Raw genomic sequence first — 58,224 nt, 5'->3', positions numbered from 1 at the left:
TCCTTAACACTTAAGGTTTTAAAGTGCTGCATATACCATCTGTTATGAACATATACTGGAAAGTTTAGCTGTTGGTCACCAGCTCTTTCTTGTCCTACTTAACATCCCCCTAAGGCAAAAGAAAAATGGAGGAATGAAGCATCTTCCTTGAATCCAGATAGTATAGAGACTTACCCCTGTAAAACACAAGTCTGATTATTTTTAAAGAAATGCCATTAATTCCTCTATCTTCATGTGAGCTCTTCCCTAAAGTTGATCCATGTGGAAAAAATATGCATCAAAACAAGGTACTATCCCTTTTAACAATTATTCTTTCCATACTTAAAAGAAAGATACACATCATCTTCATTATAAATTTTACCAAAGCACTTGGGGAAAATCTCTATAGATTGTTTTAATGTCCCAAACTGGGATAAATATTTATTTATTTAATAGATTGTTTTAATGTCCCAAACTGGGATAAATATTTATTTATTTATTCATTCAACAAAATTGAGTCTCTAAGTGACGTAGCATTAAAAAAAAATTAATGGTGAATTCTAATGGAGTCCAAAGAATTGAAAGGTTTGTCTCTTTCTCATCTGAAGTCTAAAATTGGTTTCAAGGACTAATGGGTGGCTCTAAAAACAATGATTAAGGAAGCCAAGAAAACATACATACATATATATATATATTTTTAGTTATAGGTGAACACAATGCCTTTATTTTATTTTTTAATGTGGTGCCCAGAATTGAACCCAGTGCCTCACAAGCGCTAGGCAAGCACTCTATAACCTCTGAGCCAAAACCCCAGCCCCAAGTTTCCTTTTGAATATATATTTGGAAGTCCTGAATCAAGCCAGTGGCGAAATAAGGGATAAGGAGGAATGCATGGGGAAGATTATCACAACAGACTTAGGAATAGTACTATACATCATTTCTTGTTATATTTATTAGAACTTAATTGTGTGGTTATTTCATTGCAAAGGTGAAAAAAATATATGGTTTGGCAATCAGGTAATAATCAAATAGATTATTCTGATAATCTGTATAACTGAAAATGGACTTTTAAAAAATGTCTAGAAATATTAGCTAAAAGAAACAACTTCTTAGCTGCAGATAAGTGTTAACGGGAACATCCATGTATAACTTTTCACACAGTAAAAATGGGTATAAAATTCTTTGGGGAAGCGAGGCAAATTATGAGGTCAAATCCCTCTAGTATTCTGATTACATTTAAAAGAAGCATGTAACTGTTGTTATTTTAAAACAAAAATCTTAAATTCCTTCAATATTTAAACTTAGAAAAACCATAAATGTCAGCTTAAAAAGGACCAATATAATAACATTTTCCAGTTTTTTTAGAGTGATTCAATTGGGAAGCTCCAAAATGCCGCCAACAACAAGGAACTTGATCATATCCCACAATGAGAAAAGCAATGAGAAAGTTTCTCTCCTGTTCATAAAAATCTTTATTTTAACAAGCTTTAGAAAAGTGACCTCTTTGGTTCATGCTGAAAACTGTTCCAGGATCTTGAACTGAATCATCAAGATCCCACTGTCAGCCAAGTATTTCAGGATCTAACTAGGGAAGGGTTTTCCTATCCCTCTGTGCTAGGCCTTTGTTTTGCTTTATGATATTGGGAATGAAACTCAGGGCCTTTTGCCCACTAGAGTAAACCTCACTTTGAATCTTGATAGAAAATAAAAATTTGAAAGATACAATAGGGTCAATGGAAAAAAGGTCTTCCTTAAATTTCTCATTGAATAGCCCTATATACAGATATTAACTGTAGTGCTTCCAGCACTCTGCCTTAAAGGTAGAGTTCTTCAAGTGGTAAAGTACCCTAGTCTTAGATATCTCAAATTCTTGTAAGCACCTGTTTGGAACAGAGGAAGTCATTTAATTATTTCTCCTGTCTTCTTTAAGAGCAAAAATTACAAGGCTCTAGTGTTAGCCCCTGATAATTTTCTTTCTTTAGCTACAAGGAGGAGAGGCATATAAGATCTCTCGGTTCTTTATTCGAAACATGGAAAGCAAGTTGGTGTTATCTTTAAACAAAGTAAAACTTTTAAAACATTAAATTTAGAAACACTATATTCTATTGTTACTGCAATATACAACCTACTTCATCAGACAAGGCAAAGATCTTGGTGTTACATTAGATAATAATGGACAATACATACAGTTTAAAGTCACCTTCTTCCTTTCATGTGGGTATTACCTCCAAAGAAGACACATAACAAATACCAGTACTCAACATTCATTATTATTTATTTTACTAAATAGTATGGTTCAAAAAAACACAAAACCAGAAAACTTACTTAAAACTAGTCCAACTAAGTGGATGAGACTCCCAACTCATCCCCACATTCTTTCTATGTATATGGAGCTGGAACCATATCTGTGAGTATTTGTGTACACTTTGCACTTCCTGTTGAACATGAATGAACTCCAAACATAAATGAACTTCTTCGAACCAAGAGAGACAAATGAAGTTTTACAAGATACAGGCACTTTATGTTCCCAGTTTTAAAAATAAGCCAAGTGAAAAATATTTAATAAAAATAATTGGAACAGAGAAAGCTTTAGAAGTTCTATCATTAGTTCTAGTGACTTACGCTCAAACGCAGACAGACACCATCAAACAAGTAAAACAAAAATAACTGTTGTTAATGGTCATATCTGTAAAATGAAATCCAAATTACAACTGGAGAAAACATGGCCATCTGAATCCAACTTAAAGATTTGCCAATAATGTGCACTGAATTTTGTGTATATCTAGGCAGCTGAGTAACATTTCAAAGCTTTGCGAGAGTGTATGGTTAGTGAGAAAAGCAAAAGGTGCTTTTATTCCACAGTATCTGATTAAACAAAACAAAGCAATTTACAAAAGAAAAGTACCAAATGATACTTTAAAATAAATAGTTCATCATTTTGATGAATATATACATGTTGAGTCCACTTCTTAGGATTTAGCTATCTAAAAGTGGCATGTCACTATCCAGAGGTGCAGGAGCAAGTTCACATAAATAAAACAGTGTAGCTTCACTAGCTTCAGCTTCAGTCAATGGCTCCAGGCGAACAAGCTTACTTTGGGTTGGTTCTGGGTCCAGGCTGCTATCCAAAAGCTCATCGACTTCTATGGGTTTATCTACAGAGGACATAACTTCTGATGATGCTGTTGTACTCCCCTGTTCAACAGCAGAAGCAGGATTCCCATCGAGGAATGCAAGAAGTGGAAAGGCAGTGTACTGGATAAGCTGCTTGTCTATAAAGATTAAAAAAAAAAAAATTTATAGCCAAACACATGACATGATACTTTGTGTAAAATCTTAAATATGCAAGTCATAAAAGTTAGTCTTATTCAACAATTAAGAAAGAAAGTTATTTCAGGTCTCCTAAAGTTAAATAGGAAAAAAAAAAAAAAAGAGAGAAGACCTTAAGAACTATTACCTCACCAATTCAATTTTTTCTATATGCTAGAATCTTCCAGTGTGTTATTACAACAAGAATTTTCAAGGCTTGCATTAGTTTCTACTAAACTACACAAACTATAAATATCTCTATACCCACCTGGTTTAGACTTAGATTTTCTTCCTTCTTCTGAAACTGGTTGAACTACATTGTTCTTGGTAGCTTCTAATCCTTTATTCTCAGACTGAAAGGGGGGGAAAAAAAGGTAAGAACACTTATTTCATATTTTACATATTCCTGAAAAGTATCAAAAAATTAAAAATTGATACAATATGTAAATACTGACATACTATCTGAAATGAGTGGAAAAGGAGAATATAAAGAAAAACAGAGAGAGAGGAAGAGAGGAAAGACTGGGAATAGATATAGCAAGAAAACTTGTCATCAAGACAGTGAGAAAAAAAAAAAAAAAAACCTGAACTATGATGATAAGTATAAAAAGGGGAGGACATTTCAATAGCAGAACAGACAGATGCTCTCAAGGATAAAAAATAGGAATGAATCAAAGAGAAGTGGTTTCAAATGCTAGTTGAAAGAACATTTAAGCAATTAAATTCATTTTAAATGACTTTGACTAAACTATATCACATTTCTCTTATAAACAATTTTAAGTACAAATTAAAAATATTTGGAACAGTTCATGATGACATGGTGACATCCTTATAAATATCCCTATACTTGGAAGCCTCAAAGTTGAGATGTTTCTTCTTGTCCTTTTTGTGTCTTGAGTTCTTTTCTGTCATTTCAATCACTTTTTTCAACTACACTGTCCTCTCTTCTTATATGTACTTATAATAGAGAAACAAATCTTTAATGTTGTCAAAGTTCTTCAGGGATCTTTTCAATGATGTTCAAACTCAGATGCAGAAGTTCATACATTTTTTTGAATAGCTGCAAGTGTCAGGTACCCACAAGTCCCATATTTTTGCATGCTGGTTAATTATAGATAGCGTAACAAACATCTATATAATAATTCCTATATTCTCCCTTATATTCATAAAATAAAGCAGTACAAGTTTTCAGGATTCAGAAAAGATAAGGGTTCCAAGATAAAAACTACTAAGCCTTTCCAAGATTTTACATAAACATTAATACAATATTACATTTTATGCCTTCTAAAATAGGTATTTTCCAAGGATGCCACTGTTATTCTAAAACATCAGAACCAGGATGATAAATGGGTTTCATGTCCCATGTAAATTCTTACTCATTAGTGTGTACCACTTAGATTGCCATAGTGAAAAGTAGAGGCTTTCCTGATTAATAGAATGTTATAATCTGTGTCATATAACCCTTGTCATGACCAGGGCAATGATAGCTGATATGCTTATTATTTGAAAACAATATGAATTCAGAAACATAATGAACAGTTACTCTCAAATTTAATTCTTTCATACTATTAAACAAAAGGCAACTTGTTGTTTAATGCTATTTCTGAAAATTGCATTCAAGTTATTGGCTTTTAGAATAAAGAGGATAGGATGATCCAAGAATAACTCAAATGTCCAGAAATAAACAGTAAAACACACTGACAAACTTAATATATAATATGGATACATTCAACTTAAGGTCTATAACACAGTCACATTCAATAATATGATCATATTTACTGAAACAGCTGAGCTGGTCAACAGAATATTTTACTCATAAAGCCCAGGCAAATGATGGGCCAAATGCCAAATTCAGCACAGTGCCTATTTAATAAAGTTTTCCTGAAACACAGTCTTACATTCTTTTAAATACTGTTTTTAATCTGCTTTTGCACTACAACTTTAATATAGTGTAGTTGTGACAAAGAACATATAGCTTGCAGAGTGAAAAAATTTACTAGGTGGTCTTTAAGAAGAAGTATGCCAATTCCTGATACCAATCATCCAAACCCTGAAATGTATACTCAATTTCCTAGTTCACAAACTCATAATTCTTCAGACTTTAAATTAGATAGGCCATAACTCTGAAAATATTAAAAACCCAGTCAGGCTACATTCTCATCACACATGGTAATAGAAAAATTCAACCCCATCAGCCTAACCACTCATATTCAAGATGTGCTATAAATCTTTAGACTACAAGAATCAAAATGGAATTCTGCCTTATCCAATTTAAAATTTGAACTTGATTTACCTTTGTATTCAACCAAAAGCAAAGGTTAAAAAACAATTTGGTATAAATGCAAGATAAAGGAAGTACATTCCTAGTCAAAACAATAAACTGTACAAAGTAACAGAATTTGTGAACATCTTCTCTAACAACTTCAAATTATACTTTCTATTCATCAAAAATCAGTTCTAAAGATCTCTTCAATAATTGCTAAGCCCAACTAAAATTCCTATGTTTTTTTTAAAAAGATGAAAACCTGCCAGCCACGGTGGCACAGACCTATAATTCCAGCTGCTTCAGAAGACCGAGGCAGGATCACCCCCAAATTAAAGTAAGCTTCAGCAATTTCACAAGACCCTATCTCAAAAAAAAAAAAAAAAGAGGCTGCGGATGTAGCATAGTAGCAGAAAAAAAAAAAAACAAAAAAAAACCTGTATATAAAAAAATAATTCTTATAAGTTAAAAGAAGAAAAAAGAAGTCAGCCAGGATTACATGCCTGTAATCCCAGCATTTGAGGAGGCTGAGGTAGAAGTATGGTGAGTTCAAAGCCAGTCTCAGCAAAAGAGAGGCACTAAGCAACTCAGTGAGACCCTGTCTAAATAAAATAAAAATAGGGCTGGGGATGTGGCTCAGTGGCAGAGTGACCCTGAGTTCATTCCCTGGTACCCCAAAAAAGGAAAAGTCCAGAATCCATAGTTCACTGTTTCAATTTGCCTTTCCTCCAAATAGTACAAACTTAGTACAAATCCCTGAGTTTTTAATGTATGCTAATAAAATGAAGGAAGCATTTATGGAATAATACAGGTACCAATAAATTTTCAAAAGAAATCTCATGTTGTTTATAGAAGGAATAAGGATATGAAATGAAGCACATAAAACACAGAGAAATCATCTATTATTCACTTTTATCAATGATACACGTGAACAGGCCAAGGTCAAAGGATTTCTCAGTATCAAAAGAGGCTGATTTCATAATGAAAATTAATCTCACGTGTCAGTAGAATTAAGCAATGATCCACCCCACAATCAAAAGCTCATTTTTCATCTAGAATTTTACTATTTTGATTACACATTATTTGGTCAGAATATAAAGTGGTTGTGTTTTCTTTTTCTTCTTTTTTTTTTTTTTTTTTGTAACTGGAAATGATATTGCTCTCTACTTAGTAGGACTTTTTTTTTTTTTTCAGATTTTTATAGCTATGGGTCCTGAGCAACATGAATTAAAACTTACTTTTGTATTATTGATGTAATCTGTGGGATTCATCTGCACAGAACTAGTGAAAAGCTGAAAGACCAAACAAGAAAGATGATAAGTTTAAAAAATATTTAAAAAGAATTGTGTGTTCAAAATTTTTATACAACCATGTAGAGTGAAGAGATGTAATACCTGCACTAGGAAGTTTCTATACAGTAAACTTAAGATTGGAAGAGAAAAGCAAGAAAGCAGGGGGGGGAAAAAAAAACCCACAAAGAAACAAAGCAGAGCAAGGTAGCCAATGCATTAAATGGAATCTGATATTGTAAAATTTATTAACACAGTGGGGTAAATCACTTAAGACAAATGGTGTTTTTCCCTAACTCCCCTTTCCTTTACTATTCTCCATTCACATTCATTTTTTTCTTCCTAAATGCCTTTGGCCTTATGTGGTCCCCAGGGCTGGGATTTGTGCCCTGACACTAAGCCTTCACTGAATACCTGCTAGGTATTAGGTAAGAAATTTATAGAATCTGCTGTATGACAGGGGCACCTAAACCACACATAAAGTGGAGCCCTCTGACAATGTGGCACACCTACTTCTTGATTTTTTTTTCACCTCGCCTAACAAAGTCCTTAAGTACTAAGACCACTACCTACTGCACTCCTTAGTCTAGCCAGTATGTATATAATTTTTGTTTTAAGCCATCAGCCTCAAAGTCAATTATGCCAGAGATTTACTAAACATCTAAGAAATGATCGAAATCACGAAGAACACAAGATAAAGACATCATTCCTGCTCCTAAGAGCTTACAATCTAAAAGACAAGACCAACACTGAATAGCCAAACATATGTTCAAATACAATTCAGTATTATAACAAAGGATGTTGAGGCTCAAAAGTACTAAGGAGAAATGAGAAGGGAGGAGAACACACACGAAGAAACACATAGGATGAAACAAAAAAAGACCTTGATAAAGCTTTGTGATATGTGTCAGTCCCTGGAAAACAGCTAGGACTTGAAAAAGAGAATGAAGGGATGAGTACATAGGAATAGCATTAACAACCACAACAAAGATAGAGTATATTCCAGAAACGGATAAGGAAAGCACAAATAGTGCTTAAGTTTTGACCTGAACAGTATTTATGTACATAGGTTCAAAAAATAAAGCCATTCAATTGATGAGGCTGCATCTTATCAGCAACAGAACTTTGGGAGTTGCATATGGTGAAATTGCAGATATTAAGTTAGCCTTTATAAGAATGAGCACAGCAAATGGTTCACAGGATAAAATGAAAGCAGAGAAGCCATAGGAATACCCTTTCTCCATTTTCTCTAGACTTGCTTTCCCTCCTTAAGGTTCCATACAGTTCATGGTAACCCTAAAAATATCTCTGGCTCTTTCTTACTTCTTTCTTCTGTTTCCATATCACCTATCGAGTTCTGAAGAGAAAAAGAGCTCAGATCCTTGAGAGTAGATAGTAACACATGACTACTTATTTATTCCAGTTCAACCTGTCAGTACCGCAGAAGCCCAATTATATTTTGCTTCTGCTGAGGGGTGGCATCTGAAAGTGCCAGCGATATAAGCTCATCTCTTCCCTTCTTTGCCCCATGCTCCCTACTCACTCAGGGACCTCTTATATATATTCCCAGCAGATATATGTGATAAAGCATTAAAAAAAACAAACAACAACAACAACAACAAAACACCACCACCACTAGTATGATTACATATGAAAAACTGACACAGCTAGTTGAATTCGAAGGCTACTCTCCTGCTGACTCTACTCTGGATCACCCAATACTAAACATAGGAGAGAAAGCCAAGAACTGTATATTCATATCTTGACTATCTTTGCCATTTCAGAAAACAAGGCAATCATAAGTGGACTTTCTATTTATGACAATATAGCCTTATTCAAGGATAAAATAATAAGGGTTTTGGATGAGGTAAGTTAACAATTGAAATATAAAGCTGGAATGGCTTGTGAATGTTACTTTGGAAAACAGGACTTAGTGAATGATGTGATTAAGAAAAGGAAATCAAAGCCAGGCATGATGGCACACGCCTGCAATCCAGCGGCTCAGGAGGCACAAGGATCACAAGTTCAAAGTCAGCCTCAACAACTCATCAAGACTCTGTCTCAAAATAAAAAGTAAAAAAGGGCTGGGAATGTAGCTCAGTAGTTAAGCACCCCTGGGTTCAATCCCTAGTATCAAAAAAAGAGAGAGAAAGAAAAAGAAATCAAGGTAATTATGTGACAACTTTCTTGGTGGACTAAATAAAAGTCAGGTATTACTACAGAATACAAGAAAGCTGTAAAAGGTCGCTAGTTTGGGGAAGAAAGAAAAGTCTGACATAAACACAAATCATCTGAGGCAAGATCTGATGACTCCAAAGACATGAAAATAGAATTTAAGCCAAGTTTACTTTCAAAAATGTTAAGCACTGGATATACATACTTCAGAGCAATCTTACAAACTAAAACCTCTCCATGTAGAAAAAGAAGGGAGATATAAAAAGTAAGAGGACAAACTATTGTAAGTCTTGAGGGAATGTTCATAAGTAGAAGATAACAGGATCTTCCAGTAGCCTGGTGAACTGATTAAAAAAGCGAAGAAGAAAAAAAAAATGTAGCTGCTGATTTCTACACCATTACAGTGAAGAAGTAACAAAAGCAGACGGAAAAATAAATGAGCAGAGCAAAATGTCAACATGCTTTTTTTTAAGATGGGAAAGATCTATGCCTATTTAAGACAAATAGGAAAGATCAAGAATAGAGATTGAGGAAGAGAGAGAGAGAGAGAGAGAGAGAGAGAGGGAGAGAGAGAGGGAGGGAGGGAGAGAGAGAGAGAGAGGGAGGGAGGGAGGGAGGGAGAGGGAGGAGAGGAATAACATTGGCCTTAAGAAAAAAAGACCTAGTCTAAGAAAGATAGTGTAGGATACTGGGCCTCAGATTATCAGAGAACCAGGACAGATGGATTGTTCTCTGTTTAGGGGGAGTTGACAACAAACAATAAGATTAATGTTCGAAGTAGAATTAAAATGACTTAATGAAGTATGCAAGGATTTATCGGTGGCCAGAATGATGGGATTTTTATTTCATTCTTACTAACCAAATGGACAAATATTCTGAAAACTCCCTGGATTCAAAGTGGTAACAGTAGCTAAAAAAATTAAAAAGGGCTCAGTTTACTGTTAACACGAAGTAGGTCATCAATGGAGAAGCTTAATTCACTTAAATGGGAAATAGCAGCATGGGAAGGAAATATTCAAAGAAAGTGAAATATATCTTGTGTAGTAATGACAGTTTGGAAAGGGTGCTAAAGCCTTTTAACAGTGACAAAATCCAATGAGAAGTAGAGATGTAAGGTGGTAAATCAATAAACTGGAAATAAGACTGCAGAGTAAGTAAGAAATAATTCTTTTTAGCCTTAATAAGAGGCTCCTACAAGGGTAAGACTGTAGAATCTTTTGATATTGAAAGAAAGCTATACTTTTGGCAGGAAACACACACACCAAAAAAAAAAGTAAGTAAAAACCTCTTTTCAGAAGAGAAAACAATTCACAAAAGAAAAATGGAAATAGAAAACAAGATTCATTTGAACAGGACCAGGCCAGAGTATAAACAAAGCTTTGGATAATGGAGGGAGTAGCATCATGAAACAAAAAGGGAAGGGAATGAGAAACATGGTTAGTACCAGAAATGGTAGGTAGAATTCATAATCCAGACAACACTGAAGTCAAGTTCAGAGATGGTGATAAGAATTATAGCAGGGAAACCTGGAGACTCAAGACATAAAAATACAGCAAACAAAATAAATTTGAGTGAAAAATGTTAATTCCCAAAGTATTAAGAAATATTTCCAAGCTGTCTCTTGACTAGATACTATTACCAATTTCCATAGATCTGTATTCAGTGACAATTTATTCCATAGTTAAACAGAACAACAAGTCCAGACAAGACATGGATTTAGGTCTGTTGAATAGAACTGATATATTATTAGAGAATTAACTGAACTGCTACTCAGGCAAGTAGTGATCATTCTCTTTCAATCCCAAACCCATTTGTTCATCCTGTCTCATAAAACCATTCATTTTAAAAAAGAAAAAGCACAAACAGAGCAGATACAAACAATACACATTGATTTTTTAAATAATATACCCCAATACACAAATTACTAGAGCATAGCAAATATTATCCAAAGTACGTACATCAACCAGGAGATCTGGGTCTATGCTAAACTGTCTTCCTGACAGCATAGCTTGGAAGTCCTCTAAACTGCAATCAATACTGTCAAGATAATCCAACAGTTCAACCCTAAGGAGAAAAAAGAAAAAAAAAATTAAAAAGTAAATATAAGTTTTCCTTGTTCTTACACTTAAAATAGCCACAGAAATTGGCTAGGCAAAATACTCCTAGAAATTGCTGAGTCCTTAACAGTTCTTAATCTTAAGAGATCCTATTCAAGATTTTAGGATATTGAAAATTTGATTAACTGAGATGTAGCCTTTATACAAAACTTCAGTATACACTGAAAAGTAGTTCTGAAACAACGGTCTGATTTACCTTCTTCTTCAATACTATTACAAAATGTTTGATCTGATTACTACTAATTACTAATGTTCTTTATGCTGTAAGTCCCTTATTAATAGAGAAACTGTATTAATCCATAGTCATGGTATGAATACATAACACACATAATCACAAACACCTTAAAGGTACTCAAAACAAGTATTTCATTAAAGAAATAAGAAAAACTGCAGAGGAATATTCCAAGACTCTTCTTAAGACAAATCCCTTTCATTAGAGAACTCCGTTTTGACAAACAGAAAAGTAGACTAGTGGGTTTATCATCTGAAATGAAGATCACTCAAAAACTGAATGTGAAGAAATCAATTAACTTTAGATAACATCTAGATAAGCACTCACTTTCCTAAAAGATTGATGTTATCATTCAAAATGGAATCCATCATGGTCACAGGATCTTCTGTGGTCAGACTGGATGAACCATTTAGCTGGACAGCACTAGACATGAGAGGGTTGATGCCATCACTGCCTGAACTTAGGGATTCTCTGGCTGGTTCACTCAGATCTCCACTCTGAATGACAGGTGCATACTCATCTTCATTGTCATCTTCAACAATGACAATATCAGGGTACTGGCTACAGCTAGACCAGCAATATGAAAAGAAAGAAGCAGTTACATTTGCAGACAAATTCAATAAAATTACTCTATCCATTTATTTTCCAGATACTCTTCCCAAACCACGTATCAAAAGGCTTACGTACCTTGGGTATGTAGCTAAATCACAAATATTGACACTGTACGGAATATAAGACCTACAAAGAACCAATGTAAAGTGTTGAACTCTAAAATAAAAAAATTCAGCCACCCAGGTACAGTTGCACATGCCTGTAATCTCAGCAATTCAGGAGGTTGAGGCAACAGGATCAGAAATTTGAGTCCAGCTGCAGCAAATTTAGCAAGACCCTCAGTAATTTAGCAAGAGTTAAGGGCTGGGTATATAGTTTAGCAGTAAAGCCCTCTTGGGTTCAACTCTCCAGTACCAAAAAAAAAAAAAAAAAAAAGACAAAAAAAATGTATTTTCATTACTTCTTTTTTATCTGGTTAAATAAACTGGCTTAATTATCAGTTGAATATTCCAAATATGAGACAAATGTTAATTTATCAAAGAACAAAGCGGGTGTTTTTAATTTTAGCAACTTAATAATAAAAGTGACAAATACTTTCATAAATTTTATCTCAGAAACTCCTTACTTGGAGGTATCAGATATAACATCCTCATTAGTTTCTGGAATAACTGGGATATTTTCTTCATCCGCATTATCATCAGTAACATCATAAATAATAATGTCATCTGAAATCCGCTCTCTTGGCTTTAAACCTTCAGTCCTACTGTGTGGAACCTAAAAAGTCAGAAAAATAATATATCTAAATATTGAAATCACACTACTAGGATATCACTTTAAAACAACCAGAAGCATACTAGTTACTAAATACTGGGGAAACAGTAATAAGCAGAACAACTATGTCCTTTGTCCTTATGTGATTTATATACTATTAATAATAACAATTCAGTTATGAACTTACAGAGGCATGTATCTATTCTTAAAGGCATATGATTTGCACTCTACTTTACTACTTTTACTGTAAGATCCCTGAAAATAGCATGTCTGTATCTAAGGGAAGAATTTAAATTCTAAAGTATTTACTTATGAAGAAAAAAGTCTCAGAACTTCATATATTTCAAGCATAAGCAGATGGCCACTGTATTGATGGCATTATTTCATTTCAAGCTGATCTGTTTGACACATTTTATCATTATTCATTAAAGGTTTCACTAAAATAAAAATGGCACTTCAACTATTCTAGTTAAATGTCAGTCTGGAGTATTAGCAATAATTTTTTATTAAGCCACAGATACACTCAGGCCATACTGATTTTTATTTTTTTTTTTTTATTTATTTATTTTTTTTTAAAGAGAGAGTGAGAGAGATAGAGGTAGAGAGAGAGAGAGAATTTTTTAATATTTATTTTTTAGTATTTGGCGGACACAACATCTTTGTTTGTATGTGGTGCTGAGGATCGAACCCGGGCCGCACGCATGCCAGGCGAGCGCGCTACCGCTTGAGCCACATCCCAGCCCCCATACTGATTTTTAAAAGTTCAATTCTCTAAAGCAAACTAAAATCATTATTACAATCTAACAATCCATAAATTTCAACACTAGATAACAGGTAAAAGATGTTAAGTACTTTACAATATATAAATCCACTTAATTAGGAAAAAAAAAAAAAAAGACTTCATCCACTTTAGTCCTACAAACAAAACAATTAGGAATGCTTATTTCTGAACAGTAGTAGGAAAAGGAATCAGGTCTAATATTAATTGATTTGTCCCAGAAAACATAAATGAATCCTGTTAGTTCAATAATAAATATGAAGCAATAGCCTAACAAAAAGCCCTCTATGTTTGATCCTCAGCATCTCCAAAAAGAAAAAGAAAAAAAAATGACAGCAATAATAAGATTGCATTAGAGGTCTGGATTCTGGACTAATCTTAAGTCTAATCTGTAATGAAAATGGATATAAGTTAAAACAAATTATCCACATAACTTGAAGCAAAAATGAAGGTAAACAAAAATATTTTGAAATTTCCAGAGAAAAATCAGTCGAATCAATGTACATTTATAAGAAAAGTTAAAAGCAAACTAACAGAAAAATATATAATCACATTACACTATCATAATTATCACAATGTTCAATTTGTATTTCACTGAAACTAAATCTGTTTTATAAATCTCAAAAGTAATACCAATTTAAAAAAAAGCAATACAACAAAGTAATATGTACAGAATGATATCATTTACATAAAGTTTAAATACATGCAAAATAATATGAAATATTGTTCCTGAGTTCACGAGAATGAATCAAGATAGGAAAGAAAAACTTGAAAACAGAAAACTGGGACAACTATATTTGTAATGATTTATTTTTTCAAATAATCTAAAGCAAATATTGAAAAATCTTAAGACTTAATAAGGCTGGGAACAAGGCTGGGAAATGAGAACTTGACACTTTTATTCACCAAGCTTCTTTTACCTCATAAAATACTACCATAAAAAATTTAGTTGAGATATTTAATAAACACAAAATATACATGAGTTACTTTATGATGATGATTATCAGCTGGTTCTTTGACTATGTGCTGAAATAAATTCTTCTTCTGGGCTCCATTAGTGTTCAGAAGTAGAGGCCTGGAAATCAGAAAAATATTCATGCAGTTCCATGAGGCAACAATATAAAGAATTTAAAATGTTTTAAGAACTTCTGTAAAAAAACACAAGGAACTCTTTAATATAGTACATTTTATGAATAGAAACTGGGAGATAAGAATATCTGGAACTTATAGTTCTCCCTTCTTTAATGGTATTGTTTCTATAGTAAATATAATAGACTACTATCTCCAGATAGACTTCACTGCTTAATGCATTGTACAACTCTTACAAACTATTCACAATAATAAATAAGTAGGTAATAGCAGAAGAACCAGTACTAGCCTTACAGATAATCTTTCTCTGCTGACATTAACAGGTATCACAAACTATGGCTAAAATACAGGTTTAAAAAGACAGAAAAAATTGTGATTTTGTTTTTTCAATGAATTGCCTCTTTTTTAGAATTTCTCTCTCAAGCTCTCCAATGTTCCTTTAAACTGCTAAGTAAATGATAGTTTATTAGTATGTATGCCTATGCCTATAAAGTGACCATTTAGGCTATCCTTATTTCTCAAAAACACCACAAGGATGACAGGAGAAACTGAATATCAGTACTCCAAAAATACAAAATCCAAAACTTTTTGTGCACCAATATAATGCCATAGGTGAAAATTCTAAACCTGATCTCATGTGATAGGTTAAGGTCAAATTCAGGCATTCAACACTTAGTTTACCAGTGTCCATAGGAAAAAAGACCCTCCAGCCCCTTCAGCTACTTAATACAAAAACTTTGTTTCATGCACAAAGTATTTTAAAATATTGAATTAAACTGAATAAGTCGAATGTGAACATAAATGCATTTCACATTCAGACTTAGATCCCATCAGAAAGATTCTCACATTCCAAAATCTGAAAAAAAATCTGAATCTGAAGCACTTCCAATCGCAAACATTTCAGGTAAGCAATATTCAACCTATAAGTCAATCTGGAGATGTTAAGAACTTATCAAGGGAGGACTATTCTTTGGTTCATTAGGAATATACTTAGACCATTCATGGTTAAAAAATAAAATGCCTATTTATGGTTCAAAATGTTTTATCATAAAAACTTACCTTTTGCGTTTTAAACTCACAAGTTGGTTATTCTGAACCAATGTAACAATAAATTGGACAATCTGAAAGGAAAACATGAATAAAAATGTTTCCATCACTCTTTTAACTTTTTAGTCCACATTACTAAGTTTTAGAAAACTTAATCAGATGATAAATGTCCTCTATTCTAAGTCACATAATTTTCTCACGTCTTAACATTTGAAATTTAGATGTATCTCACAACTTATGTATAAAGAAACACACCAGCTTGCCAAGATGGCGAACTAGAGAGAGGCTGCATTCCTTGTCCCTCCGTGACTTGGGATTTAAGCAGAGGAAATACTGCTTGAATTCTGATTCCCTGCTGCTTACCCCTCATTTGTTCATCGCAATCACCCACTAGCATATCGCCTTTAGAGCACAGATCACTGACTGCTGCTTATAGTCCACCAATTATTTGCCTGCCTATCCCCCACTGCCCAACATCCGCTGGCAGATTGCCAACCCTTAGCCTACAGAGCGCCCACAGACTACCCACTGGCCCCTGCTGCCTGGAGGTCCACTGTCACAGTACCCGTAAGCTGTTGCACATGGCCGCTGCCATTTTGGGACACCCTCCAGGACCTGGAGATATATTGTTGGGGTACCTGCATGTCTGGTTGTACCTGAGATCTTTCTGTTGGGTGTGCTAATGACTGCCATCTGGCTGCCTCTTTGCAGTGTTGCTCCTTTGTGTGAGCACATCCCTGGTGGTCTCTCTGCCAAGCTGAAATGGCATTGAGACCTTGGGACTGCAGTAAGGCAGAGCCTGGGGAAGCCAAAGCCCAGGTCCTTTAGGTTGCAGCGGGGTTTGTGTGGGCCAGTCTGGGTCTAGCAAGCCTCTGGAAAGCAGGAGACTAGGGGAAGTTGGGGGAAGGTACAGGTTGGAGGAACTGGAGAAAACCAGGCTCTCTCTCCAGCTCAGTGAGTCCTGGGGACAGAAGGAGCTGGCAACAACAGGTGGGAAGACTGGAAGAGGGTGTGAGAGCACCTTGCTATCAGCTCACCCACAGGACTGGAGCTGCCATCAAACTTCAGACAACCCCACCTATCAGTGGAGAAGGGAAGCTGAGAAAATTTTTCAAAGCCAAAGAAACGACTCTATCTTTTAATTTATCAATGAACCTTTTCTTTTTTTGCCTTTTCCCTTCTTTCACATCTTTGAATCCAAATATTTTTCATGCATCAGTTTATTGAGGAATTCAATGTCTGAATAGTGTATTACAGTTCTGTTACATATTCTTATATTTTTACTTAAAAAAAAAAAATCTGTGTATATTTGTTCTCTCACCTGTCTCCCTGAATTCTTTCTCACTTCTCTCATACTAATAGCTAATCTCTATTATTTCTCCCTCACTCTTACTATAAATTTTTACCTCTATCTTCTCTCCTTCTCCCTCATAATCATCACATCTTACACTACTTTTATCCCTCACTGTCCATCAGTAGAAACAGTAAACTGTTTTTAGATAACTTACTATTTATATTGTACACAATAACTGAACTCATCATTTCTGATTATTGTGACAAAAATGTAAGTGCCTTAATAGCAGTTATTTGGTTTAAAGGTGTATACTGATTGCACTGAGTGCTGTTAATGCTGGTCTCTGCCTTGAAGATACTTTGAGGTATTAGAAGCCTTCAAGGACACTATAAGATTACAGGATACAAACTGTACTACCTCAGATCCAAAGCACTAGATGGGAAGACACAAACAACATGAAAAAACAAGGGAACAAAGCGCCAAGATGTTCTAACAATAGAATACATAGACAACACAATAAAAGTAATGTCAGAGAGAGAGAGTATAGAAGATAAAAAGTTAGGCTGATCTTCAAAATAAAGAATGGTATTGGAGAGAAAATACAGGAAGTGAAAGATCACTTCAATAAAAAGGCAGAGATTTTGAAAAGGAAATCAAGCAGAAATCCTTGAAATGAAGGAAACAATAAACCAAATTAAAATTTCAATAGAAAGTATTACCAAAAGACTAGACCACTTGACAGAACCTCAGGCAATGAAGACAAATACATACTCTTGAAAAAAGTTGATCACACAGAGAAGATGGTAAAAAACCATGAAGAGAACTTACAAGAAATATGGGATAACAAGAAAAGACCAAATTTGAGATTTATCGGAACAGACGAAGGCATGGAGATACAAACCAAAGGGAATGCACAATCTTTTCAAAGATGTAGTATCAGAAATTTCCCCAAATCTAAAGAATAAAATGGAAAATCAACTACAGGACTCCAGATGTACAAAATTACAGCAGACCCACATTAAGGCACATTATAATGAGAATGACTAACATACAGAATAAGGATAGAATTTTAAAGGCTGCAAAAGAAAAAAAAAATCAAATTACATATGGAGGAAACCAATTCGGATTTCAGCTGATTTCTCAACACCCAGAGGTGCTGGAATAACATGTATCAAGCTCTATGAGAAAATGATGACCAACCGAGAATTTTATATCCAGCAAAATTAAGCTTCAGATGAAGATGAAATAAAAACCTTCTATGATAAACAACAGTTAAAATAATTCACAACTAGAAAGCTGAACTATAGAACATTCTCAGCAAACTATTCCATGAGGAGGAAAAGGAGAAAAACAATTAAAACCATCAAAGGGAGGAGCTACACTAAAGAAAAGGTTAATCAAAGGAAAAACTAAGTCAGGTTAAAAACAAAAAATAATTCAAAATGACTGGGAATACTATTCATATCAGTAATATCAATAATATTATTACATATCAATAATAACCCTGAATATTAATGGCCTAAACTCATCAACCAAAACACAGACTGGCAGATTGGATTAAAAAACAAAAAGAAAAACCAACAAACAAAAAAAACAATATGCTGTCTGTAAGAGACTCACCTCCTCGAAAGAAGAAGAGACTTCCATCCTTACATTAGAGAGACTGAACTAAACCAAAGTTAGTCAGAAGGGATAAAGAAAGGACATTTCATACTACTTAAGGGAATCATACAAAGGACACAACAATTATAAATATTTAGGCTTCAAACAATGGAGCAACTACATACATAAAACAAAGGACCCTTCTCAATTTCTAGTGTCAAATAGTACACAAAACAATATTCTGGTGACTTTAACACACCTCTCTCACTACTGGATAGATCTTCCAAATAAAAACTAAACAAAGAAACTATAGAACTAAATAACATAATCAATGATTTAGACTTAACGGACATATAGAGAGTATTTCATCCATCATCCAGTGACTAAACCCTCTTCTCAGCAGAACATGACCTAAAACAGATCATGTTATACCACAAAGCAACTCTCAACAAATACAAAAAAAAAGAAGAACCAACCCAAAAACCAGACACCACACTACACTGCATTCTATCAGAATATAATGGAATGAATTTAAAAATCAATGATGCTACTCATATGCCTAGAGACTAATCAATATGCTATTGAATGACAAATAGCAGAAAAATCAGTGATGAAATAAAAAAAAAATATTTAGAGGTAAATGAGAATACAGATACAACATATCAAAATCTCTGGATACTAGGAAGGCAGTGCTAAGAGGAAAGTTCACTGCATTGAGCTCTTTCATTAAAAGAACAGAAATGAATAAATGACCTAACATAACATCTCAAAGCCCTAGAAAAAGAAAAATTAAAAAATCAACAGGAAATAATAGAAGACAGGAAAAAATTAAAATCAGAACTGAAACAATGAAATTAAAACAAAAGAAACAATTCAAAAAATTGACAAAATGAAAAGTTGGTCCTTTTAAAACAATAAGTAGAATTGATACACCCTAGTCACACTAACAAAGGAGAGAAAACTCAAATTACTAAAATTCATGAAGAAAAAGGAAATATCACGATGGACACCATTGAAATACAGAACATAATTAGAAATTATTTTGAAAATTTATACTCCAACAAAATAGAAAATCTTAAATGTACCAGGGGGGGGGGGGGTGAGGTTCTTTGCCTTACCTCTGTTGGCCCCTTCACTGGTACAAAGACCTATCCACAGGTGTGGCTGTATGCTGGACCAGTAGTCAATGACAGGTAAGATCCAATTGCAATGGTACCAACCTAAGACAGGAGGCTGACGCCTTGAGGTCAGCTCATCCGATGACGGGTAAGGACCATATGTACTATTGGACAACCTAAGGCAGGCACGGTCCCTAAGCCACATGCTTGTTGTTTAAACAGAGAGGGGGAGATGTTGAGAGCCACAGCCGAAGGGGCCCCAGCAAACTTCCAGCTGCCAGCTGATGATTGGCTCACAGCAGCCCCAGCAAACTTCTAGCTGCCAACTGATTGGCTCCTCTGCGGTGATGCTCATTGGGCTGTTTCCCTGCCCTTTCAGACCACGGAGCTGCTCATTGGGGGACTTTTTTTGGCTCTCAACACTTAAAGACATCGACAAATTTCTAGAGACATATGATCTACCCAAACTGAACCAGGAGGACACACACAATTTAAACAGATCAATTTCAAGCAATGAAATAGAAGACACCATCAAAAGCCTATCAACCAAGAAAAGCCCAGGACCATGATGGATTCTTATCCGAGTTCTATGAGACCTTTAAAGAAGAATACCAATACTTCTCAAATTATTCCATGAAACAGAAAAGTAGAGGAACTCCTCCAAACTCATTCTATGAGACTAGTATCACCCTGATATCAAAACCAGACAGACACAACAAGGAAAGAAAACTTCAGACCAGTATTCCTAGAGATGCAGAAATTCTCAATAAATTCTGGAAAATCGCATACAAAACTGTATTCAAAAGATAGTGCAGCACAATCGAGTGGGTTCATCCTAAGGATGCACGGTTGGTTCAACATACGAAAATCAATAAACATAATACATCATATCAACAGACTTAAAGACAAGAATCATGATTATCTCAATCGATGCAGAAAAAAAAATTTGAGAAAATACAGCACCCTTTCATGTTCAAAACACTAGAAAAACTAGGGATAGTAGGAACATACCTCAACATTGTAAAAGCTATCTATGCTAAACTTAAGGACAACATCATTCTAAATGGAGAAAAACTGAAAGCATTCCCTCTAAAAACAAGGCAGGGATGTATGTCCTCTTTCACCACTTCTATTCAACATAGTTCTTGGAACTCTAGCCAGAGCAATTAGAAAGACAAAAGAAATTAAAGGGATACAAATAGAAAAAGAATTCAAACTACCACTATTTGCTGATGACATGATTCTATATTTTGAAGATCCAAAATTCCACCAAAAAACTTCCTGAACTAATAAATGAATTCAGCAAAGTAGCAGGATATAAAATCAACACCCCAAAAATCCCAGTGCTATTCTTCATAGAACTACAAAAACAATGATGAAATTCATTTGCAAAAATAGGAGACCCAGAATAGCCAAAGCAAACCTTAGCAAGAGTAAAGCAGGAGGCATCACAATATTTGACCTTAAAACTATACTACAGAGCAATAGTAACAAAAACGGCAAGGTACTGGCACCAAAACAGATGCGTAGACCAATGGTAGAGAAAAAAAGACACAGACAAACCCACATAAATAGATATCTCATACTAGACAAAGAAGTCAAAAATATTCATTGGAGAAAAGATAGCCTCTTCAACAAATGGTGCTGGGAAAACTGGAAATTCACATGTAACAAAATGAATTTAAACCCCTATCTCTCACCCTGCCTACAACTCAAAGTGGGTCAAAGACTTAGGCATTAGAAAAGAGACCTTGTGCCTAAAAGAAAAAAAGTAGGCCCAAATCTTCACCATGTTAGCTTAGGAACTGACTTCCTTAACAAGACTTCTAAAATCAAGAATCGATAAATGGGATGGATTCAAACTAAAAAGCTTCTTCACAACAAAGGAAACAACCAAGAATGTGAAGAGACAGCCTACAGAATGGAAGAAAATCTTTACCACGTACACTTCAGATATGGCATTAATATCCAGAATATATTAAAAACTCAAAAAACTTAACACCAACAAAACAACCCAATCAATAAATGAGCCAAGGAACTGAACAGACACTTCAAAGAAGAAATACAATCCCAATCAACAAATATAGGAAAAAATGTTCCACATCTCTGGCAATTAGAGAAACGCAAATCAAAACTACTCTAATACTAGTCAGAATGGTAATTATCAAGAATATAAGCAATAATAAAGCGTTGGCAAGGAAAAGTGGAGGAAAAGGTACACTTATACATTGCTGGTGGCAAAGTAAACTGGTGCAATCAGTGTGGAAAGGATTATGGAGATTCCTCAGAAAACCTGGAATGGAACCACCACTTGACCCAGCTATCCCACTCTTCAATCTATACCCAAAGGACTTAAAATCAGCATACTATATTGACACAGCCACATCATGTTTTACATCAGCTCAATTCACAATAGCTAAACTATGGATCCAGGCAAATGGATGAAACTACAGAACATCATGCTAAGTAAAATAAGCCAATCCCCAAAAAACCAAAGAATAAATGTTTTCTCCGATAAGCAGATGCTGATCCATGGTGGGCACAGACGGGTAAGAAAGAATTAAGGAATGTTGGATTGTGCAGAGGGGACTGAGGGGAGAGGTGGGGCAGTGGGGATGGGTAGGAGGGTAGAATGAGACAGACATTATTACCCTGTGTACATGTATAATCACACTAATGGTGTGACTGCACCGTGTAGTCAGAGGAATGAGAAGTTGTGCTCCTTTTGTGTACAATGTGTCAAAATGCATTCTACTGTCATGCATAACTAATTAGAACAAATTTTAAAAAATAAAAGGGAGACCAGTTGACTAGAAGAAGGGGATGGGGGAGGGAGACAGTAGAAAATGAAATCGATCAAATTATACTGTTTTACTGTGTGCATATATGAATACATTATAATAAACCCACTGTTATGTATAATACACTAATAGAAAAGGGGAAAAAAATAAAACACACCAGCTTTCAGGCAGATTTTTTTTTTTTGAGTTCCTATCTTTTACTTAAAATGATTTCAGGATCATATTATGCAAAAGAGAAAACCGGTGTTTGACAGGAAACATTTTCCTCATACTACGTAATATAATTAGAGGCAAAAGGAATTGCCAGTTCTCTCAGAACAGATCATAAAATTATGAAGTCAGAAAAAGCTGGTTCTATGAAGATTATTGTTGAGACCCATCTGTGAAAGCTCCCTGCTCACGATCAAGATATGCTGATTTAATCTTTGACATGTGATTAAATTTATAGGAAAAACTTAAAACACATCAAAACATGAATAAGCTTTCAAATTTTTTAGCAGTGTTTCTTAAAGTGTGATCCACAGTCCAGCAGCATTGGCATGGGAACAGGTTAGACATGTAAATGATCAGCCCCATTACAGAACTGATGAATCTGAAATTCTGAGGAAGGAGCCCAATAATACTTGTGTTTAGTAAGCTTTCCAAGTGATACTGCTGCATGAGAAAGAGTGACTCAGGGTATGCCTTGAAATTACATTATCAACTTTCTACCTAAAGGTGGTAAAAATTTAAGGACCATAAACTCAACTATAAAAAGCAGTGTATCAAAGAGAGGCTAGGAATAAAGGCCAAAAATGTTTGAAAAACTATTTAAATTCTGCAGAAGACTCACTCACAAGCTTTATGAAATACGTACATAATTAAAATAGAATATTATAAATTAAAAATACCTAACCTATAGCTTTAAAACTGCACATCACTCTCCAAAAAAAAAGGCTACAAAGTAGTATGCTTTACAATCAATATCAACTTTTCAATGAACAAATATTAAAACATTTTAACTGAAGAGTTAAGACAGCATTAGAGTCTATGACAAAGACACTAAATTGTTTATTAAAAAAAAATGCTAACAGCCAGTGAAAATGCAACATTGAAGGTTAAAGATATCTATGGAACAATTCAACTTCAATTTTTTGAATTCATAAAATAAATATTATCACAGGTTTCTAAAAACATCAGTGACTGAATTTCAGAAAAAAAAAACCAAATCACTAGCCAGGCATGGTGGTGGCATGCCTATAACCTAGTGTCTCGGGAGGCTGAGGCAGAAGGATCCCGAGTTCAAAGCTAGTCTCAGCAAATTACAGCGACCCTGTCTCAAAATTAAAAATAAGAAGGGCTGGTGATATGGCTAAGTGGTTGAGCACCTCTTGGGTTCAATCTCTGGTATCAAAAAATAAATAAATAAATAAATAAATAAATAAATAAAAATCACTACCTAAAATTCATTCTACATCTCAGTTCCTCAGTTCTCTTGACACTGGCATCATGTTGTATAGTGCTTTTTCTCTGAAGCAGAAAGGCACCAGACTTTTTTTTAAAACAACAACAACAACAACAACAAAAACAGTACTATGGATTGAGTTATGTTCTCAGCCCTTTATTTTAAATTTTGAGACAGGTCTCCCTAAGTTGCCCAGGTTGGCTGCAAACTTTTTTGCCTCAACTTCCTGAGTAGCTGAATTACAGGCATCCACCACTTTGCTCAGCAACATTTAACATTTTTATCATTTAACTTCTGTACTTGACAACTCCTATAACTGGTACCTCAATATACTTATATACTTAGTATATACTCATATATACTAAGTTAATCAAAAGCCAACATTAAATAGCAAACTTAGGAGCCAATTCCAGGGGCACATTAAAAATCAGTGTTTGTCATCATGAATTATGCAAATCCACTCACCAATACACATATATTTAAATATAAATTTGATGAAAAAATATTAGTGTTTATGAAAAACTGAAATGCAATGTAACTATTAAATTAATAATTCTTGTTAAAAAAAAAAAAACCCTACAGATGAAGGTGTATTTTAAGTTAACATTTAATCAAAATTGTGTTTTCTGAAAAATATTAAAGTACATATTAAAATACATGTCTTCTTTTAAATCAGATATTCAGGGTATGCATTAGAGACCCCGATAAAAATGTTTAAAACACATATTTAAACTAAACACTTAGATTTGAACTCTCCTATATTCAACCTTAATTTGCACACTGATTAAAAAAAAAAAAAAAAGAATCTATTCTGACTACAGGCCAAAGGCTGCAATTACTATTTATTTCTGCTCTAAGTTTGCTCCACTAGACCCAGATCCTGTCAGTCACAGACCTATTTTTAGTTCAAGGGCCTTCCAAGTAGGAACAAGCTGAAGCTCTCCCCCATCTTCCCATTAAAAAACCTGCAGCTTAGAGTCCATTTACTCATAAGTAAAAAATAGCTGCCTTAATTATTTTTATATTTCATCTCTTATTAACAAATGAAAGTTGATATGCAAACATTAAATCAGAAAGAACACATTTTAGGTTCAATATAAAATCTAAGATTCATTTTACAGCATTATATTAATGATTTTATTTTATTATGGTAATCATTATATTATGATTTTATGCAGAAACTAATAATGGCATCCACTGAAAAATCCTTTTGAATTCCTAATTGGGTCAAATTATTTAAAAATTAAATATGCCTATTATAGTAAAAAGTAAGGGGAAATCTCCCACAAAACACAGTAAGACTGTTTTATAATAATAATAATAATAAGTGATAAGAAATTGGCTAGTGTATTAATTAAGCTCCCAAGAATAAAGTATCTCAAAATTGTTATGCCAGGTAAAAGCTACTGAGATATTATATGAGAGTATAGAACAACCATCATTAGCTATGAGAAATGTTTCTGCTGTTGTTAAAAAGGATATATAACACTTGGCTTAATTTGTCTTCAAAATTTTACTTTTGTGTATTTAATACATAAAAAACTAAGATCAATTACTAACTACTCAACAGAGGTTTTTTTTTGTGTTAGACACATTCATTAAACAAATGCAAATGATAGTCACAAGGAAAAGAGCTTCTTACCTTTCGAATAACTTGTTGCTGCTGTGCATGCTTTGCTCTTAATTCAGACACCTCCTTCCAAAGGGACTCATTCTCACTATTATAATTAAAAAAAAAATAAAAAAGATTTAGTCAGAAAACCAAACCCCAGTATCTTTAATTAAGAATACTAAAGAATTAAAAAATACAAACCTAGAGAACTTAACTATGTTTGTTTTCACTATGATATGTATTTTTATGAGACCAGAAAGCTGGTTCAATAATACAGGAATGACAACTATCTCAACACAACTCCAGAATCATTCCTTCTTAAATGTATTATCTGCTATTCATGGCAAAATATACAAAAAAAAAAAAAAAAAAAAAAAACTTAAAACACACTTCTATATCCATATAGTAGCAAGCAATTTACTCCTTTTGATAATGTGGTTCATTACTTTTTTTAATGTTCATCACTTAAGTGAGGTTAGACTTTGTGAATCACCTTAGGAAACAAAAGTGACATTTACTGAACACTTGATGTGCTTCAGGCACTATGCTAAACGTTTCAATTAAGCATTTAAATTTCTCTAAAATAAGCCAAGAAAGGAATAATTGTCTTGAAAGATTAGGACACTGAGGTACAGAGAATTTGTGGGAACCTGCCCAGTGTCACACAGATAATTCTATAACTGTTAAAGCCAAACTAAAGTGAGACTCTCAAACTACCTTGATAACTGTCTCAAACAAGCATATGCAAACCACTGTTTTATTTTTTTAAAAGATGGATATTCAACAATGTCAAACCAATAACTTGCCCAATACTAAGATTCTTTTCCTTTGCCGTTTCTTAATTGAAATTGCACTGTCATTAGCAGAGTGAAAATGGTGAGAAGATATGAAAGATAATCTACCAATTAAATAATTTTCAACTTTTGTTAATCTCCACAAAAGCTATTTTTCTCAGTCTGAATTATTACAAAAAGAAATGTGGATTTAAATACAGAGGTATATGAAAAGGAGATTTTCTTTAATACTTACTTACTGAATAACTGCTATATTTTTTCAGACGCACCTTTAAAGACGCTATTATCTGCCTACTAAAGCAGGAGATCATTGCCTCTAACACTTAAAGGATGATCTGGGGATCTATTTCCTTAAGAGCTAAACTGAGATTCAAAGAATTAGGTCAAAGTATAGCCAACAGACACATCTTCAGTGATTAAATAAAATATGCAAAATGGAGAAATTTATATTTATTCAAAAAAAGAACCAAAGCCCAAGGTTACTATTAAAATATAGTTAGGAATATGCAAATCAGTCCATATCTGAAATGGATGAAGAATACATCAAGGAACTACTCTCAAGCCCTTGGAAACTATTAAAGGGAAAAATCTCAGCTGCTTACTAAGAGTAGTAAAATACCTCTCCCTCTCTCTCTCTATATATATATAAACTTATTACTTTGGTAAGTTAGGAAAACCTATCAAGTAATATCATAAAACAAAACAAAGCATCTTTTTGAAGAAAAAGGTTTAAATAACATTCTCCCACACCTATGCAGAACAAATATCAAGTAGGGCAAATCTCTTGGGTTCTTTTATTCCCTACTTTTTGTGTCCTACTTTTTCCTAATAGAACTCAAGAATTTTAAAGGAGGAGGGGGGAAAAAAAAAAAAAGAAAGGATGGGTAATACATAAGATTTTTTGTGTGTGCCCTCTTTTGTTTGTGAACACCTAAGTAGAAATGTATTTCCTACACTAAAGATTTATTGTTTCTTCAGTAATATTTGTTTATCAAATTGTTTTAATGTTCTTAGGTTCATATGTGATCCTGACCATCACAATTAAAACATATTATTAAAGTTAAGTCTATGACTACAAATCAAAAGTAATAAGAAGCAATGCACCAGACAACTCCAACACCCAACACATTAGTATTATATTTGGAAGAATGGTTTACCTTTTTAATTCTGAAAGTCTGGACTCAATTGTTTCCTGTTTTATTTGAACCTTCTGAGCACTACTTATAATTTTTGTTAAATCTTCCTGGCGAATTTTATTTTCTTCTGGTTTTGAAGATGAAACCTTCCAAAAAGCAAATTTAGAAAATCAAAAATACACTGCACACCCATGATTATAATTCAAAGCTTCCCATTATAAGAATTTTTTGTGATCTACTCAAAGGGAGATTTTGTTCTAAAAGCCCAGGGTGGAATTCTAGGAAAAGAATACACTTCACAGCTCATCAAGAGAGAAAGCAAGAAATAATCATTTAAAAAAAAAAAAAATTTTCTTTAAGTTTCCATGAGCAGTAACATCTTAGGGTTTTTTTCTTTTCCTTCTGCCAAATTCCCTGTAATTTTCTCAAGCCTTTTTATTACCACATTCCACTTTTAATTACATTTATACAGTAATGGTTACATGGCAGGTCATTTTCTTTCATGGTTTACAGCCCTTTTATGGATTTAGTAAAAATATCTTATTTCAGCAAAAGATATTCATTCAAAAATGTAATAATTAATGCCTACCATGTACAAAGGACTTATTCTGTACAATGGATATATATCAGTAAACAACAAAAAAAGTCCTACAGTGAGGACTTTTTTTCAGTCAACACAGGAATGAACCTTCCTATTATAATAATGACTCTTCATCCTTAATCAGAATGTTGTAAGCATTTTCCTTTCATCAAGAAAATGAAGAATGAACTCTCACTACAGATGAACACAGGGAAAGGTGGAGGATAGAATATTTAATTAAAGTTTTATTGGTCTGATTCATTCCAAAGAACACCTGTGTATTTCTGTACATTCTGCATTTCAATAGCTAAAATTACTCATTGGTCAATCATAAATGTAAAAATCTTAGCTAAATAACGTTAACAACAACTCACCTTCCTTTTAATGTTCTCCAACAAGTCATCCTGGCCTTGTTTGAAGTAAGGATGCTGAAATTCAACAGGACCATCTCTTTCCTGCTTTACTATTCCAGAGTCAATATGTACTACTTTACGGAAACCATCTGAAAAAAATTGAAAATTTACTCACTGGAATTAGACAACAGTCAAAAAGTCACAATGCTTGTGTGGAATTTTCCTTTATCATCTTAATGAGAAAAAAATGGTTTAATCAGTAATTGGTTAGCAGAACAAATAAACTGCTGTCCATACTTACACATATTTAGTTGCCTTACAAAGCTTGCCATGTTATTGTGCTTGAAGTATTTTGGAAGAATTTCTTTTGCAAATCTTTGTTCATCCAAGACCAGAAAACTTTGGCCATTCTAAAGAAAACCAGAAAAGGTCAATTAGTTAAGGTTCTCTGGCACACTCATATATATGAATCCCAAACCTGTCCTGACCAGTCCTTCCATGATACCTTCAAATCAAAATTCTATTCCTGATAATGGCAACAACAACAACAAATTGCAATTAAGTATCAAACTGCAATTAAATTTTTTGATATCTACCTGACACCAAATACTGCATTGTTGAGAGCCACAGCCGAAGGGGCCCCAGCAAACTTCCAGCTGCCAGCAAACTTCCAGCTGCCGGCTGATGATTGGCTCACAGCGGCCCCAGCAACATCTAGCTGATTGGCTCCTCTGCGGTGATGCTCATTGGGCTGTTTCCCTGCCCTTTCAGACCACGGAGCTGCTCATTGGGGGACTTTTTTGGCTCCGCCCACGTGACCCAGCCAATCGGCCTCAAGAGCAGGATTGTGGGAGGTGGGGAGAAGCTTGTGTGGGAGAGAGAGGCTTGTGGAAAGCCGGTGGTGGCAGTTGAGGCTCTGAGGGTTTTTCCTGAGAGGCTGTTTTGTTTGGCGTGTGTGGTTCTAAAAATAAAGTTAGTTTCTTTTGACAAGTGGCTCCTGATTGTGCCCAGCCAGACTGCGGCATTTGGTGGCCCGTACGGGGAACGAACCCGCGACCTTGGTGTTATCAGCACCAAATTAATGCCCCTGGTTATACTTCTACCTCTTTTAAACAATTTTGCTCAACATTTGGCATTACTCATATAACAGGAATCCCATACAATCCACAGGGACAAGGCATAGTTGAAAGAGCTCACCAAACTATTAAAATGTACTTATTAAAGCAAAAAGAAGGAATTGGGAAGGGGTATATATTCCCCAAAGATAAACTTAAAATAACCCTTTTTACTCTAAACTTTTTAAATTTGGATTCATCAGGACTTAGTGCTGCGGAAAGGCATATGTGTCCAAAAAATGTACATAAGCCCAAGGTACTTTGGAAGGATATTCTAACAGGACAATGGAAAGGTCCTGACCCAGTAATTGTCTGGAGTCGGGGGTCTGTTTGTGTGTTTCCACAGGGAGAACAGCAGCCGATTTGGATTCCAGAGAGATTAACCAAGGTCCTGACCCAGTGATTGTCTGGAGTCGGGGGTCTGTTTATGTGTTTCCACAGGGAGAACAGCAGCCAATTTGGATTCCAGAAAGATTAACTAAAGCGATTTCTACAGACCAAAAAGAAGATGATTTGGCTCAAATCCATAACAACTGATATCCAAAACTCCAGTTTGGCTATTCTTACATCTGCAACAGAACCAGGATGCTTTTTTCAATATCTATTTTATTATTGCCCTTTGCCATATCATGAAGTTCTATTTTGTTTTTTGAGCTCATACAGACCTAGGTTAACGTTTTGCTGATCAGTTCTATTTTTTGACTATAGAGTTTTTAAACATTGCAATGGAGATTTCACCTGTAAAAAGTTACAAGGCCTTTACTATAATGTTAAGTGTTGTATGTATTATATTATGTGTGCACACTTGTGTTTTGTGTTATATGTTTGAATGTATGTATGTCCATATATCATATATGATGAGCGCTCATGATAAAATGGATCCAAATATTTTGTTTTTTCACATGATTTATATGGTTTAATTTAAATTGGATAAACAACTGTTGAGGATTGTTTTAATATGTAAACAAAAAAGAAGGTTAACAGATCTGTTTGTTTACTTTCACCTTTCCTTTTCATTATATTTAATAATTCTCTTAAAGACAATGTAAATTGTTAAGAAAATTGTTTTCTTTTAGTGCCTTCTGTAATGTTACATAATTTTTTCTTTAGCCATTATTGCCAGAATTCCTATCTTCATCCCAGTGCCGGTGAAGACAATGTAAATTGTTAAGAAAATTGTTTTCTTTTAGTGCCTTCTGGAATGTTACATAATTTTTTCTTTAGCCATTATTGCCAGAATTCCTATCTTCATCCCAGTGCTGGTGAAGTCAAAGATAAAACCAATCTACAGCTTCTACAATAGCCATCACTGAACTGCTTGCAGAACTTGCCTGGACACATTGTGAGCTCACCTGTATGCATTGTGAACTATCTGTTGGTGCAGCGACTTGTGGTAGTGTTGGGGTATTTTTGCTGATGATGTCATTGGTGGTACAATTTTTCCAAAAGGAGCCGTCAATTGGCTTGGTGTATCTTCCTCTCTTCTGCTTGTCATGATCGTCCAGCTAAAATTTGGGGGCCAACAGAGGTGAGGCAAAGAACCTCACCCCCCCCCCCCCGCTGGTACAAAGACCTCTCCACAGGTGTGGCTGTATACTGGACCAGTAGTCAGTGACGGGTAAGATCCAATTGCAATGGTACCTAAGGACCATATGTACTATTGGACAACCTAAGGCAGGCAAGGTCCCTAAGCCACATGCTTGTTGTTTAAACAGAGAGGGGGAGATGTTGAGAGCCACAGCCGAAGGGGCCCCAGCAAACTTCCAGCTGCCAGCAATTAAGATGGTCAAGAGCAAAAAACAAAAAATAAGTATTGATGAAGATGTGGAGAAATTTGAACTCGTGTGAATTGCCAATGGAATATAAAAGTGTGGCTGCTATGGAAAGAGTACAGTAGTTCCTCAAAAAATTAAAACAATCACTATAATATCCGGCAATTCCCGGTATAGATATGTACTTAAAAGAAGAAAAAGAAGCATAAACTTTGAAGCTCACAATAGCATTATTTATAATAGCCAAAAGGTAGAAACAACCAAAATGTCCAACAGTTGAATAGATAAACAAAATGTAGTATATACAATGAAATATTCAGTCTTAAAAAGTTAGTCATGACACATGCTGCAACATGGATGAACCTTAAAGACATTATGATAAATGAAATAAGATAGTCACAAAAGTATAAATACTATGCAATTCCACTTATATGAAATATCTAGAAAAGTCAATTTCATAAAAAACAAAGTGGAATGGTGGTGGTTAGGAACGGCAAAAAGAGTTGGACATTACTATTTTGTGGGCATGGAGTTTAGTGCGGAAAGAAGAAAAACATTCTGAAGGTAGAAGGCAATAAATGTTACCTAACAATGTGAATGCATTTAATGCCACCAAACTATATCTTAAAAAAGGCAAAAACAGTTAGTTTTATGCCATTTACATTTGCTACAATTAAAAAAACAAGTGGGAACATCGATGATATGGAAATCAAATACTGAGCTTTTCAATAAAGGTGCTAGACAACTGAATATGTAGGAAATAGTGAAACCAGATCCCTCAAACCACACACAGAAATCAATCCCACCTGAATTCAAGACATGAAATGCAAACCTTTAAAACTTTTGTATTTCATGTGAAATGTAAAACCTTTAAAACAACCTGCAACTGCAACAGAACAAAAATATACCAGTAACAATAAAACAATGTTAAGAATCTAAAAAAAGTTTTAAAAATATACAGGACCTAAAATACACACAAGTATATACATACACAGAATCTTTAATATTAAAATAAAGAGGACAAATGTGTTGTAAAGCTATTAATTCTCCCTAAATTAACCAATACGTCAAATTCTCTCTTAATTTAAAAAAAAAAAAAGATTTTTAAAGTAAAGATGAAGCGGTGCTATTACAAGATACTTAAAAGTTTATTTGTAAAAACGAAACAAAAAGCCAGGCGCAGTGGTACACACCTGTAATCCCAGTAGCTCAGGAGGCTAAGACAGGAGGATCACGAGTTCTAAGCCAGCCTCAGCAAAAGTTAGGCACTAAGCAACTCAGTGAGACCCTTTCTCTAAATAAAAAATACAAATTAGGGCTGGGGGTGTGGTTCAGTACCTGAGTTAGATTCCTGGTACTCACACCCAAAAAAGAAAGAAAAAACATGAACCACAAAAAATTGATAAACCATACTAAAATTAAGGCGCGATACTCATCAGAGAAGATACATAAGCCACAAACTGGGAGAAAATGAAGGCAACACATATAACCAAAACATGAATTTTATAAGGAATTCCTGCAAATAATAAAAGTAAAGACAAATAGAAAAATGTACAAAACAAACATGTCACAGAAAACATATGGCTAACTGAACATGAAGAGATTTTAGAACTTACTAGTAATTGGGGAAATATAAAAATCTCACTGAGAAAACATTTTATATCCTACTGCCCGCAGCCAGCTAGGGCAGCTAAACTAGAGGTCGCTCCAGTGAATTTCTTAAAGTATCAAATAAAACACAGACACACAATTTACCTTTAAATTCAAGCCCCAGGAATTGAAGCTCCTCTGCCCTCAGCCTCAAGTTCCCCAAATGGGAGAGCTAGGAATGTCACAAGAGGCTGGCGAGAGAGAGCTAGCACGTTCCGAAGTTGTCTTTTATTGGGGGGGACTCTGGTTCTTAGAAATTTCCATCCAAAAAAGGTCAAGAGGGTCAGGGTTACAAGGACAGGAACTAGATCCCTGGGGATGTAGGAAGGCATGCCCAAGCATGAAGACACACTTGGCGGCATTTTTACTACTCTCAAGATAGGGGCCACCATCTACAGTCACTTGAAACTGGTCAGATCACTGAAAGTGACTGACAGGGCCTCAACCAATCAGGAGAGGAAAACTCTGGTCACATGACATGGCGGCCACCACAATATCCATTAATTGTTAAAAATTAAGAATGATAATATACAGTTTGAGGAAGAAAATTAACTGAGAAATTCAAGCACAGCTAATAATAGGTGAGTAAATAGATCTGATCTCTTTGAGAAACAACGTGCTCTATCTTAAAACATTCATGTTCTAATTCCAAGCAATTAATTCATATACAGACATACCTTACAGACACCTGATATAAAAATATTAGTAACAGCATGTGATACAGTTGATCATTTATCTTCCTAAACCATTTTCTTTCATTAACTTCTATGACCTTACTCCCTGATATTCCTCTTTTTCCACTGTTTGTTCTCAGACTCCTTTGCTGGCTTGTTCTTGACTTCACATCCTCTGGATGCTGAATACCCAATCTTTCAGTTCCAGTTGCTGCATCAGTTTTCCCAGATTCATTCAGCCCCATAACTTTGCCGCTCACAAGCGCCAAACTCTGCCCTGAAAGCCAAACTCATACCCAATAACTCATACCCAACATTTCCACTTGGATATCTCAGGGTACGGAAATCCATCAAGCTGTTCAGAAATATTCCTGTTCTTCCTGCACTGCATTTCTCTCACCTTTTTTTTTTTTGGGGGGGGGGGGAGGGGAGGAGGGAACTACTATGACCAGTGATTGAACTCAGAGAACTCATCTGACCACTAAGCCACATCCCCAGCCCTACTTTATATTTTATTAGCGACAGGGTATTACTGAGTTACTTAGTGCCTTGCTTTTGCTGAGGCTGGCTTTGAACTTGTGATGGTCCTGCTTCAGCCTCCCAGGCTACTGGACAGGTGTACACCATGGCACTCAGCCTCAATGATTCATTTTTAATCTCAAATTTAAAAACAGTAACCTCAACCAACATTTCTGTTCAGGCCAAATCTGAATCATTGTTAATTCTTTGTTCCTTCTCTACAGACAATTTACTAGCAAGTATTGAAGCTCTACCTTCAAAGTGGAAATCAAATTTGACCTCTTCTCAGACCACTATGAATACAACTAGCCTAGTTTCAGCCACCATTTTCAATACCACACTGGAAAACTCTCAGTCTTCTAACTAGCTGCCTAACATCCAATATCCCTATTACAACCTTATGGCCCTAGGCCATCTGCTTCTACTTTTCTGATCTCTCTCTCCTAGTCTCTAAAAGATATATCAACAACATGGGCCTTCTTACTTTCTTAAACATTCCATATTCAAGGACTTTACATTTGCTATTCCCCCTTTCTGTGATCCGCCCTTTCTAATCATTTAGGTCTCTGCTCAAATGCCATCTCTTTAATACAGCTTTCCTTCTCACCCTTCCGAATATCCACAAATTTCACTCAGTTTATGTGCCAATTATCAATTTATTGCTCTTCTGCAAACATGGAATTAATTTCCACAATTAACTCTTTTGTGGTAGAGGATATTTGAGAGAACCTGCAAACAGGTTCTCCAAGCACCTAGCTCTTGTAATGCATGATGATAGGAAGCAAACAAAGGACAGCAACTTTGCCTGTCACTCCCTCTTACCCTTGGGCAGTGAAATGTCCCTAGCAACACCTCTCCCAACATTCACACTTGGATATGGAAATCCAAAGAACAAATTTACTCTAAAACAGGGGGCTGAATTTTTCTTAAAAGGGCCAGATAAATATTTTTTGCTTGTTGATAAGGTCAAGATTTTCTCTGTGTAACAAAAAAAGCAGCTATAAGCAATATATAAATAGACTGATCACGGCTATGTTCCAATTAAATTCATAAAACAGATGACTGGCATTTGGGCTGTAGCTTATCAATCCTTGCTCAGAGTTCTAAATGTCAGATTTCCAGTAAGTTCCACCAGTCCAACACAAATGACTTCTCTTCCATTCAGTGAAATATGGCCACACTTTCTCCAACAAGGCCAGGATCCTAGCCTTGAGGGAAGTGTCCCTACTATGGCATTATCATAGCTATACCAATACTGACTGTTCCTACTAACTACTCCTATATTCTTTAGAGTTTTCTTTACTCCAATTCCTATGAAATAGTAATTCTATTAAACTTTCCCTATTGAAAATATTCTGTGGATGCTGTCTTTTGATTGGATCATAACTGACAGACTGTTAACCTGTTTGCTCTCCTTTATGGTACTTATCACTGCTCAGTTATTCATATTGGCTTATTTTATCTATCAGTACCTTCTACTAGAATGTAAACTCCACGAACAAAAGCACTTTGGTTCACTACTGAATAAATTCCTAGTACCTAGCATACGGGCATTAACAGGTCCACAACAAATATTTATGATTAACTTACTAAATGAATCTTTAGTTCAATAAACTCAATCATATCTGTCGAATCTCAACTCTTGGATAATATCAAATAAAGAAGAAAGTTTCTTATTTAAATCTGCATTGTCTTCCTCACACAAAGCCCTCATTCACTCCTATCATTCTGTGTCTCTACTTTGGTATTCCTTCAGTCTCTACTCTAAAATTAATAAATTATATCTTTGAGTACAAAAATTTAACCTTATTGCCATAAACCCATGAGGCTCAAGCAATTCAACAGTGAATTCTCCCTTCTCCCTAAACATTTTACAAGGGTCAGAAAGCCATTACTGAATGGGACAAGAGATTGGTACCTTCTCCTCCATCCTTACCCATAAATGTTGGCAAACTTTCCAATAGTAGTCAGTAGCCATTGCTACTGCCTAAATTAAACTTTTGGCACTCTTAGTGTAGAATGCTCAAAATGTTCTTACAAATAATCTAATACTTTAGGCTCACTGAAAACAATTTCCAGAATATAAATGTGCAACTTTAACAAGTCTGTAACTTTTCAATGTTCACCAATTATTTCTTAAGTATTTAACTCCTCTTTTACATATACAAAGAAAAATAATTTGCAAATGAGTCTTCCAACTTTTTTGCAGGCCCATCTAATTTGGATTTTACCCTTACTTTGCCATGTTTGTGTTTCACTCTACAGTATCAAAATAATGCAATGGTTGCCGGGATATTCAAATTCCTTCAAAACAGCTAGAAAACACTACAGTTTTCTGGTTTGCTCCCTCCACCTCCTATTTCTTTATTCATCTGTGCTGATTTGAGAATACTAGAGAATTGCCAAAAGGCACAAAAAAGTGGAACAAATAGGTATGAGGTCTCTAGTGAAATCATGCATCCTTCTCAAGCAATTTGAGAAACAGAGACAAAGGTAAGAACACTGACCTTACAGTAATTTCCTTCTTTTATTCTACTTTATAATTATCAACATTCAATAGCAGTAAAAACTGTACTTCACTATCAATGACAAGAACTTTCATTTAACCTCCATAACCTCTTGTCTCTGAATATCAGGTTTCCCCAGTTTCTTCCTAGCTAAACATGTGCCCTTCTCTTTAGGATATATTACATTTAAAAACATGCTTTAGGTTGTCTGAAAATACTATCTCTTTCCTTGACTGTGGAAATAAATTGTTTACCAGAACAAAGAACTATTATATGAAGTTTTGAAGTTACGGGAAATGTTTTAAAAGAAAAAAAAGACAACTTTTTGTTTGGGAAGAGAATAAAGGAAAAACTGAAATATGTATAGTGTGTTTTTCTTAAAGACCTTGGATCTAAAGACCTATTAAAAATTTTGAGTCAGTAACAAATTTAGTATAATTTTGATCATTCACAATATTATTTCTGTTTAATGAAGAGAGGATTATTTCACTTAATTTTGTCAAATTTCAAGAAAAACTAAAGTTACGTAAGTCTTTAGAACTGTTAAGCCAAACTTTCCAAATTGCAGCTGGTGAGTTTTCTGTCCTTGCCTTACACTCAAGTTAGAGATTATTTTCCGCCACTGGGGAAAAAATGCCTAAAAGATTGCTTGGTTCCCAAAACATCTGCTTCTTCTAAAAGGCCTTAATACGATTTTCAATCAGATACTATAAATGCTAAATTACCTCAACAGAAGTGCAGCACAAGTATAGGAAAATAAATAAATAAAACAGAAACAACTATAAATAGCAACTTTTAAAAGATGCGGGTAACTTATTTTGGTTTTTCATCTAACATCACTGTTTAAAAGTTTTACCTTTCAGTGTCAGCACTGCTTTTAGAAAATATGTGTGACAGCAAGATTGAAGATAGGCAGGCGCACTAAGCTATTAGGTTAGTACTAGATAACATTTATCCAGATTTATCCACTAATTTGTGAAGGATATAATTTTTTTTTTTTAAAGAGAGAGAAACTCTTTCTAGACAGAGAGAGGGGAGAGAGAGAATTTTAATATTCATTTTTTAGTTATCGGCGGACACAACATCTTTGTTTGTATGTGGTGCTAAGGATTGAACCCCGGGCCGCACACATGCCAGGTGAGCGCGCTACTGCTTGAGCCACATCCCCAGCCCCATGGACATCATTTTCGTATAAAATTAAACATGGAACCAGGCATGGTGGAGCACACCTGTAATCCCAGCGGCTCAGAAGGCTGAGGCAGGAGGATCTTGAGTTCAAAGCCAGCCTCAGCAACAGTGAGCCATTAGGCAACTCAGTGAGACCTTGTCTCTAAATAAAATACAAAATAGGACTGGGGATATGGTTCAGCAGTTGAGTGCTTCTGGGTTCAATACTCGGTACCAAAAAAATAAAATAAAAATTAAATATGGTGCTAATCCCTATATTAATTTTAGTACAGTTGGTGGAATATTGATCTTGGAGCTCAGAAATCTATGTTAGAAGATTGACCTTGGGGATCAGAAATCTATGTTAAGAGGCTGATCTCCAATCTTGACTGGCTGTGTAACTATAGCTAAGTAATCCAACCTGTCTAAGCCTAGAATCCTCAATTATGGTGGGTGAGATGGAGTTAAACTAGATGATTTCTAAAATTCTTTTCAAATGTTCTTTATCATTTCTACCACTAGCACAGGGATTTCACTCATTCATCAAACATTAAACACCTATTGTAACTCTGGCACAGACACAGACCTGAGTTCATTTTCATTTTCCTACTGGTATATTAGAAAAAATGAGTAGTTAAAATATACACTAAGCTGGGCACAGTGTCGCACGCCTGTAATCCCAGTGACTCAGGAGGCTGAGGGAGGAGGGCTGCAAATTCAAAGCCAGCTTCAGCAACTTTTGAGACCCAGTCTCAAAATAAAAAATAAAAAGGGCTGGGGATATGGCTTAGCAATTAAATGCCCGTGGGTTCAATCCCCTGTGCAGAAAGGAAAAAAAAAAAAAAAAAGCTAAGACTTAATAATTTAATAATGGAATAAAAAATTACTGTCTTATTTCTTTGCCTTAAAATTCATGAAATTAAGTATTTGTGGATGAGTATGAAACTCTGCATTTGATACTGCAGAGAAAATAACAATGTTATTAATATATTGGGCTTATGAGAATTTATTGGACTTGCCACTAACATAATAATAACCTTTTATTAAAACCAATTACCAACATATTTAGGTACCATTTCTAAGTAGTACAAACAAGGCTTTTCCAAGTCAAAAAGGTATGATAAAGTCAGCTCAGGCAGAAAGAGTACCTCATCCAATTTCTAACATGAATACATAGATGAGTAACAGTCTGTGCTGATCCATCCTTGTCAACTTTTAATCCTTCTGACTGATGAAAAGCATGAGACATCTGTTTATTTTAAGTACATCCTAGTGGCTGGCTTTCTTATTTTCACCTTTCCTTGCACAACTGTACAGAATTCATCAAATGCTTAATACGCACAGCTTCACCCAGAAGGGTTTAAAAAAAAATCCAGTTGACAACACAAGAAAATTAAACACTAGAAAGTTTAAAAATGAATAAATGACACTAAGAATAGTCAAAATCTCATATGCTTGATATGGTACACTATTAAAAATAAAATTGAAAACTATTAATAAAAAGAAAAAGAAAGAAAAAAAAAAGGAGACAACATTTATTTAGCATGTAACAGGTGTCAGGCATTATGCTGGTAGTTTTGACTTGTTCTCAAAAACTCCATACATGAAAATATTCCCAACTAAGTGATCATCTACAGTTAAGAAAAACCCAAAATGCCTCATAAATTGATTCCAATAATCCAAGTGTCTACTAAAGTAAACGTAGTGTCGATGTTAATAATCATTCTGTCTAGAATCTTTGTGTTTGGAACTAGAAAGGGTCTCGGGTCATGGAGGCAACCCATCCATCCATCTTATGCACAGAGAAACTTAGACCAGACTGGATAAGAGGCTTGAGTGGGGTTATCCTTGTTTGGAAGCAGAGTCATGATCAAATAATCTAGGCACCCATATACCATTCTGCGGGCAACTGTTTGGGGAAATTTAGTAATTCACCCTTAGCTCCTCATCAAGTTACTGAACACGGTCTATTAGCACTTTCATTATCATAATTATAAAATACCCGATTACACAAATGGCCCGTCTCCAAAGAATACTTTGCCATTTTCTATTTAATGTTTGAAAAAGCCATTGATAATAAATAGCCTGCGTCTGAACATCCACCTACTCCCCCGACAGCTCTCCTCATAAAAGATCCCAGATGCAAAGCGAGGGGTGTGTGCGTGTGGTCAGGTCGCTAGGGTACAGATTTCCCCAGCTAACCCCGCGCCGAAGAGCCCGGCCTGGATCTCCGGGTTCCGATCCCTACCCGAGCCGGATGGAGGATGAGTGTGCAATAACGTGGCTCCCGCGCCCTAGGTACGTCGACTGCCTAGGCTGCGCGGGGCCGGTTCGGAACGCGACCCGGCCGGACCGTTACGGGCCGCCCCTCCCCCACCGCGGCCCGCGGCGAGCGGCGCGGCCGGGCCCCAGCTCCCCTCGTGAACAATACCAGGGGTCCTCTAGAGGCTGCGCGCAAAGGCCGCGCGCGGTGCCGCACAGCCGCCGCGCGCCGCGGGCCTGGCAGGGAGCGTCGAGCCGCAGGCCGCGAGGGACAACCCCGTGGGAGGGAGCGGGAGGGGGCGGTTCGGAGGCCGCGGTGGCCCGACCATACCTGGCTCCAGGTGATGAACTCGTTGGTGTGGGTTTCCTCCACAAGAGTCCACAGCTTGCTGAGGAAAGCCGGCACGTTCGAACTCTGCTTCATTGTTAACCAGACGCAGGAATTCCGAATTCTACACCCGAACGCAGCGGCGGCGGTGGTGGTGGTGGTGGTGGTGCTGGCGGAGGCGGCGGCGGCAGCAGCTGCTCCCCGAGAACGCCCACCACGCAGGCGCAGCAGCTCTCGGGCCCCGCCCCCCACCCAGCCCCGCCGGGTGCTCAGCTAGGCTGGGAGGCCCGGCGACCGCACGTGACAGACAAATCTCTGTGCTCCGCCCATGCGCGCTGGTCTCGCGCCGGTCCTCCGCGGAGCCAGTCCTAGGCCCCGGCCGCGCCACAGAGAAAAGTGATTGGATGCTGCCGGCGTGATGGGCGGGAGTTAAAGGGGGCGCTGCCTTCTCATTTGCTTTTTATACGGGAGGTTTCGCTGTAGCGGACCTTCAGCTTAGGAGAAGGCGCTTAGTTGTTTCTATTGGGAAGGGCATTGAATTCTCTGGCTGTGCCAGAAAGGGCTACAAAAAGCCGACAGGGGCTTTTGAGTCCTAAGTTTAGCAAGCAAAGTGTAATTTGCATCCTGGTAGTGGAAGGGATAAATCACGCGAGGCAGAGGGCAGCTTTCCAAGGTGATGTGTTAGGCCCAAATAGAAACTGTTAAAATAATGAACCTTATCCTTAAATTTTAATTAGGGGAAAGCGACTCCTTTAAAATATTTATAGAAAAGAGGAATTTAAACAATAACTATTTTGTAAATACGGATTACTGTAAACCAGGCACTGTAATAGGCATGCTGTTACATGTTGTTTATAATTATGCAAACATCAGTGCCTACTCTGTGCCCAGCCTGAAATGAATTAGCCTAATTCTTTTCTGGGGAGGGGGGAAGGAGAATGAGGGGGAGTTTAGGAGGCGGTAACAGAATTAAACCCAGGGGCACTTAACTACTGAGTCACATCCCCAGTCCTTTATTATTATTGTTACTATTATTACTATTATTATTATTATTATTATTATTATTATTATTATTTTGATGTAGGGTCTTCCTAAATTGCTAAGGGCCTCACTAAATTGCAGAACTTTAATTCTCCTGCCTCAGCCTCTGGAGCTGCTGGGTTTACAGCCTGTACCACCAGGCCCAGCTCATTGTCTAATACTTTATATTATTTTAGTCAAATTAATTGTTCCTTCAGGTACACTGTAGGTACATTTTTATTTACCTGAAATAGTTTGGCATATGGAAAAAAATTACTGGGCAGGGAAAAAGTAAGTCTGAGTTTGGGTTCAGCTTCAGGGACACTTTAATGTATGTTAAATTACACTGGTACTGTGTCATTTGGAAGAATTCTTTAATGTATCTGCAAAGTTTTTTTCCCATTTCTTCCTTGGAGATAATATATTTTCCCATAGTTTCCCTAATAATATAGCTGAAAAATTCTTTGAAAGTATGAAGAATTGTGCAAAATTAAACTTTTAGTTTTTACAATAGTCAGCAAAAAATAAGATTTGCAAATAAAGATAATTCACTATAGAATTAGTTTCCTTCCTAGGTATATGTAAAATAGTCTATTTTTAAAAATGTACATAATTTCCAATGAGCACATATTGATTGAATACTGACTTTGTGTTCAGCACTGGCTTGTTCGCTGAAACAAAATCAGATGTATGAAGGGATACAAGTAATAAAGGAAGTGCTATTTGATTAGCTTGTATGTATGACAAGGGCTTTACAGCTCTTATTCAATCCCTACAACCATCCAATCATTGAAGCTTCAAAGTACCTGATTCAGATTCTGATCCAATCAATTATGCAAAAATCTGGTATCAATAGTGTAACCAGACTTAGTGATTAATAATTATTTTCAAGGATAAGAAGACTGAAGCCAAAGATGAACTACACAGAGGTTTCTACCTACATTCCTTTCTGGACAATGTGTTGATTTTTCTCCATTTTGGAATGGTATTTACCAGATCTAGTGCCTCTTACATCAAATGTGAGTGAAAATACCTCCTATACTTACTTCACAGAGTGAAACTCAACGAACTGACATTTTTCTCCACAATCATACAGATACCTTTCTAAAACACAAATCTGAAAACCTTATCTTCTCTTTGAAGTCATTCAGTGGCTTCCCATAATTTCCAGAACTAAATCTAAACCTTTAAGATGGCATGAAAGATCTTCAGTGTTCTGATACTACCTACTATTTGAGTCATGGTCCAGCACTCTTCACACCTTAGCCTTAGCCACACCTGACTGCTTCACTGGTGTTATTTTACAAGTCACATTCTTTCACACCTCTGTATATTTCCACCACTGTTGCCTCTCCTGGAGAGCCCTTCTGGTTCCCCGTTATACCCTAAATTCCTCCTTAACGTTCAAGGTCAGTTGCATGCAGATCTCATCTCTTTGGTGAAATCTTCCTTGATGATCTTTATTATAGCACTTATTACATCATATTGAAATGTATGTGCCTTTTTATACTGGACTGTGAAAATACTTTTAATATAAAGACTGTCATAATTACATCCATTCACCTACAAAGCTATCACAGTGTTTTGTATACATTAAACTCAATAAGTATTAGTTGAATAAATCAATGAATACACAGATAAGCGCTAACCATCCATTTAGTCAAGCTTCCTTTTCCTTGAAAAGGCCAGGATAGAACTGAATGACTTCTGACCTTTTAGATCAAAGTCTGAATCAAGGACTCGTTGGGACACATTAAAGACTTGCTAATTAATGACAGAACTCATGCTTTATAAAGCCCTTATACGTGGTGATTGTTAGATTTGCTATAATTTACTCTAAAATACTCCTACTTAAACAGTAAGATGTAGTGTGACCCTTAATTGTAATTTGCACCCTGGGGATAGTTAATGGTTGAAATACTCTAATTAAGAATACACACTCCAGAGGCAATTGGTTAGCATTTGAAAGATGTATCAAATTCCTACTCTTTGAAAGCATTCTTTCTTTCTTTTTTTTTTAAATCAGCATCAAAGTTTTGTTAATTAGGATAATATATGTGAAAATGAATTTGTGTGTGAAATGAGTGAAGTTCAGGATATTTGTTTTTACTAAGAACAGTGTACACCTCCACTTTGGACTAAACTGGGAATCCTGATACTTAAGCAATAACACCCTTCTTCTGAAGGTGCCCTTGTCCCTGACCTTAGGATTCTTATCCTCTTAATCAAAGCATTTGAGTGATCTGGGGTGAAAGTAAAAATGAGGCTCTCCTACAATTTTTTTGCCATAGTTTTCATAAGACATAATAGGTTAGGGATGTGGTAGAGTGAATGCTGGTAGTATGGGTCCTTGGGTTTGATCACCAGCACAAAAAAAGAAAAAGAAAAAAGACATGTTTGGTAAAATATCCAAGAAGATCAAATTTAATTATTATTGTCTGGTATTCTGTTAATGGAACAGTGATGTTTAAAATAATTAATGAATAAAGACATAACTTTTAAATCATGTGTATTCCATATAATTATTTTTTCTTGACTTTATTTCAACAAAGTCACTGATTAGGCTGTCATCATCAAAATTGTTACATAATCTGTGTTGTATGGATGTTATTGATCAAACTATTAAAAATGTAATTGCACTCAAAGCACAAATGTATTTAAAAACCAATCTATTTTCTAAAATTATTAAAAATAAATGTTGAATGTTGAAAAATTAGGTATGTTCATATTTTAAGTTATATTCAGAATTGTTACAAAATTAAAATTCAATAAATTATATTTAATATATTTTAATTTTTAAAAACTATTCACATAAATATAATATCTTAAATTTAATATTTTGAAAGAAAATCAAATGGATTAAATGCTTCAAAAAATAAACTCTCTTTTACTCTGAAACAGTTCTGTCTCTGGCATGGATAGAAAGTAGAGTAACCTAAAATCTTGTATTTCAAAGGCATAGGAGATGGAGTGATGTTAAGAACTGTAGGATGCCAACACTGAGTGCTAGATCCCAAGTGATAGAGGGGCATATTTCTTTCTTTTTTTTAATATATGAAAAGACATTTTATTATATTACTAAATAACATATTAGTGAATACAGTAGATTGCATTTTCTCAAATGGCAAATGAGACACCAGATAACATTTTTCTTTGATTCTCCCAGGAGTCTCAATATCATCTGTCTTTTGGTTCGGATTCTTACCACGTCTATGATACTGTCCATGAGGATACCAACGATGTTTAGTAGTAAAGAACATTTTGCTAAATTTTTCTATCATGGGTCCTTGCTCAAGGTGTTCATCTTCTTCTTCTAATCTGGTTTTTAGCACTTGATCATGTATTTCTTCATTACTGTGCACAGGATCTGGTTGAGGAATAGGTTGTGTATGTTCATATGGCATATCCACAGAATAGGACACCATACTAATGTCCTGCCATCAGATGTCAAAGCAAGCTCTACTTTGCAATTATAGGCATCTGGAAGAGAAGAAAATGTGGATTTATGACAAACACCAGAAAAAGCACTGTTTTGAACTGGAAATAAATGCTTCCAGAGAATTCTCTTTGGTATCATCCATTTGAATGCTATCGCTGCCATGGTGTTATAAAGATGATCAGACCATATGATGAAAGATGTTCTAAAGAGCAACCACCTTTAAAATCTGCTTCTAGGCACACCAATTTTTATTCCAGGAGACCACCTCCACCTATTTGATTCTTAATGAGTGTATGCATTAGGATATTCAAGGCCTTCTAAAGTCCTGGGTTCTAGGCAGAGAACTGCTCTAGAGTATGAAAGTAATACATCTAGATTTTACCAACTCTCTTGAACATTTGCTGAGACCTAATGTTGGAACATTGCGACATCAGTGTACTTCACCTGGTTTATAGAACGGGGGACTAGCTTTTTGCATATTTTTGGTAACATATCTTTGTAACTGTGGCAGAATAGCAACTGATTCTTAGTTCTTCTACTTGGTGGTACCGTTGTGAAAAGAAAATGAGTCGACTTTCACTAATTCTGATTCTTTGGGACTACAAAAAATCCAATCACTGAAATAGTCAAATTGGCTTAGATTAGTCATCAAGAATGTAAATCTGGCAAAATTCTCCAGGTTGAAGCAACAAAACAGATCCTTACATTGAACTATGAGTTCAGTTAGATGGAAAACTAAATTTCAGTGCTGGATTGTAGGTTTAATTGCATGGCACCTTTCAGATATTAGTGGTTAAGGATATATTCCAAGATATATTTCCAATCTCTTATGATAAAGACCTCCTAACATCACTCTGTGAAGAACTCCCATTTCCTCCGTATAAGTTCTATACCATTTATTTTCTTGATCTACTGGAACAACCTACCAAACATTTGTACAAATTACCTCATTTGACACCTGGTGGCATCCTTTCAACTTTGACATAATTGGTAATCTAATACCAGATTTATTCATATATATATATATATATATATATATATATATATACACATACACACACATACATATATATGTATATATACACACATATATATATATTCACATACATGTAGATGGTTTTGTTGATTATTTTATACACAGGTATTTAACAATTTTTTTCTGAGGTGGAGTCTTACTATGTTACATAGATTGATCTTGAACATCTGGGCTTAAGTGATCTTCCTGTCTACTCTTACAAAGTAGCTAGGACCACAAATGTGCATCACTGCACTTGCCTAAAAAAAAATCTATATTTACTTTTAATTGTGGTAAAATATATATTGTATAAAATTCACTATGTTAACTTTTTTTTTTGGTACTGGGGATTGAACCCAGGGATACTTAACCAATGAGCCACATTACCAGCTTTTTAAATTTTTTTTTTATTTTGATAGAGAGTCTAAGTTGCTTAGGACCTCGCTAAATTGCTGGGTCTATCCTTGAATTTATGATCTTCCTGACTCAACCTTCCAAATCACTTGTAGTACAGACTTGCACCACAAGGCCTGGCTGTGTTAATTATTTTTAAGTGTTCAATTTAATAGTTCAGTACATTCATATTATTGTGTAAACAATCTCCAAAACTCTTTTAATATTGTAAATGTAAAACTCTATTCTCATGACAACTACCATTTCTCCACTCCCCCAGTCTCTGGCAACCACCATTTACTTTCTGACTTTATAAATTAGATTACTCACATATATCTGTATCTCATATATATCTGTTCATACAGTATTCACTTTGGAGAATGGCTTATTTCATTTGCCATAATGTCCCCAAGATTCAACCATGTTGTAGCATGTTTTATAATTTTCTTTCTTTATAGGGTAGAATCTTCTATATGTACACACACACATACACACACACACGCAACACACTGCATTTTCTTATCCTTTTATCTGTCAATGGACATGCTAGTTGCTTCCATCTTTTGGCTGTTATAAATGGTGTTACCATGAACATTGATATATATAATTTGATGAATTTTGCTTTTCTCATTTGACAACACTTGGTGAAAATTCTTTCAATTGGCACAATTATAATTTACTCCTTTTAATAATTTCATGGTGCTCCACAATGTGTTTAGAGCAGAATATATCTAGGCTACTGATGGACATTTGTTTCATTTCAAAGAGCTTATTTATTTAATTATTTACACCCCCCCACACACCGGGTATTAAATCCAGGGGCACTTAACCCCTGAACTACATCCCTAGCTCTTTGTATTTTTTATTTTGAGATAGGGTCTCCCTAAGTTGCTTAAGGCCTCACTAAGTTGCTGAGGCTGGCTTTGAACTTGTGATCCTCTTACTACCTCAGCCTCCCCAGATGCTAGGGTACAGGTATGTACTATCATGCCCAGCATTTATTTACACTTAAAGATCCTGAAAAAAGAAAGGAGAGAGAAAGAAAGAGGGTAAAGAAGGTAGGAAGGAAGTAAGGGAGGGAGGGGGAGAGAGAGAGAGAGAGAGAGAGAGAGAGAGAGAGAGAGAGAGAGAGAGAGAGAGAAGGAAGGAAGGAAGGAAGGAAGGAAGGAAGGAAAGAAAGAAAGAAAAAAAGAAAGAAAGAAAGAAAGAAAGAAGGAAAGACAGAAAGAAAGAAAAAAAAAGAAAGAAAGAAAGAAGAAAGAAAGACTGGCTGAAAGAAAGAAATCTCAAGGTTAAATCCTTAAATATTGGTGCTTTTATTTCTTTGGATTAGTGAATTCAGATCTTCATGTATGATTTACATAGCAAATCTATATTTTCCATTATTACCAGCATACAAAAAGAAAGTAACACTGATTAAAAAAAAATTCCCCTATTTGAGCCAAGAGAAAGCTATTGTATATGCATCCAAGGCTATGACGCTCCTAGCAACCAGAAATGTCAACATCATGCTTCTATGGCAATAGCAAATATTTAAGCTTGACAAAAGAATCTAATATTTGGTGCTCAGGGGAGATTTCACCATTGGATAGAAATGAAAGAAAATACCTTTATTCTTTGGTATTTTCATAACCATTAATGCAACATCAGGAAACTAAATCTTACTTGTAACTTTTTGGGAATTGGTAGCTGAAGATATATTCTATATCTGTTTTGGACTAATTTATTTATGTTTTATTTTTCACTAGTTCAATTCGTAATTTATGGTAACTATCTCCTGTAGACTTACTCAACTGCAAGAGGAGAAAAGCAGCTAATATTTATGGAGATATTTACAGGCATTGAGATCCAAAGAATTTTGGTCACATTCCCACAAGCTCACAAATCAGCATGTTTACGTATGGAAATATGTATGTACATATGAGAGGGTACTGGGAGCATGCAAAACATTTCCACTTTGAAGCCTATGTCTTTCCACTATGTTGTTTAAGATTTATCTTATGATGGGCCTATTCTATGATGGATGAAACCTGGTGTCTCAAGTCTCCTGTATCTGATGTGTCTGGAATAAGTGCTTGCCATCCCCGGTCCAAAGTGGTAGCCTTCCCTTTGCTTCTCTTTCTCTTCTCAAGCCTATAACTGGGCTGCAGTTTTCTGATTTGGTGCAGATTTGGGCCTCCAGTGTATACCCACTTGGCTTGGCTGCTCTCTTAGCTCTTACACATGGTTTGTCACAGGCAGACTGACTTTAGGGGCCAGTTAAAAATTAAGACTATTATAATAAATACAAGAAAGTACAACAAAATGTTGCTTTTTCCAGGATAACTGTTTTGACATTTTTTTAAATTACCAAAATTCGTAATAACAAATATGCTACTCCCACAAACAAACAAAAACATATTTTGGGTCTCCTGTTTTAACTAGAGTTTAATTAGGTAACTGAGTACTCCAGACCTGAGTCTTGTTTCAACCAGATAGATCATTTGGATCTTGATGCAAGGTGTTATAGGCTGATTCATGCTCCATAAAAATTCATATGTTGAAATCTTCACCCTGGTGCTTCAAAATGTGACCATACTTGGAGATGAGATCCTTTAAGGTCATATCCACCCTTCCTACTTCATTTTTATTTTTCTTGTTTTCATTTTATTTGTTCACTCTATAATTATATGCCATCTTAATCTAAAAAATGAAAATTATTTTTCTCCAATTTCTTTATATCAGTAGGACATGTGGATGGATTGAATCCAATATGACTGGAAGAGCATACAATACAGACAACACACAGAGCAAGGGGTGACTATGTGAGAACATAAGGAAAAGACAGCTAGTTGGAAGCCAACAAAAGGTGCCTTAGAGGAAACCAGACTTGCCAACACCTTGATCTTGGATTTTAATCTCCAGAATTGTGAGAACATAGATTTGTGTTGTTTAATCCACCTAGTAACTCTAGCACACTAATATAGTAGGTGAACAATGTAGCAGCCTATTTGGCTTCCCTGCCTTGGGTTATCTGTCAGTGCTGTCCTCAGTAGAGAAGTTTGCCATACCCAGCGAACACTGGATCTGCCAGTGTTCACTCCCATCTGGTCTGTAGCCAGTTTTAGCCCTGGTTCTTCCTGTTCTCTCTCTCTCCTTTGCACACTGTTATTACTGGAAACTTCTGTAGTTAAGACTGCTCATGTATGCTCTGCAGGAGGTTCATGATTTCAAACTACACCAAATTCTCCAGATGTCCCCAAAGCCCAACTATTATGCATATTAGAACAAGTTTAACCAAAATATTTTATTATGACAGTTGATTTATAATGACTGGATAAATTAATACACATTTTAAGTTATTATTAATATTTGTATTTAATAACAAAAAATTAGTGATTAGATATTAAAGCATTATTCTTGCCCTAGGTGAGCCAAGAATTATTTACCTATATTAAAATTAGAATTATCTGTGTGATATTTGTCATTAATTTAAAAAGAGTTTAATGAATATGCAATAAAAAGTCCTTGATAACCTAAGGAAAAAAATTGACCTGGATGTTTTAGAGGTGAAACCAATTTTTCCTCTTTGCTAGCTTCCTGCTTTTGAATTAAATAAATAATTTCATGACTTTATGTTATTTATTTTAAATTGAAAATGTACATCAGAAGATGTCACTCCTATGCTCAGTCTGCAAAAGGTCCTCATTTGCCTCCAAGAAACAACTTTTAATGCCTATAAGAGCCTACCTGATTTGTCTCCCCATGACCTGTACCCTCACCCTTCCAGCTTCTCTCTTAGTACTCTCATTTCTGTCCAGATAGAGTGGACTCTTTATTGTTCTTTAAACATATCAGGAGCATATTTCCCTAGAAATTTTTTAATGACAGCTTCCTCTGTCTGGAATACTATTTGCCTATATTTCTTAGAGATAAAAATCCCCTTAGTCTTCACTCAAATGTAATATTTTCCATAAGGCCTATCTTGATCAACCTATTCAATACTGCAACTATCTCAATGTCCCATCCCACACACTCGTAATTTCTTTCAAGATTAGGGATCTTAGCTTTTTCACAGATGTAAATCCAAAATTCTAGAAGTGTGCTTGGAACAGTATAGGTGCTTAATAAACATTTGTTGGAAAATGATAAGCAAAAAGAGCAGATTTTTATGTAATACATTATTTGTAAACATTATTTATAAACTCACATTAATTGTATAAATTAAGGGTTTCACTGTGACATTTTCATAAACTCATATACATGTTTTGATCATATCCACCCTTCCTACTTCATTTTTATTTTTCTTGTTTTCCTTTTATTTGTTCACTCTATAATTGTATGCCATTTTAATCTAAAAAATGAAAATTATTTTTCTCCAATTTATTTATATCAGTAGAAGATGTAATAGGCAAAACAGTACATACTTGAAGTTTGGTAAACATAGATTTAAATCTTAACTTTATCACTATTAACAAAAATGTACTCTATGAACCTCAATTATTTACAAAACCCTCTAAGATTGTTGTAAAATTCTAAATAAATTTATTTTCAAATTTATTGTGAGTAAATGTATAGGGAATTGTAGATGTCAAATAAATGTTCCCTGATACTACTGAATAATGTTGAAATAGTAAAATGCTGTGTTTATTTGAGCATGTTTGCTCAGATGTCTCCTGAGCTTATTTATAGTGTTCACTTTCCATTAGCTAATGGGTAATTACATCTCATGCTATTCACTTTTTCATTTTTAAGATATGAACGACATTCTTTCACTGTCCATTAGCTGACCTCAATTTTATTGGTTCCATGGACACATCAAATGAGTATCCAGTATTTGATGGTCCCTACCAAGAAAAATATGAGCTCGTGAAGGCACAACATGAAGACATACAAAATAATTGGAGAAATATTAAATATTATCTAGGTAAAATTGAATTTGAGTACAGTGAAATGAAAGATCAGAGTGGATTGGAGAGATTAGAAAACTCTTCATGGAAAGAACAGAGTATTTGAATGGATACCAAATAACCAACAATGGCATCAACAAGAAGAAGCATCTTTATAGTATTTAATATGCTCCAGGAACAGTTACAATTTCTCTGTCTTTATTAACTTGCTTAATTTCATTATACCCCTATGAATTAGTACAATTTTAATTTTTTTATAAATGATAAAAGAAGCAGAGTGAAGATTGGTAATTGCAGTTTTCAATCTTCCTCTTCAAGTCTACAGAAGGGTAAAAGAGGTTTACCAAAAGACAGAGTCTGTTATGAATATTGTAGGGAAGGAATCTATTGTAGGGAAGGAATCTTTATCGTCTGACAAGGTACACAATTTCCAGATACTCTTTCATATTTATCTCTCGTTTCAGCACAATTATTTCTTCCTGCCTCAGTGTTATTCATCTTGACCTCTGCGTTTATATTTACTGATCTTTTACCATTCTGCAAGATCCGTCACAAAGCTTATTTCCTTATAAACATTTTTCATGACATATCCCAAGAAAAATTATTGTATTTTTTATGGTACTCATAATACATTTATGGATATTTATTTTTATTTCTTTCTTATATTATGAGCGATAGAAAAAATAAACAACGACTTTTTTATTTTGATCTTCCTGATTCATTCCTTTAAGGCTATACACCAAACATAGTTGCTGACATTTATCCTCTGGCCTGTGCCTCTTGCTCCCTCTAGTGTTCATTATTTGTTACTTCTGTGATCTGTAAATACAAGAAGAAAAAGACCACCTCTAAGAGAAATGTCTACTAGAAACCTGAACCTGATTTTCAAAGATCCCAAATGGCACTTAATGTGATTAATTTCCTAGTTTCCACTTTCTCTAGGCCCCTAGTGTCATTTAATATGATTATTTTTAAAATTTCCATTAGAATTTCTCATTATTAGAAAAACTATGTTATTGAATGTATTTTAGAGTGTTGCATTTCCTAAGATCAGATTTTCTTCCCTTCCTTAATGTTATTTTTTTAAATAAAAAATAATGAAACTGACTAAATACTGTTCACTTCAGGTATGACTATACACAATGGCCTATTATTTATATTTATAATAAGCTCAAAAAAATTTTTAAAAGGAAACTGTGATATATACTTACAATGTAATATCATTCTACAATAAAACTGGAATGAAATACTAAAAAAATATAAAATATGAACACATAGCAAGTGCTTCTCTTGAAGGTATAATTTTACAAAAAAAGTATACAGATGTTAAAGGCATATTATTTCTCCTATTTATTTAATTGATTCACTAGGATATTGGAAGTTCAGAATATTTCTATATTATGGTTGTTATATCATTAAATACTTTTAAAAATTATTCTCTTAAATTAAAAACACATGGTCCCTTTTGAGATGTTAGGAAACAAGTACAGCACATTATAATATTTAATGTTTTATTCACATTAATAACTATGTTATAGAAATCAATAAAATGTCTGAAATTCTGTTTTTATAGGCATGAATCCATTGAGTATTAAAATCAGGCAAAATAAACTTCAAAGATGCTTTAGAAATGACAAGACCAGTCCTCCCCAAGCCTGCCAACATCAAGAAAAAATACTAAGGGAAACAGAGAAACTGGCACAAAATGAAGGTGACTCGAGAAACAAAATTACGATAGGTAGTGTGATATTCTGACTTGGATCTTAGAATACAATAAGATATATTGAAGTTAGAAAACATAAAATGTGAATGAAGCTGTAGTTTATTTAATAGTAGTGAACAAATGTTGGTCTTTTAGTATTAACAAATATATCTTGGCATTGTAAAAAAATAACATAAGGGGAAACAGGATGGAGAATATTTAGGAACACTTTCTGTTATCTTTGGAACTTTAACAAATAAAATTTTATTCCAAAATAAATTTATATTAAAAATTTCAAGTTTAATTAAATTGATCAATTTAATTAAAGAGATTTATGGTAAATTAAATTTTTTTTATTTAATAGCACTCATGTTTAATGCTTTAATTCAATTTTACTTTATGTAGATTTTTAAATTAGTTCTATAGCAGAGCTTAAAAACTCATGGGATGGGGCTGGGGATGTAGCTCAGTAGTAGAATACTTCCCCAGCAGGCATGATGTGTGAAGACCTGGGTGAAGCTGGGAGCACCAAAAAGAAAAAATGTGGGATAAATGTAAATTTGGCATCTCTAGGTTTTGGAATTGACTCTTTTCAATATTTTAAAACAGTATTTTTTTTTTTGGTAATCAAAGCAACACATATCTTTTGTTAGAACAAAAAATAATAAGAAAGGTGACTAATGAAAATTAAGAGCCCTGTAACTGCTTTCCCCATCTCCACCATATCACTCATCAAGAGACATTGATATATATATTTATATTTATTATTTGTATGTGGCACTCATAATGCACCAGACCACATTATAAGTGACTTACATATATTGACTTATTTAATGTTCCTAATGAACATGAAGAGGCCACACAAAATGAACATGTACCGCTATTATTCTCATTTTATAGATGAAGTAAATGATGCACAGTGGTTTATCTTAGCTGTCACACAACCATCATACCACTAAGGTATATTCAAAATATTCTTATCTTCTGTATTCCTAGATTTACCAATTGTGAAGACTCTTTATTGGCTTCTTGCAATGATAGATGAAGATTTAGCTCATTTTTACCAAGCTCTCCTATATCCTGATCTTGCAATTTGTTTTAATAAGAAAATCTGTCTTCTATAGAATCACTTTAGTTCCTGCCATTTTAAGTTTTATGCTACCTTGACCTCTCGTTCTTCCAACTGTGGAGAGTGTCTTTTCTTTCCACTCTGTGCTACAGGAGCAGCCTCCCTGCTTATCTGGTCAGTTCTACTTTCCCTTCTTTCCTTTCTACCTCCAGACAACAAAGCCACATCCCCAGTCCTCTTGACCTTTCACTTTTAATGAGGTTCACACCACCGCATTCTACTCTATAGCCCCAAGACTTTCATACTTTCTCTGTAAGTTGATTCTAAAGTACAAAATTCAACAGAGTGTTAACACTATTATGATCCTGTAAGTATTGTTGAAATATAATGCTAGGAATGCATTATATTTGTATTTCCTTTCTTTTATATCTGTTTTTTTTTTCTTGTAGTTTCTAATTTTTTTTCTCTTGCATCATCTATCTCTCTTGGATTTTAAATTTTGTTAGAACTTCCTGTCATGAGTCCCTGGTATTGTAGGTCTTTTTGCCACCTAGTTCCTGCTTGGAGCTCTCCAACTTCCTGATCCACCCTGCTGTCATCCTGGGACTCACTATTGCTCTTCTGAAGAGGACTCATTGTTTTTTTGAACTTTCCTCTTTCTTAGTGTATTCCCTCCTTTTGATGAATATGTTACATCAATTCTAAAGAAATTTAATCAGAAAGCACTATAATAACTGAACTTACTCATTACTTACATGTTAGAAGATATTGATTTTTTTTCAGCTCTCATATTTGGTGAATGACTTTGCTGACTAGAGATTTCTGGGTGAAAAATTATTTTCCCTCAAAATTTTGAAAACATCCTTTCATGATTTTCCCTGATCTAGTACTGCTGGTAATTCTGATGATAGTCTGTGTATTTTTTTTAAGGGAATTTGTTTTTATCTCCACACTGGACAACTTATTTATAAATTATATTTATATGTTTTATATTTACAGTTTTGAAGTTTTATAATGATATATCTCAGCCTATGTCTTTCTTTTAGCTATTGAATCAGATAAATCATGGATGCTTTAAATTTGTTGTTGTTGTACTGTGGATTCAACTCATGGGCACTCGACCACCGAGCCACATCTTCAGCCCTATTTTGTATTTTATTTAGAGACAGTGTCTCACTGATTTGCTTGGCACCTCGCTTTTGCTGAGGCTGGCTTTGAACTTGTGATCCTCCTGTCTCAGCCTCCTGAGCTGCTGGGATTACAGAGATGCGCCACTGTGTCGGCATGGATGTTTTCAATTTGCTGACTTCCATATAAGAAGCATTTTAGCTGTAGGAGATTTCTTCTATTTTTATTTATTATTATCACCTTTTCCTGTTTATTCTGTGCTCTCTACTGTTGGACATCTGCAAGTAAACCATGTCTCATTTTCTCTTATATTTTCTATTTCATATTTAATTTTATTATTCTGAAGATTTTTTAATATTAATATTTTAATTTGTAAGAACATACTGATTTTTTTGTGGGGGTACTGGGGCTTAAACCCAGGGATGCTATACATCTGAGCTACATCCTGAGCCCTTTTTATTTTGAGACAAGGCTTGCTAAGTTGCTGAGTGAGGCTGACCTTCAACCTGTGATCTTCCTGCTTCAATCCTCTGAGTCACTGTGATGACAGGCCTGTGCCACTAAGCCTGGCTTTCTTATTTCTAATAACATCTTGTACTTGTACTTTTTGTTTGTTTTGTAGATAAGAAAGATATCTTCCCAAATATCTTTGACGGTACCATCAGAAAGGTACCGTCCATCCGTCCTTCCTTCCTTCTTCCTTCTTTTTTCTGTGTTGATGAATTATCTCGTTTTTTCTGGAGTCACTTTTGCTTATTTTGAGCTTTCTCATATTGCATTTTTTCCCTCCACATTTTTGGTGGTTCTTGCTGTCCGTTTGCCCTATGAAAGCAGTAACAGAAAAACCAGGTGAGTTTCTGTCAGGTGCTGTTATTGCACTAGCAAGCTTTGTTCTAAGATATGTGGGTGGGAGCTAAATATTATAATTTTAGACTCCTGAATGTCAAAGTTCCAACTCCCACACAAGCTGCCCTGCTTCTTCCAAAGAACCATGTTAGATTTTATAGAGAAGAATGGCAGGTTTTACTCCTTCCTTCCTTCTTCCTTTTTTCTCTTCTCTCTCTCTAGTTGTGATGGGGTAAATCTTAGGTAGCAGCGGAACCATCTAAGAAAGCATATGGGTGAAAGAGATGGGTTTGGGGGAAGGTGACATGCTTTGTTTGAAATCTTTCAATTAATCTCTCCATTTTTAGCCTATGCCTTAGTTCTGTTCTCCAAGTTGATCAACCCTTCAAAGTTCTCAATTCCCCGGATTCTGTGGGGGCAGAACATCTTGCTACTTCTGCCTTTTCTATGTGAGCACTTGATAGCACTTTCCATTGCCTTATTTATCAGGCACTGGTTTATCGTTTTTCATTCTTCCTAGTATTTCTTGAAATTACTTCTCAAATGCCCTCTTTTCCCCTCTTTTTCTCATTGCTGGCCTAACCTATTTTGTGTGTGCATGTGTGTGTGTGTGTGTGTGTGTGTGTGTGATTGTGTGTATACCTTTACTACCAGTTTTGTTGGTTTGTGGCAAAGAGAGAAGATAACTTGGTTCTTTATCTTTTTCCTCCTGTTAGAATGAAGAACAAAATTACCATTCTTGTTCATGGCTGCTGTGTGGTGAACTGGACCAGGCAATGGTGTGGAAGGGAGATGAATTTGGTAGTTAAGGCAATTGCTCGCGTGTGGAGTGTTAATAATTTGCACTAGAATTGCAGAAGTGGAGATGGACTGGAGTGAACAGATTGGGGGGGTGACTTTACAGTGAAATTGGAGATCTGGATGATGCATTAAATAAGGAAGTAGAGAGTTTTCCAAGGATGACAAATAATGCCACAGAATAAAGAAGTGCACTTGAAGTTTGGGAGACACAACATAATACCTTTGAGCATGTTGAGTTGAAATGCCTTTCAGACATACACATATAAATTATAAGTTGTCTTTTGGATATTCAGAGGTGAGATCTTTGTTACAGATATTAATTCGGAGTCATTGGAATATAACTGAAATTTTAAATGAGATTTATTAGGGAGAGGGCAAATACTGAGAACAAATGAAAGCATAGATTTAGCCCTGATTAGGTGTTTTTGATATAGCATAACATGGTACTTCCTCATTAAAAATGTGTTTTTTTCCTTGTGTAAACTATTTATTGACAGCACAAATGATATATTTAATTAATAACAATAGATTTGAATGTTAGAGGAAAATATAGTTGTGCTGTCTCCAATTTATTAAAGGAAAGTAGAGTTTAAAATATATTTGAGTGATAAGTTTAAGTAATTGCAAATATTTGTGCTAGATTCTAATTGATATCTGACTTCATATATATAATATTGGAAGTCATATTCCATCAGTACTACATGAAAATCATCTTAGGTAGATGAAATTGTCTCTATTTTACAAATCTCATAATGAACATTACATTTGTCTCTATAACCCACACAAGCGGTTATGTTCAGTGCAAATCTTACATATTTCCTGTAGGTGGTGCACAAGGCACAGTTATGCTAGAAAATCAGTAGAACATTCTTAAGACCTTTCTATATTTTATTCTGTATCTGAATAAAACCAAATCATTTCTATCTATCCACTATAATTTAATAATTGAGATGATATTACACCATATGTTTGAGATATTGAAATGTATACAATATTTTTTTGAAAATTGCTAGTATACTCTTTTTCTTGGTATTATAAAACTAATTCTTCATTTTTAATAAGGAAAAATTTGATATGCATAAGATCCATTCTTTCAGTTATTTCAAATGAATGATGAATATCTAAATATCAAGACCACCATAACAAAACAGCTATCAGTGCAAAATGGAAGATGTATATGAGTGCAAGTACTTCGGTTGAGTTCTTCAAAGGTCTACTACTTCCATATACATTAAACAATCCTTATCTTTTCCCCAACCCTGACCATAAGTACAGGAAGTCTGAATGATCAGCATATGCATTTAGGGTTATCTTCCCTTTACTATAAACACTGTTGAGGATGTTTGCTGCAAAGGAGAGAAACCACCACAAGAGTGCAGGGCAGCTTCTTGTAGGATATTATACAGCAGTGGATTAATGAGCATTCGACTAGATGTTTGGACAGAGTTCATTTTTAAGTATCAATATGATAATTTTAACATTTTAAAAAACTTATCCTGCTTTTTTATAGCTATGTTGCGTTAGTATTATCATTATGAACATTTCTTAGGAACCTACTACTTGAAGGTATAAAATCACAGAACACTTTCCTAA

At 35.0% G+C, this 58,224-nt stretch overlaps 1 protein-coding gene and 1 pseudogene across 4 annotated transcripts; both read right to left on the bottom strand.

The window, feature by feature from the left end:
* Nucleotides 1–2,233: 2,233 nt before the first annotated feature.
* Hsf2 (heat shock transcription factor 2) lies at nucleotides 2,234–40,541 on the bottom strand. Of its 4 annotated transcripts, XM_058586257.1 has the most exons (14): nucleotides 40,333–40,541; nucleotides 30,803–30,955; nucleotides 28,637–28,745; nucleotides 28,357–28,484; nucleotides 27,424–27,548; nucleotides 25,503–25,578; nucleotides 15,614–15,675; nucleotides 14,453–14,540; nucleotides 12,542–12,690; nucleotides 11,692–11,931; nucleotides 10,974–11,079; nucleotides 6,790–6,843; nucleotides 3,557–3,641; nucleotides 2,234–3,251 (listed from the first exon to the last, which is right to left on the bottom strand). In XM_058586257.1, the coding sequence occupies exons 1-14, from the start codon at nucleotides 40,423–40,425 to the stop codon at nucleotides 2,956–2,958; spliced, it is 1,764 nt and encodes a 587-aa protein (XP_058442240.1). In that variant the 5' UTR covers nucleotides 40,426–40,541; the 3' UTR covers nucleotides 2,234–2,955. The 4 variants fall into 4 exon arrangements, with proteins under 4 accessions (XP_058442240.1, XP_058442241.1, XP_046322968.1 ...); XM_058586258.1 differs by lacking the exon at nucleotides 6,790–6,843; XM_046467012.2 differs by lacking the exon at nucleotides 30,803–30,955 and having other exon boundaries at nucleotides 40,333–40,540.
* A 2,464-nt stretch (nucleotides 40,542–43,005) lies between these two features.
* On the bottom strand, nucleotides 43,006–44,954 carry LOC124108564 (large ribosomal subunit protein mL42-like; annotated as a pseudogene).
* Nucleotides 44,955–58,224: the final 13,270 nt, after the last annotated feature.

This window comes from Marmota monax, unplaced genomic scaffold (genome assembly GCF_021218885.2).
Source record: "Marmota monax isolate L192 unplaced genomic scaffold, Marmota_monax_Labrador192_F-V1.1 WCK01_AAM20220418_F8-fsc00140, whole genome shotgun sequence".
In the NCBI taxonomy this organism is placed as follows: Eukaryota; Metazoa; Chordata; class Mammalia; order Rodentia; family Sciuridae; genus Marmota; species Marmota monax.
The sequence above is the reverse complement of the archived record's forward strand: the minus strand, read 5'-3'. Positions and strand labels throughout refer to the sequence as shown.

Bases quoted from the DNA above. Each gene is read 5' to 3' on its own strand.
- Hsf2 (XM_058586257.1), bottom strand. From the start codon at position 40,425: ATGAAGCAGAGTTCGAACGTGCCGGCTTTCCTCAGCAAGCTGTGGACT. The intron at 28,746-30,802 runs GTGAGCTCACAA...GGTTTTCTTTAG, and splicing joins ATAGTTCACAATGCATACAG to AATGGCCAAAGTTTTCTGGT. The intron at 6,844-10,973 runs GTACGTACTTTG...TTGGTCTTTCAG, and splicing joins ACCCAGATCTCCTGGTTGAT to CTTTTCACTAGTTCTGTGCA.